This window comes from Pteronotus mesoamericanus, unplaced genomic scaffold, assembly GCF_021234165.1.
Source record: "Pteronotus mesoamericanus isolate MK-2021 breed Mesoamerican mustached bat unplaced genomic scaffold, CSHL_Meso_final contig_32, whole genome shotgun sequence".
Lineage (NCBI taxonomy): Eukaryota > Metazoa > Chordata > Mammalia > Chiroptera > Mormoopidae > Pteronotus > Pteronotus mesoamericanus.
The window spans coordinates 3,629,896-3,700,493 of NW_026555134.1; the positions used below are offsets into that span (position 1 = coordinate 3,629,896).

General features: G+C 46.4%; 3 protein-coding genes across 4 annotated transcripts in view; 2 read left to right on the forward strand and 1 right to left on the reverse strand.

Annotated features, from left to right (window-relative positions):
* The window catches only part of NEIL2 (nei like DNA glycosylase 2), a 12,810-nt gene extending 8,508 nt beyond the window's left edge, over positions 1–4,302 (forward strand). Inside the window, exons 4-5 of the mRNA XM_054575931.1 lie at positions 1,892–2,088; positions 3,989–4,302. Coding sequence (XP_054431906.1) covers positions 1,892–2,088; positions 3,989–4,302 — 511 coding nt within the window. The remainder of the gene's footprint in view (positions 1–1,891; positions 2,089–3,988) is intronic.
* Positions 4,303–9,613: 5,311 nt separating this feature from the next.
* On the forward strand, positions 9,614–33,954 carry FDFT1 (farnesyl-diphosphate farnesyltransferase 1). 2 transcript variants are annotated; one of them, XM_054576042.1, is made up of 8 exons: positions 9,614–9,835; positions 18,491–18,588; positions 19,409–19,592; positions 22,572–22,700; positions 24,058–24,249; positions 28,282–28,458; positions 29,546–29,698; positions 33,552–33,954. In XM_054576042.1, exons 1-8 carry the CDS (start codon positions 9,737–9,739, stop codon positions 33,771–33,773), a joined length of 1,254 nt encoding a protein of 417 aa, XP_054432017.1. In that variant the 5' UTR covers positions 9,614–9,736; the 3' UTR covers positions 33,774–33,954. The 2 variants fall into 2 exon arrangements, with proteins under 2 accessions (XP_054432017.1, XP_054432015.1); XM_054576040.1 differs by lacking the exon at positions 9,614–9,835 and having other exon boundaries at positions 18,148–18,588.
* Positions 33,955–36,886: 2,932 nt separating this feature from the next.
* Positions 36,887–55,992, reverse strand: CTSB (cathepsin B). Its single transcript, XM_054576043.1, has 10 exons — positions 55,857–55,992; positions 44,871–45,021; positions 43,814–43,899; positions 42,723–42,837; positions 41,829–41,947; positions 40,955–41,040; positions 40,474–40,620; positions 39,858–39,974; positions 38,349–38,477; positions 36,887–37,860 (listed from the first exon to the last, which is right to left on the reverse strand). The coding sequence occupies exons 2-10, from the start codon at positions 44,994–44,996 to the stop codon at positions 37,763–37,765; spliced, it is 1,023 nt and encodes a 340-aa protein (XP_054432018.1). The 5' UTR covers positions 44,997–45,021; positions 55,857–55,992; the 3' UTR covers positions 36,887–37,762.
* Between the last annotated feature and the right edge of the window lie 14,606 nt (positions 55,993–70,598).

Here is a 70,598-nt window from a genome sequence, read left to right on the forward strand (position 1 = left end):
CTGGACATGCTTTGAGCATTTTTTTAATGCTACCAGGTGACCATAAAGGCCATGGCATTTGTTGTTGCTGGTACCCAGTGTTCGATTTTTATTTGTTTTTAAAATTATCCCATAAAAATTGAGATCTGGGAATGTTCTATTCCCCACTACTTTAATACCTATTTGAGATTTTCTTTATGTGCTGAGCTTCAAGCCGAGGATGCTCTGGACCTTCCCACCTTGGTCTTTGCTGGAAACCTCTTTCAGCAGGTTGTGTAAACCATTGTCTGATGTATGGTCTTTCCCAATCATTTGACTTTAGGAGTGCTTAACACGAACTCAGATTTTTAGCCATTACCCTCGACTTTTGTCCCATGGCATCGGGACTTGGGGATGACCAGCACGGGGTCCTCATGGTCCGGTCCCAGGAGTACTGTCACCTTTTTCTGAGCAGGGAAATGATTTAAGTTTGGACATAATCTCTTTTGAATATCAGGTTCTAGGTCTGAGCTCATTAAAATAGTAAGCCTCCCTCCTCATCTGCTGCCACAGGAAGAAATCCCTGTACTTATCAAGGTCCCTGTCCTGCCTGCCCCACCCCTGAGAGCTCACAGCACAGTGCTTGCTCGAAGTCCCGTCTGCACAGGTTTTCGGTGACGCAGAATGCTCTACTGCCTTTTCTTTAAGGGACTGAAATACACTCCTGCCGTGCCCCTTCCTCCCTCACAGCTCCTGCCTGGGGGAGTGTGGCTCCCCAATCCCCAGGGCCAGCTGCTGGGATGGACACACTGCCTGCAGTCCCCTGGGGAACGTGGCAAGTCATGATGCAGACTTCAGGGGGTTCTCTATGAAATGCAAAATAAATGACTTTTATCAACAAAAGACACTCCCCAAAACTGATACTAAAAAATTAAAATACATGTCTTTGGTTTCAGAAATTCTTCTCTAACACTTGTGTTGTAGTTCTCAGTTGCACTATCATAGTCCATTGTAGATTTCACGGTAAACATTACGACTCTAATGCTGCTCATTTTGTCCCATCCTGTTCATTTCCCCCCATCACGAGATTTTCGCTGATTTAATTAACCACATAGATGTTTTTTGAGCTCCTGTTCTTTTAAAATCACCTTTTACTTTCACATAAGAATATCATCTAGGTCAGATGCATGAATCACACTCTTCTGATGTGGAGTGAGATTCTAATTCCAGCCCCAAAATCTTCCCTGACCGAGTAACCCATTCTTTCTTCCTTCCTTTTAAATTAAGGCTTTATTATTTATTTATTTTCAGAGAGAGGGGAAGGGAGGGAGAAGGAGGGAGAAAAACATCAATAGGTTGCCTCTCGTACACCCCCTGAACCAGGGAACTGGCCTGCAACCCAGGCATGTGCCCTGACCAGGAATCCAACAGACAACCTTTCACTTTGCGGGACAGTGCCCTACCCACTGACTCATGCTGCTCAGGGGTCTGTTATTTCCTTATCAAAGTTTATAAGGTTTCTCCTCTGTCCTTGGGATTCAGGAAGTCCATGGGAGTTTGTTTAGGTGTGTCTTTCTCGGTAAATCTTGCCTTAAGCTGCGAGTGGTGCCTCTTCAGTATCTGTCACCCTTTCTAATAAGCCCTGTTTTTGTGCAGGTAGCTACAGCTCCTGAACTGTAGACTTTTCTGCACACCAAGTTGTCTTCAGTGAACACATATTGTTATGGTCAGAAAAATGAAGTGCTATATGTTTTCTTTTAATTACTTCACTGATGCCTGGCATTTTTATGATTCTGGCAGAGCCCTTCCTTTTCTCGTTTGGGACCTTAGCTTCCCCGAGTTTATCCTGACAGCCGGGTGGGAGCTGTATGGATGTGTGACCTAACAATACTGTGGTCACTCTGGGTGCTAATGATCTTTTCTTTCTTCCCAGGTTGGTCTTGCACTTTGGCGGTGGTGGCTTCCTGGCATTTTATAATTGTCAGCTGTCTTGGAGCTCTTCCCCACTGATCAAACCCACCTCTGACATCTTGTCTGAAAAGTTCCATCGAGGACAAGCCTTGGAAGCACTGGGCCAGGCTCAGCCCGTCTGCTATACACTGTTGGACCAAAGATACTTCTCAGGCGTAGGTATGACTGACGGGAAAGGGATGAGCCCCACAGAATTATTTAGTAGAAAAGTCATTCATCTGGGAAGCACAAAACAGACCCACCCCAGGTGTGAGCACTGCTGGTCTTGAGGTGATCACTTACTCTCTTTATCTTCACTTCCCTCATTTTTAAACAGGCAGTTAGATTAGAGAGTTTCTAACTTCTTTCCTGGCTTCAGAATTCATATCCCAATCCTATTATCACTTGTAGTCTGACAGCCACATTAGCATGTGACCTCCTGAAGGACAGGGACATGTCTCATCTATCCCCGAATCCTCCATGCCCAGCACTGTGCCTGGGACATGGGCGGTTTCAGTGCAGCTTGCTAATGGAGAGCAGTGCATTTGCTCTGCTTGGGTCAGATGGAGCTACCTGGTAGTCAAAGCAGAAAGGCTCAGGTCCACATTAGCATCTTTTAAGATATGAGTAAAGAAGTAGGTTCACGTTCTCTGTTCAGGTTTCCTGAGCAGTGAAACTGTGAGCATTTTGAGGTGGAGAGAAGAGTTGAGCAATTTGAAAAGTGGAATGATTAATTAGCTGGACGATAAGAACACAACTATTCTTATTTTCCACGGTGGGACGACACGTGCACCTCTGGCCACCGAGGCAATAGGGTGAGCTAGTGATGACAGAGTTACCTCCATACCCAGCGCATCATTTTGTCAGCTGCAGGCACTGCTCACCTCATGAGGGGGGACTAGGCCCAGTGGTTCACCAGACAGTGGCCTTGCATTCTTACGTTAGGACCATGGGGGTCCCTGCACCTTGCGGAGCAAAGGGCCTTTAGGGTATATATAGCAAGAGCTGATGCTCTACTGACAAATCATTCTTATGAACAATGGTAATAACAGCCAATATTTTTCAGGTGATTCTAATGTGCCAGGCACATGGTTTCATCCTTACTGCTATTCTGTAGGATAGTTATTTACTAGTTGTCCCTTCATCCCGATGAAGAAATTAAAGCAAAGGACATATTACTAGCAAGCGGTGCAGCTGAGATGGGAATCCAGGGAGTCTGCCGGGGAATTTTAAAGAGAAACGTTGTGTGGAGCCGTAGTGTGATTATGAAGCTCTTGGAAAGGGCAGTCATTTCTTTCATCCATTCACTGCACACATGCTGAGCGCTTGCCTCTTACCAAGCCCCGCCTTCGCCGCCCAAGGAGATTACTGTTTAACGGCCCAGCAAGCGTGGACTCAGGTCACCGTAACCTGAGAAGGACTGCAATAAATGCTCAGTAGAGATTAAAGAAAGTGCATTGTTGGAACATTATGAAGAGAATTATTGGCTTTGGAAGGAGGGATCAAGGCTGGCTTTACAGGGAATGAGGCAAGAATAGAAAAATGATAATATAATACCTCCTAAACATCTTTTTGTATTTTAAGCATTATGCTTGACGTTTTAAATAGTAGCAGCTGATACGTAGTGTGCGTGCATGTGTGTGCCTGTGTGAATTCTCGCTGCTCACAGAAACCAGGCCCCATCCCCATTTTACAGACAAGGAAACTGAAGCCTAAAGAAGGTGAGGAACTTGGCAGGGTCGCATAGATAGGATCTGGATGAGCTGGGATTTAAATCCAGATAGTCAGATTCTAGAGCCTGTTTTGGTAACCACTTTGTTATAACATAGGCCATGCATGAGTTTTATCTCCATTCATCTGCACAACAACCTTAAAAGTCTTACCAAACCCATGTTATTGACTCTGTGATCATGAGACGACCCGGTAGCTCTTGTACGTGACAGAGTTGGCTCCTGTTTCCCCCGAGGCTCTCCCCTGCTGCCATCAGACCGGCTTCAGTTTGCTTTCTTAACTGCGAGGACTGGTTTTGTTATGGCTGCATTCTTTATTCTTCCCTTGTCCTCTCCCTGCTTTCTTTCAGGGAACATCATTAAGAATGAAGCCTTGTACAGAGCTGGGATCCATCCCCAATCTCTTGGTTCACTCCTCAGTCCTCAGCAACTTGAGATCCTCGTGGATCATGTGGTGGAGTTCAGTGCCGACTGGCTTCACGGCAAGTTCCAGGGCAGACAGCAGCACACGCAGATCTACCAGAAGGATCAGTGCCCTGCCGGCCACCGGGTCATGAGGGAGGCCTTCGGGCCTCCAGGTGGCTTCCAGAGGCTCACCTGGTGGTGCCCACAGTGCCAGCCCAGGCTGTCCCCTGATGAGCTGGAGCAAGGTCAGCTTTCCTAAGGCACTTGGGCCTCTTCATCACAGAACCTTGCCCTTTGGGGGAGCATGATGTTCAAGTGTCAAGAAAGGGAGGGTGGGTGGGGATTAGGAGTGGAGGTAGAATGAGGCGAGAGGTCAGGAAGACGTCAGTGCTGCTGACACTCATCTCACTAAAGTTAAATCTAAGGCAGAGTTTTCACAGGGTTAGATTTTTTCCAATGTTGATTCTTTTTTTTTTTTTTAATTAAAAGAAATTGTTTAATCCTCACCTGAGGGCACTTTTTCGTTGCTTTTAGAAAGAAAAAGACAGAAACATTGATAACGGTAAAATCAGCAAGTGGTTGCCTCCTGTATGCCCCCCGCCAGGGTTGGTGTTCCAACCCACTGAGCCACACCGTCCAGGGCAAATGTTGGTTGGCTAATGCTTCCTGTGGACTCCTGCCATTGTGAAAGATGAAAAACCTTTTGATAACAGGTTAGGGAAAAGCCTCCCAGAATGACACTGGGGTAATGGAAATATAAGTCTATGGGAAATAGCTATGCCCCAACACTGCTTGGTTTGGTTTAGTTTGGTTTGGTTGTTGAAAGGTTGGCTGGTTTTAAGGCCCTTCGTCTGAGAAACAGGAACACAGGTTTGTCTTTTTTCATTCCCCTGGAGGGACCCAGGGGTGAGGTTAAGAGTCATGCTCAAATTCAGCCTCCAGCCTGGAGGGATGGAGACACCAGGAGAAGGGGTCAGGGGAGGAGGGAGGCCAGGAAACTGGCCACCTGTCTGGTGTACTCAGTGGGCTTTAGAAAAGTAGCTTTTTTAGAAAAGTAGCTACTTGTTTCCTCCTCGAGGTGATTTACTTGTGATCGTTGCTATGCCAGAATCAAGGGTTGTAGAGACCCGGTAAAGTTGTTAGCAACAGCTGGAGGAAACTAGGACACGAAAATAAAGCTCTTTGCGATTTTCTCTGCTCATCTTTATTTGGCAGGAACAGTTCCTGCAATGTAAGTAACTGAATTCTTAGTGAAGGTGGCTGCATAGGACTTGTTGAGGTGGCCTGATAGAGCCACTTACAAGGAGCTGGGCAGGGAGCGGGGGTGAGCTGACACCTGACCTAGTCTCCTGTCCTTTGGGGCACTGCATTGGCAGCAGATCTGGTGAAGCAGGGATGGATTTCACTTCTGTTGCCCCAGCCTCTGGCAGGTTGGCCTTAGTGATTTGTGTGAGTGAAACTGGAAATGGGCTAATGTTTCTGGCTTTCCTTTTCTCTCACCTTCTTAAGGAATTGAGAGTTGTCAGTAGTGGGTAAAGCCACTTTATGGCAGACCTATAACTGTATAATAGTTCATATATACTGATTGCTTACTATGAAAAGCTCTTAGCTTAATTCTTGCTATATAATCTGCAAAAAACAAAACAAAAACAACCACATGAAGATAGGTAGTCACTCTTACTGTCCTCTTACTGAGGACACTGAAGTCTACACAGGATGAGGAACTTGCTTGAGTTCCCATGGTTAACTAACAAGGGCCAGGGGCACATACTTATTATCCATACATTGTATCCCCCCCTCTATCGGGCTTGGGCAGCTGCACCACAGGCATGGGTCAAGTCCTGGCTGACGTCATTAAAGGTATGTCCCACAAAATAGCCAGCAGTTGAGCTGTACAGGTTGTCAGCACCGTCACGGACAGGGTTCTGCATGAAAGAAACGGGGAAGTGGGAATATGGACAGCTAGCAGAAGCCACATCTGCAGTGCCTCTCCTTAAGATTTAATTCATCATGGCAGGAGGCGCTCAACAGCAGTTTTAGTTTTGTTCTTAATGGAGGAAGGGAAGGGAAGAAAAGAGGTAACAGTGGTACAGAAACAGCAGGGGTAGGGAATTGAACAGAGGGAATTATGCCTCTTGTCCATGTCCCTGGAGGATATAAGGAGAGGCTTTTCCTGACGGAACTGTAGATGAGGGACATAGAGAAGGTGAGTCCAGGGTTCCTGAGGAGTGAAGAGAGGTGCAGTATTCGTAGTCAGCACATTCCAAGGGACGTGTTAAGCACAACATGAGCTTGAGTTCCCAGATTATTAACATGAAAAACTTGGAATTTAACGTTACGTTTCAGTGGCCTTAGCTATTCAATAAATATTTCTTAAATGCCCCCTAAATGCTAGGTTTGAAAATACAAGGATCAGGATAAGAAAACCCCCACACCAATAGGAGACTGTCTTGTTAAAAAGAGTGTTGAAAGTGTTTCAGTAGGTTATGAAAGAAGTGCTCTGTGATGGTGGGGAGGAGAAGCAAAAGATCCAGTACAGTCCCAATTTCAAGCATTGATACTCAACAAAAAGTAGTGGCTACTTGTTAGTGGCGAGCACTGTGTGAGGTGTTACGATCTCTGACTTTGAGGAGTTCATGGTGAGGTGAAGAGTCAGATAAAGCATAAGAAGACAAAGTTTAGGATGAGAATAGCCACTGATGATGATTGAAGTACTGAGGTTTGTGGAAATAAAGACCACCTAAATAAGAACAAGCAAATAACGGTCTTTGTAATCAGAGATTGCTATGTAGCAAGGGCATCAGGTACCATTACTGGTATTTGGCAGAGACTCAAAGGCAGGCTGGCAAGTGGGAAAGCTTTATAGTGAAACAAAGGCAAGTCACCAGGTGTGCTGAATTGGAGGCGGTGAGCATGGGCAAGCTGGAAGCAGGCTAACTAGTGGTAGTGCAGTGTCTTGCGCAATTGGTTTGGGGAGCATCTTTGGCTTTCTGTGGTAGGTCCTGTGTTGGAAACGGGGACAAAAATAGAGAAGTACTGGATCAAATCCTGACCATTCCAGGCCAATTGCTGCAGAGGTTGTGGGTTAGAGTGCTGATACTGTAAATGGTTTCTCTGTTTGTTCATGCAGCCTTCAGCTGGACATGTAGGTTAGACTGTGAGCTGGATTAGGCTCCCACTATGTCTCTAATTGCCTTCCTTTGGACTGGAAGCTCTTTGGGATAGAACATCATCTTACTCAACTTCATTTCCAGTGCTTGCCACATTGTCAGTGTTGAGTGGATGTTTGTTCAATCTGAAGAGCAAATAAAGGAGAAGCCTTTATCAGTGAACTTCAGAAAAGGATTCCTGAAGCAGAGTGTTCCACCTGAGCTATAATGAAGGCATGGCAGTAACTAGGTGGTAAGCAAGGAAGGGCAGTCCAGGCATTACTAGGGTGAAGACCTGGGGTGTAAAATTCTGTGTCCTCTTTAAGAAATGGAAGTGCTGCCAGGACTGAATCTGGGTTTGAAAGAAGTGACTGGATAGGAGGCTAAAATTCAAAAGGCATGTAGGTGCCAAACGATGAGAGAATTTTTATTCTATGCCAGAGTTCTTGATCTTGTCTTAGAAGGCATTTCCTTTGAGGAATTTAAAATTGAGGGGTTCTCAGCAAGAGAGTAACAAAATCAAGTGTATGTTTTAGGAAGATGGGAAGTTGTCCTCAAAATAGTTTTGGAGAGGAAATGGGGCTTACACCAAGATGGAGTGGAGAGGAAAGATTGAGACATATGTTTGTTTCTTGGATTCCACAGGATTTGATGAATGATTTCAAAGGGGTATAGAGAGAGAAAGGAGCTAAGGATAATGTCTGGATTTTATCATTCACAACTGGGAGGCTGTTAGTGCCATTCACAGGAGAAGCATATTCAATGGGAGAGAGACTTCAGTTATTCACATGCTAAGTTTGTGCAGTGTAGGGGTCATTAAAGAGGAGGTTTCCTAGATGCAGCTCAATTCAGTAAGTATTCATTGTACACCTGGTATGTGCCAGGCATGATTCTGAATGCTTCAGGGTGGGTTAATAAACAAAACAAAGACCTGTCATCATTGAACTTACATTCTAGCAAGGGAAAACAGCTAATAGATATCATAAGTAAATTATATATTAGAATGTGAAAAATATTATGGGGAAAAATTAGAGTAGGATGGAGGATCAGCAGTGGTAGTGAAAGGATGATCCAGGTGTGCCTAAATAAGGTGCCTGAAACCTTTGAGGTTCCAGCAAAGACTTGAAGGAGGTGAAGGGGTTCGCTAAATGGATCCCTAGGAGCGAACTATTGCAGGGAGAGGGGAGTAAACAGCTAGACAAAAAGGCACTATGGCCAGAGAGAAAAGTAAAAGTTGGATGTCAGGCAGGTAATGGGGATGCAGGGCTAATCCTGCAGAGCTTTGTAGACCCTTGTAGAGCCTTTGGCTTTACTGAGTGAAATGGAGAGAAGTTGTAAGGTTTTAGGCAGTGATCTGATCTGACAAATTTTAGAAGGATCCTGGTGGCTGTGTTCAAAGAATTGGAGGGTGGCGGACTGTGGTACCAAGTAGTTTCTAGGGCTTGTGAGAGGCCTAGGGTGGAGATATAATTTCCATATCACCTTTGTATGTTGTGGGAATGTTTGAAATCCTGTTTTGGGGACTAAGTGGGTCTAAGACAAACACTTTGAAGAGGGTAGCTGAAACTCTTAAGAGGAGCAATTGACATCACCCTGAGAGAAGTGAAAGTGCTTTGCGGGACTGAAGCCCCACAAACGGGAGTTTTACTGCTGGGCTGGATAGCAGGTATTCCACGGGGCTGCATGTGGAGTGGGAGGCAGGTGAACGGTATTGTGCGGTGTTCCCTGTGAGTTGGCCAAGCTTTTGCATTGTTTGTGTGCTGTTGGCAATAAAGAACCGACAACTTGGATCCACACGCCTTTTAAATATTCTGCAATCGGGCGCGACCGCGAACGCGGCACCTCAAGAAGAGCTCATTTGGCCAGCAGGATAAACAAAACTAAGCGGAGGGCTTGTTGACAAAATCGTGGCGGGCTCTTGACCGCCCCGCTGGACTCTAACCGGACGCCCAAGCCAGAGTCCGACTTCACTACGTTGGAGGTCCGGGCAGGGTAGGTTCGTGCCCCCAGGCCCTGGAAGGGCAACTGGAGGAAAACAAAGGCCCGCCCCGGGTTGGACCACCAGTCCTGCTCGCCTGCCACTACGTCACACTTCCTTTGGTTTCTACGGCAGAGATACCTTACCATTCCCATCCTGCCGCCGGTTGGCTGGCGTCTTCCTGGTGCGAGTCACCCTGGCCAATCAGCGCCACCAGCCCCGAGAAGGGCAAGAGGAGGAAACAGGGACCCGATCTCGGTGGGGGCACCAATACAGCATGCCTGCCGCTCCTCCCTCTTCAGTTAGCACCTAGGATACGGTCATCACGCCAGACTATCCTGCTTCCGATTGGCTGGCGTCTCCCTGGTGCGAACCGTCCTGGCCAATGAGCGCATGCCAAGTCCAGCCCACCGGAAGCAGCTTCAGAACCTGAGGCCAGTTAAGATGGGCGGGAGGTGGGCGTGACGTTGCCGCCCTCGACCTGCCTCCACCTTTTTTCGAGCCGCAAGCAGGTGCTAGCTGGAGGAATTAGCTTGGTAATCTGGGAGGTTCGCCATCCTCTCGGCATGGAGTTCGTGAAGTGCTTGGGGCACCCGGAGGAGTTTTACAACCTGCTGCGCTTCCGGATGGTGGGTCGGCCAAAGGCGCTGCGCGATTTAGACCAGGTGGGTTGAGCATCCTTGAGTCCCTGCCGGGTGGGAGACGCTAAGCGCGATGCCCATCTTTCGGACCTGGCCCGGTCGGGGGGTGAGGGGCGCGGCGAGTGGATGCCAAACGCCTCAGACGCCCTCCTTCCCTCCGGGAGCAGACACTCACCAGCTTGGTTTACGCTCCTTAACCCAACGAGGCGCCCGGCTGGGCTTCTCCTACGTAGGCCTTCTCCTCTACCCTCCCTCAAGTTGTCTTGCGGCTTAACATGTTTCTGCTAGTTCACAACATTGGTGGTCAGATAGTTTTGCTTCACATCTCTTTCTTCTTCTTCTTCTTCTTCTTCTAACAAGAATTTATTTATTTATTTTTAGAGAAAGGGGAAGGGAGGGAGAAAGAGAGGGAGAGAAACACGTATCGGTTACCTCTCCCACGCCCCCGGGGACCTGGCCGAAATCGAATCCTCAACCTTTCGGTTAGTAGGACGTTTTGCAGTCCACTGAGCCACACCTGCTAGGGCCACATTTCATTCTTCACCTTGATGTTTATTTCTGTTTTAATATTTGCTTATGAAATAGGTTTAGTGTGAGTGGGGTAGGACTTCGGAGAGGAATGTGGCAACACAATGAACTACGTGAATATTACCAGCGAATACCTTTTCTAGAATGAAACCGGACTCATCCTTCCAGTTTTCTGTTACTCCATCTCCTGCAGAAGCTTTCCTACAGTCTGATCAATCCCTTCCTCTTCAGTGCTTTCTCGGTTTTTTATAACACTTAATTACTCTTCCAAGTTCTTATTAGTTACCTATATGTCTATTGATGAGCCACATTGTTGACTTCTTGAAGGCCAGACCTGGTTTTTTAATGTATATTTCATCTGCACATTGCTGTACCTTTTGTTAAGTGAATTCTTAACAAAGGTATTTATTGCAACAACAAAATTATTTTAAAGTGATTATTGAATGACTAGGCACCTTCAGCTGAATTAGTGGGTTATATCAATAGTTTTAAATTATTTTTCCTCAATGGAAATCACAGTGAAATGCTGTTCTTCGTTTAAATGTACCCTTAATTGGTGTCCTTCATTAACATGCTTTGATTTCGATCAGAAAAGATTTTTTTCTCCTTTGTCTCATAACTTAGAGTCCTTCTTATCTTTCAAAGTCTAGTTTCAGTGAGTGCCACCTCTACTGATCATTTAGCAGTCATTTTTTAAGCACCTGTTCTGTGCTAGGCATTACAGAGGGTCGAGCATGGCAGGCTGGCATGTATGACAAATAAGACAAAGAGCTCACCATCTTGTCAGATCAATAAAACGCAATGAAATTAATTGTTCATAGAAAAGCCATCACAAGATGCCTTTTGGAAAACCATTTTCTCTAGCACTATTTTTTACCTTATATCAGTACTATAACCTTGTATTGTGGTTATTTTGTGTATTGGCTTTATGTTCCCCATATCCCTTTCAGACTTAAGATTCTGGATTTTAAGCATTTTGAAAACAGGAATCTAGTTTGATATATCTTTAGTGAGTTAACGAACAAAAAGTAGGCGTACTGCCCTCAAGAAACATCTAGCTTTTTAGACAAGATAAACATAAGTAAATGAGGCAGTTAATAGTAAATGTCGTAAGGAGATTCACAGAAATGAAAAACCACCTTTTGTTGGGATAGGGGCTTAATCTTTGGGAGGAATGCCTGAAAGAATAAGTTGCTCTTTTGCCTTGTTCAGTAAGTTGCTCTTTTGCCTAGGTATCTTTTTAATTAGACATTCTTACTAAGAGTGCTTACTTGCAGCTTTCCTGAAGTTATTTGCAAATATTTGTTATTGTGAATTTGTGTGTTTTGTGGGGAGGATAATGCATAGGCTTTGTCGGGTCCCAGACAGTTGATCAAATGCCAGGCACTGCTACATGTGCTCCCACCTCACTGTTATCAGACTGTCCCAGGGCTCTGTGACATAAAACAGACCAATAGCCATTCATTTACAGTCTGGGTTGTACAGTCTCCTGAACACCTCCTGTGACTTGTAATTCACTACCTCTGGAGACCACCCGCTCCATCTGCAGACAGTTCTGGTTTTGAGGCAGCGTTACCTAAAGTGAGCTGAGCTTCCTCCACTCTTTGTTCTCTTTCTGGAGCCATCTAGTCTAATCCTTGTTTTGTAATACAGTACCCATGTTTTGAGAGGACTCTCATATCCTCTCTAAGAATACTGATATACAAGCCAAATGCTCTGTGTTCTTCCACTAGATATCTGTTCCTCTTTCCAGGTCATTTACGAACCTGGTCTCTCTTTAAAGTCTATTGTTCAAAATAGAACAGTACTTTAGGTGTGGTCTGGTTATTTCATACTTTAAATTTCTTTCTTTTGGATGTTATATACTTTTTTGACATTAAAATTGTATTTATGACCAGAGTAGCATAAAAGATTTTTTTTTCCCATGCTCAAAAAGGAGAAAAAGGTCTTAAGCAGGTCTGTTGCTCATTTCTCATTCCTTACACATCCCAGTCTTAGGTTTTTTGTTTTTTTCTTTATTCCTGTGGAGAGCTTCATTGCCATCCATGAGGAGTGTCATAGTGCTTGACAAGAAACATCATATAAAAATAGGCAGCCCTGGATGTGGTATTTCTAGTTAACATAGGTTAAGATTGCTTTAACTTTAAAAAATGTATTTTAGTTATAAAATATTTCAAATAGAAGATACTAAAAATATTGTAACAAACCATTTTGTGCCTATCTCCAAGATTAACTACATAATTTTTTGCCATATTTGCTTCATCTTTTGGGTTGCTATTGTTAAGAAATAAAATATCCAGATACAATTTTAGTTCTTTTCCCTAACTCACCCCCCTCCCCCACCAGTGTTCACTGACTCTTTTAGGCAGTCTCATCGTACTGTGGGCTTGGAATCGTGGTCAGTCCTGACCCCTAAAGGTACTTGTTCAGGATCTATTCTCCTATCTTGATGGAAGACCTACCAAAGACTTTTAATCCTACATCTTTACCTTTTCGATAAAGGGTGTCATAATAATGACTAACACTTATTGAGCTATTGCTATGTGGCAAGTGCTATTTTAAATATCTCCTTACATCTATTGTTTAAATCTTCCAGTAATACCATGAGGAAGCTACTATTTATTTTTTCCAGTTTTATAGATGATGAAACAGGCACAGGGAGGTTAATTAGTTGCCAGTGGTCCAATAGCTATTTAGGGGTAGAGACTACCTTTGACCCTGGCAGTCTGACCAAAAGCTCATTCCCTTAACCCCACGATGCCGCTTACCATTAAGGTGATGGATCACGGATACACATTAAGCAGAGGATTGTTCAGCTGAAAGTTGAATACACTTTTGTGTGATGGACACAAAGTGGAAAATGCCTACACTAAACACAGTCTAATGTAGAATAGGTGTACAAAAGTAAGATAATGTAGGAAGTGCCAAGTAATCTTAAGGACATTTTGATTTCAGGAAGTTTTACTGAAGTGTAAAAACCATTTGTACAGTGAAAATTTTTCAGAAAACATGCTTTGGAAGGCATAGGGCCTTGAAGAAGTATCAGCTTTAGATTAGTAGGGAGGGTCCTCGTTGGAAAGAGTCAGCATGAGCTGAGTCTTGTAGGTAGGATTGTGCAAGAAGCATGTGGAATGATATGGAACCAAACCTGGCTGGAACTGAAGAATGTAAACTGTAAGCATTAAGTTGAGTAAGTGTTGGTGGGGGATACTACAGTTGAGCTGTATTCGGTTAAACAGGTTATGGTTAAAAGCAGAACTATGTCATGATGAAAGCAGTGTTTTCAAAATACTCATCTGGTAGAAGAGTAGAATTAAGAGATTATATTGTGAGAGTAATCAAATTAATGATATTAATAATAGTCAGCATTTGTTGAGTTCCTGAGTGTCCTAGGCACTGTGCTAAACTTTGGAAGTCTATTACCCTCAGCATATGAATGAGCTTCCATTGAGTAAGAAGCCCCAAAACGAGGTGGCTCACTTCTGAAGATTGGTTGCATGGCAATGTGAATGCACTTAACAGTACTAAACTGCACACTTAAAAATGTTCAAGATAGTAAATTTTATATTATGCATATTTACCACAATTAAAAACAAACAATGACTTAAAATGACAACTGTAACTGAGTTCACAAATCTCTAGAACTGGGGATGTCTGGGCCAGCTTGCTTGATTCCAACTGGGTCTACTTAGCTGACCCATTTGGCTTATGGCTGGACAACCCGATGGTTAGCAGACTGGGCCATATGTGTCACATACAGCAGGCGAGTCCCAGACTCTTCACATGGTGACTGCAAGAGCACAAAGCTCAGTGTACATGCACTTTTCAAGCCTCTGCTTGAGTTACATTTGCTACTTCTTGGCCAAAAAGTCACAAGGGAAGCCCAGAGGAGATGGAGAAAGGTCCCATCTCCTAACCAAAAAAGCCACACAAATTTTGCAGCTATTTTATAATACACCACACTAGTCGATCTTGACAACAACCCTAAAGAGATAGCCCTATAATTACGGCCATTTTACGGATTAGGAAATGGCATAAAGTAATTAAATAACTTTTGTGGGTCACACAGCTCCTTTGTGGTGGCTCTAGAATGCCAACTCAAGCTCGTCTGAAGACCTCCATGCTTCTAGTTTGGAGGCCACCTGGGTGGGATAAAGAGCATAGGTTTTGACGGGTCCCAGACAGCTGATCAAGTGCCAGGCACTGTCACATGTGCTCCCACCTCGTAACAGGCATTCTACGATTCTTAGTGGCTTTCTTCCCTTCCCACTTCTGCTGTGCTTTAGCTTCCCTCCCTCCCTCTTAGTCCTCCCTCCCTCCCTCCCTCCCTCCCTCCCTCCCTTCCTTCCTTCCTTCCTTCCTTCCACAACTGGAGATAATAGCAGTGAACAAGATAGGTGAAGACCTTTCTTTTATGAACCTTACGTTGTAGTGGAAGAGAGAATGAAAAAAAAGCAAATATACAATATTTCACATGGAGGTAAGTACTACAAAGAAAAATAATAGGGCCAGAGATCTGAGTGTCTGAAGTCAGGGGAAACAAATTGTAGTGTTCAGATTTGGGTCCAGAGACTGGACTTCTTCTCTGTGTCTCATTTTTCTTACTATAAAATGAGACTATTTGGGAAAATGGTGGCATTGGTTACCTCTAGAGAAATAAATGGGTGGCCATGGTAAAGGGGTAGGAGAAAAACTTTTCACAGTATCATCTTTTGAAATTTTTTAAAAGACACTTGGGCAAGTCCCTTTTCTAGCTCTGCGATTTATTTGATGAACAGCACCGCACGACATTATTTGTTTTGTTAGTTGCAGCTTTTCTGACCCCTTTTTAACCCCTGTGAGCCATTTAAAAATATACTTGAATGTATCTCAAATTAGAGCAAACAGAAAAAACTGTTTTCCTTCACTTAACATCTTAGTTTCTCTCTTAAATAACAAAAATGCTGGGGGTGGGGAGGGGAAATGCACTTACCAGATATTAAGGGCTGGTTATTTCTATCAGAAGGATTTGTCTCTAGGAATCCAGAGTTCAGTAAACTTGATATATATTGACATTTTAGGAGCACATCAGTAAATCTAGGGGCACACTGCCACCTGAAGCTGTGACATCGCTGTGGGGGCACATAATGGGAACAGTAGGTGTTTTGTAAATATACAGTTCTGGCTTCTGTCAAGCTCCAGTCCTATATTTAGACTAATATCTTAAGTTTATTACATCTAAACCCTGACTCAATTAACTGAATAACTTTTGGTAATTGAACCTCAGAGCAACAGTCCGTTCATCTGTAAAATAGATACCAGATCACAATCCCTTAAGCACATTCCCCAACTCCAAAATGGTCTGAAAACAAAGAGCTTTTTAATAAATCTGGCTCAAGGTTATTTTGTAACAAAAAAAAAAAAAGTGCTCTCAATTGATGTGACCCCAGTTAGTATAAATATTCAAACATTTTGCTGAAGAAATGTTCAGATCAGTTATGGGCTGCTACTCCACAATGAGTGTGGCTGTATATACACTTTATTGCCTGTTTTCTAAAACACAAAAAATTCTGAATTCTGCTTCATACCTGGCCATGAAGATTTCAGGTGGATTGTGGTTGGGTTTATCAGGATTAAAAAGGTACAGCAGGTTGAGGACTTATAATAATGTTCATATTGTGCTCAGCATGTAGCTGCCCAATAAATGGTAGTTATTAATCTTGTCACGTATATTCAGTTCTCAAGTTTGTAGGTTTTTTCCTCCCTTCTGAGGGAACCTGTATTACCTAAAGTCTTAATGGAAGACTGGTAAGAGTTTAGGTAACACATAGGTAGCTTTTCACTTGTACAACTGTCTTTCAGCTTGAGACTGGAACCCCAGGCCTAGGAGTTCAGACTTGTACTTCTAGCCGCCCGAGGTGTTTCTTCTGAGTGCCCTTCCTTCCTGTTGGTTCTCACTGAGAGGTCTTGGGAGTGCACTGAATTTCAGCCATGGTAAACAGCAGGGGGCCCTAGGAATAGACAGCAGAAGCTCCAGCCCTTTTTTTTTTTTTCTTTTCCTGAACTTAGAGGAATCGAGCAGTGGAAATTTTTAGTGAGTAGTGTTTTCCATAGCGTGTTTAATAGTTTTATCTTCCTGTATCTTGATAATTTGAGAACATTTATTGTTTCACAGTGAGGTATTAAAACAAATATGTACTAGAAGGAGATAGGGATGTGATTTATTGACCTCGATCGCCTTTTGAGAGTGCCGGTGTGCTGGAAAGAAGAGGTAGTGTGTCCTTTGAGAGTGTTGCTCTTCAGAACCAGTGACTGCACCATTGCGTTTATTCGTTTATTGAAACTTGCAGTTAGACATCAGCCTTTAAACCATTAGATTTCGCTGAGGATTAAACATGTGGCAGTGCAGAAAGGAATCATAGAAGCCTGATAACAGCAGTTTATGGGAAGAGCTGTCAGGGAGCTTAGTAAATAGCTCATTCTCTTTCTTTTATTTTATTGTGAAGTCCTGGAAAGGAGTTTGTGAATTGCTTTTAAATATGCTAGGAATATTTTTATTTATTAATCAAACCATCACTGAGTATTTGATTCTACTAAGATCCTCAGTATATATTTTTACTAATAATTTTTGTTGAACATGGCAATAAAATTAAATTCTCCTGATTGTGTGATTTTTTTTTTAAAAAAAGCTTTACTTTTTTTGCAAAATAATACGCATCCATGGTAGGAAATTTAGAAGATGTATACAAATAAAAAGAACATAGTTTACCTAGATGCACCCCCCTCCCCCAGCCAGGGTTATCATTCCAATGTGACTATGGGATTTATGATGGATATGCCATATTGTATTTTTTTAACCACTCCCCTGTTAGGTAATTCAAATATTTTCCATTTCTGTTTTTAAAAGAGAATGGGGAAGATTGGGGGCATGTAGGAGTGTATATGGGAACTATACTTTTGATTTAGTTTTCCTGTAAATATAAAACTGCCCTAAAATATAAAGTCTATAAAATACACAGCAGTTCTGATATGCTTGTATATCAGAATGTTCCCCCCCCCCCCCCCCCCACCCCTGGAAAAACAGTTCTTGTGTTCCTTAGGGAATAATAAAGTTTAGGAAGCAGCTCATTACAGCTCAGATTTGCAAGGGAAAAGACAATTAGAAATTTTAAGAGGAAAACTAGTTTTCCAGAAACTAGTATCGGTTTACCAGGTGTTAAAGAAAACACAGCTGAACAGTAGTTAAAGCGATAAAAACAAATTTTATTCAGAAAAGCTATTGCAATAGGGGAAAGAGACCTCAGTTATAGACCTGGGCTCAATTCCTAATACAAGGAAAAGCGGGGATTTATAGCCAAGGAGCAGGCAGAGTGGAGGGAAAATTTCCAAGGAAACATCTGGGATCTGGGACAAGGACTGGCACAGCGACCTAAAGGGGTTCTTGCTGGAGACAGGCCGGAGCAATGGGATGTTGGAGGAGGGGTCCCATCAGACATGTTGATGAGGTATCCGGGTTTGGGGAGTTGCATTTTAGCTAAAATTGTGTGTGATGCAGAGATAGACACACAAGCGCAGAAGTGGAGGATTCAAGGGAGCTTGACTAAAGTTTGATCAAGGAGAGATGCAGTCACAGGAGGTAAAAGCAAGCTCCTTACTAGTGGACTGTGCAAGGGGAGGTAGCAGCCTTTGGGTTCTGGGGAGGAGCAGTTGCTCGCCGGAGGCCGAGGGGTGGGGCCCATCTCCTGGTGCTCAGCGGTCCTCACGTGGGGGTGGGCGGGGCGGGCGCACGCAGCACCACCAGTCCAGAGTCTTTTGGGGTGGAGGGAGAGCCTGCCCCGCCCCCTCGGTGGCCGTCGCCCAGCTCCACTCGGGTCTATGGAGGAGAAACTTGGCGCTGGAGCCTCATTTTTCATGGCCGCAGCCGCTTGCGGCGCCAAGGCCATGTTCCTTTTCAAGCGGACCTTTGTGCTGAGCCCCGCCGTGGCGCCCCGGGGCACAGGCACTCCCCGGCGCTGCTGCCCCTTGCCTTTGGCCACCTGGCTCTCCAAAGACTGGCCGCGGGGAGAGGGTGTCTGCGTTCGGCTACTGAGCCCTGCGGCTGCCTGCCGCCTGCTCCAGTCCCACTCCTACTTCTCGACGTCTGCTACCTCCGTGTGTGTTCTCTGCCCGCAGGACTCGCTCAGCAGCAGCTTGAAAACTTGCTACAAGTATCTGCAGCAGACCAGTCGCAGTTTTGCATCTGTTATCCAGGAGCTGGATGAAGAAATGCGGTGAGTGTCAAGGGCGGCTCTTTTTGATGTAGGGAGGAAAGCTTTGCAGAGGGCTTTGAGTTAGTCCAAGCAGCTCTTTTCACATAACCCCAATCATTGCATTCTCTGTGCTTGTGGTTAAAGTAGAACATGCACCACTTAAATAAAGGAAAAGTTCCCTGTTGGAACGCCCATGTGTTTATTTACTTTAGACTGCCCTTCCAGGCACCTTGCCATCTAATGCTGTCCCAGCAGGCCCAGCTCTTTCAAGGAAAGGGAGGGGGGGAGGGTGTTTATTAACTTTTTTTAGTCCTTGCAGCTGAACCTGTCTCTGAGCAGGTCATGCATTTTTCTTACGCTCCTTTATATTTGTAGTATACTGGGATAATTCTTCTCAAGGTGTCTCTGTGCAGATTACATGCATACATGAATTTAGACCAATTGCTTTAATGTATGATAGTATTTATAATGAGAAGTTGTGTCTTTTGACTTTATTTTTTTATCTGCAGGATACCAGTTTCATCTAAACATTTGGTCTGTTGGACTTTGTATAGTTGTTCTTCATTAGTTAATTGTAATTCATTGTGAGAGTAGTAGTGATGTCAGCTAATAGATGTTTTTTTTAATATATAAATAAACTATATCAGTCCATTGTTGCTATCTAAGAAAGGAAAACTAAGATATCTGAAGTATAAAAGGCTTGGGATATTTTTTCATAGTTCTGCAGAGTTAGGTGTATAGGAGGGTTTAGAAAATGGCCTGGCATAAATGAGATGTTATTTTGAAATAAATATCTCTGAGAGTTTGTTCCAGTGTACTAATAGTTCTTCATTTTTTACAGCCATGCAGTATGTATATTTTACCTGGTTCTCCGTGCTCTGGATACTCTGGAAGATGACATGACCATCAGTGTAGAAAAAAAGATCCCACTGTTACAGAACTTCCACTCTCACCTTTATGAACCTGACTGGCGGTTCATGGAGAGCAAGGAGAGGGACCGGCAAGTGCTAGAGGACTTCCCAACGGTAGTGGAATACAAATCTCTCCTGCGTATAGTTGTGTTTATAATGGATGGTGAAATGAGACCTAGCCTACATACCTACAGAGAACGGTTAAACAAGCAGTCTGAGGGGAGCACAATAGAATGTGATTGTTAAGCCAGACTGCCCGGGTTGGAATCCCAACTTCCCATTTATTAACTGGTGCTTACTTACCTAGCCAGCTGGTGCCTCAATTTTTTCCATCTGTAACAGAAAGGTAGTAATAGTATTTACCTCATAGTATAGTTGTGAAGATTAAAAGAGTTAATATAAATAAAGCTGTTAGAATGGTGTCAGTTACCATTATTGTTGGTATAGTGTTCAGGAGTCCCGTGTTTACTCCTGTGGAAAGATGCACTCAAGTTCTAGTGTCGTAAAGGATGGAATCTCAAGCTAGCCCACAAAACCGATTGCCTATAATGCAGCCTGAGTATGTAGCACTGCTGCCTTCTTGGGTATCCCAAACCTGGTGGCATGGACGGACTGTTGATGACGGGTAGCAGCTGTGGTGTGGGAAACCACTGGGGTGAGGACTCAGAAGCAGGAAGGTCCTCTGTAGCTTATAGCTGTGTGATGTTGGGCAATTTCCTTAACTCCTTGGTGTCTCAGTTTTATCATTTGTAAAGTTAGAACTGTGAGGATTGAATAAGTTCATATGTGTAAAATACTTAGAATAATACCTGGTACATACTAAGTATTCTGGAAATATTTGGTGTTTAGTCCATTCTGTTGGAGTAAAGTAGATTATAATTAAAATCTTGAGCTTTAGAAAATCCCACAGGTTTATGTGATGTACATGACTAGGCCCTGCTTTTCTGGAATGTGCGTGTCTTATCACACAAATAAGTGATTCTTTCATATCTTATAAATAGAGTTTTGATTCAGCAAAGTCTCATGTTTCCTAATAGCCCACAGGAACCCGTCTGTATGTATTTAGGCTCTTGCTATTAAAACAAATCTATATTCCTGAGTGGAGAGGGAGGGATCCACCCATTACAAAAGAAAGTTTGAGAAAGACTCCTTTGGAGCAAAGGCTATGTCAGATTATTGAGAATATGTCTTAAGTGTCAAAGCCAAAAGCATAATTACAACACAAACCAAAAAAGTCGGTGAAGAATAATTAGGTGATGTTGATGCAGTACAATGCACTACAAAAGAAGAAGAAAGGAAAAGAATCTGAAAAATAATTAAGTGAAGAATTAGAGCTCACACTTTTCTCTGTTGTACGAGTGGACTCACCCTGGTATCCTTCCTTTACTCACTCAGAGCTTTCTAGAAGTCTTTGAGTCATTTCGAGCAACTTTTTGACATAGCCCCAGTCATTGCATTCTCTGTGCTTGTGACTTGAGCAAAAGGTGCACCTCAAGTAAAGGAAATGTTTGCTGTTGGGATGCCCAGGAAATCTATTGTAGTTTGAGACAGGATTCCCTGGAAGATAAAAACTAGGTCCTCCTGGATCGCCTCATTGGGCAGAACTTGTTACTGTTAGATGTGAAATGGGCACTGAGTTTGGAGCAGTCAGCTGTGCTCGCAGCCCCCGCCCCCGCCCCCCCCCCCCCCGTCCCCCCCCCTCGCCCCGCGGCCACACCAGGGTTCTGGGAAAACACAGCGTTCTTCCTTGTTGCTCTTTCCAAGATATTTTTGTTTTCATTTTTTAAATTTATATAATTATGTAACAAGTACCACAGATTTGTTGAAGGAGATGGTTCAAATTCAGCAGGGAAATGCTTATTTCGGCATGTTTGTTTGTAAGAGTCTAAGCTGCTGCTCCTCCCCCACCTCCCTGACCTTTTGTCTCTTATAAATAGAACTGACCTGGCCAAGGATCTGTTTAAAGAACCGATCCTAGGGAGATTCAGGGATCCAAATAACCTTTGGTAGACTTGCTCATTTGTTTCAGTCTACAACAGGAATTACTTTTTGGCTCTGCTTGGAACAGCTGCTCTGGAAAGAACAGAGTTTTGGCAATATTGGGTTGATTTTGTGAATTTTGAGGGGTTTAACAGTTGAGGTCCATAGAGTAATCCTAAAGTAACTGAGGCTTCTGAATCCTTTTGGTGCTCTGCAATCAGCTGGTTTTCTCTTAGTTCCTTTAAATTTAGGAGTTTCCTGGGGAAGTTTTTCTAATCCTTCTGTAAACATAGGCCAGGTATTGCTCACTCTTTTGATGCATATTAAAGTCTATTCACTGTGTTCAGTATTGTGTGTTGGGTCTAATAATATTTTACAGCATTTTATTAAAGGTTCATGGTGTTTTTATATTGTATTTTGATAACTTTGAACTTAAGATATTTTGCAGTAGCAGTGCATTTTAAAAACATCAGTAGTACTTTTCTACATTAGAGCTTGGGCTATGGAAGAAAGTGTTGGGTAGCATGCATGAGAATGAACTAAACTGAGCTATTTAAAGAGTTCAAAAGTGTGGCTTTATAGTGGGGAAGACACTATAGCTTCTTGATATAAATCTGGAAACTGATGATATAAAATGGTTGGCTGCTGACTAGCACATAAACTCTGCAGGAGCATGAGTTTCTGGCGGTCTGTCCCCAGTGTCTAAATCATGCTCATTACATAGGAAGTGCTAGGTCCATTAACCCGAGTGAATCATCACTCTTACGAGCTTTGGCTGAAATGAGGCACTTTTCCTTCAGTTCTTACATTTATGCCCCGTTTTATGTTGGGTCATCTCATTTATTAGAAAAATGAGTGTATAGTGAGGCTTTGGCTCTTCCTTTGAGCCTAGAAACAACCATTTTTAGACCTTCCATTTTAATATTTATAAAATTCGTTGGGTGTATTATTCAGGATGTAGAAAACTAATCTAGATATTAGCCTTATAGATGAATCATTTGGGAACTTAATTAACATGTTCTGCTATTGCTTTGCTTTATGATCTAGGTACCACATTGGTTCCCAGTGTAAATACAAATTTCTTACGTTCTGTTTTTTATATCTCCATTTCAGATCTCCCTTGAGTTTCGAAATCTGCCTGTGAGATATCAAACAGTGATTGTTGACATTTGCCAGAGAATGGGATCTGGGATGGCAGAGTATGTGGTTAAGCAGGTGACATCGGTACAGGAGTTGGAAGAGGTTAGTGTCCCTGTAAAGCAGGGTGTGGTGCACAAAACAGACCTGGCAGTCCTCTCTGTGAAGGAGGAAAAAGTTGTCCACCAATTTTGGTTTTCTGATTTTACAACCCATCTATTTAGCTTGACTGATTCGTCATAAACACTTAATAAAGGTTTATAGTTTAATACTTGAAATAATTTATGTTGTAGAGAGTTTACTGTTAAGTTAGCGTAAGTAGATGTAACTTACCTCAGAGGTTATAAAAGTGTCTCTGATTTGCTGTGAAATTTTACTTAAATGGCGAAATTACTTATGTCATATTGAGATACTAGTTTCAGATCTTAAAAATTGGTTTTGTTTTGGGTTTTGTTTTGTTTTGTTTTGCTATTTTTTCTTTTTCACTACCAAGTATGTATATGTGTATAAAACTTAGTATCTGAATAATTTCCAGTTCCATCTTAACACAAGATTACTTTTAAACTGTTAAATTATGTGTCTGTTTCCTGAGAAACGAAAGTAGTTCATGAAAATCCACAGATGTTAACTTTGGATTATAGGTATATTATGCTGAGAGGTAAGCATCTCTCTAATACTTCTTTCTTTCCCATCTTTTCCTCACAGATCTAAGACAATATGAGATGTTCCAAGTTTCTTGACATGCCCCCATTCCCCAATTTGTATTGTGATTACAAACAAATTTATGTGGGAAAGGCTTTTATTTGGCCAGAGTTTATTCCTGACCAGCAGCTGTGAAGGATATTGGCAGGGTAGGAGTTCAGGGTCAGGGAGAGTACTTATCCAGACAAAGCGACCTAATTGACCATGGGGACTAAACGAAATATCAAAATACAAGGTAGGAGGGAGGGGACCCCTCCTCTCCCCGCACCCCCCCATACAGAGTGATTAAAACAGTGTCAAGAACATCCTGGGAGTATTTTGTTCTTCTGTACAAAAAGGGTTTTGAGAGACTGCAAGACCTCAAAATGTCTTCAAGATTAAACTCAGTATTCTGGTTTTTATTAGAATATATTTTATTCCCACATTGCCTTCACTCCCACTTTTGGATATCAAAAAGTTTACTAGTTTATTTTTTAATAATTTTTATTCTAGAAGCAGTGCATGTGCATTGTGGAAATACAGAAAATACAAGGGGGGGAAAAAACTGCACCAGTCAGATATCCCTTTTGTTAAATCTTTTGTGTCTATCCTTCTTGGATGTTTTTACTTCTTATATGTCTGTAGTGTATATTTGTGTTTTTAATCAAAATGAGATTTTGTACATTCTATTTGGAACGTGTTCTCTTGTAGCTTATAATCTCTAGCATTTTCATTTTAGCAAAATTTTTATTATTGAAGCACTTTAAATAATCTTTTATAGTACTGTCACCACGTTGCCGGGCTGGTGGGAATTGGCGTTTCTCAACTGTTCGTGGCCTCAGAGCTAGAAGACCCTTTAGTCAGTGAAGACCAAAAGTGTGCCAACTCTTTGGGCCTGTTTCTGCAGAAAACAAACATCATTCGTGATTATCTGCAAGATCTGAAAGAAGGAAGAGAGTTTTGGCCTCAAGAGGTAACAAATCCAGGCGGCTTCGGGAAAAATGATTTTAAACAGTTTCAGAGAACAAATCCCATTAAGCCCTTTTGGTTGCAAGTGACACAAACGCACATCAGACTACCTCCCGTAAGCAGCATAGAAGAATGTATAAAGTGGGTTAGGGTTCCGTTTGTTTCATGTAGGTAGACCGACTGACACCTGGTGTTCAGAATATGTGATCAGGTTCTGTGCCCTTTCATTCTGTCTTGACAGGCATTCTCCAGGTGTTGATATAACTCCCCATGGCTCTCAACCTACCAGCTTAACAAAAAAGCCCTTCAGAAGGCCTGATTCATTGGGCTTGATTTACTATATCTCTTAATCATTTACTATAGCCGGCAAACCCTGGTTATATCTGCCCAACACGCACAGAATGGATTCCCCCCAAGCAAGAAGGAGTCTAAGGCAAGAAGAGGGAAAGGATGCTAGCTAGGAAGGAACTACAGATGTTCATTTTAACAGACAAGAGTTGATCTTTGACAGTGAAAAACTAGACAGGGAAAGGAAAGGCCTTGACACTGATTTTAACTTAGAAGGAAAGCTAGAAAATCTTGTGACTATTTGCTGATTTTATTCCAGCATTTGCCTTTTACTTTCCATAAAATGGTTTCCTAAAACCAAATGTTTTTATTTTTAAATTTTATTTATTTAAAGTTTACATTCAATATTATTCTGTATTAGTTTCAGACGTATAGCATAGTGGTTAGACAATCATATGCTTTACAAAGTGGTCCCCCGCTATTTCCAGCACCCACCTGGCACCACACACAGTCATCGCAATATTAGTGACTACATTCCCTGTGCTGTACTTTACATCCTCATGGCTATTTTGTGACTACAAATTTCTAATTCTTAATCCCTTCACTGAGTCCCCCAACCCCTCTTCCTCCTGGCAACCATCAGTCCGATGTCTGTTGTATGAATCTGTAAAACCAAGTGCTTTCAAAGTGAAAAAAGGCATGTGGCAAAGTGGGAAAATATCTGCAACCTGTACTACAGATAAAGGGTTAATATTCCTAATGTTTTTTAAAAGTTAAGAAAAAGACCAAGTGCCCTGTAGAAAAATGGTCAAAGAGATAAGAACAGTTAGTGCACAGAAAGATGCAAATGACCCTTAAACATCTGAAAAGATGATCAGTTTTACTCTTAATAAGGAAAATTCACATTAAAACTACCCTGAGCTGAGACACTATAGTTTTTCAAGCTTCCCAGGTGACTCTATTATGCATTCAGGGTTGAGAAACACCTCTTGACCACCGCTTCTTTGACACGATGGCTCAGAGAAGAGAACAGGTTCTAAGGACTCCCAAGGAATTAGTGATCACCCCGAGGGAAAGCCAGTCTCCCAGCTCTGCCCAGTGCCTGTCCAGAATACCACACTGCCTCTCCAAGGAGCACCAGCTCTGCGATCCTGTGTGCACACCCACCTCCCTGCCCCGCCGCCGCCCCGCCCTGCCTTCTGTAAAGCAGAAGCAGACAGAACTGCAGCTGACCCTTGAACAGCATGGGCTTAGACTGCACAGGTCTGGGTATACGCTGATTCTTTTTTTTAAATAAATAATATGGTTGGTCCTCCATATCCTTGGGTTTTGAATTGCACACTCCACAATTCAACCAATAGTATTTTCAGTTGCAGTTGGGAATCCATGTATGCAGAGCACCAGCTGTATGCACTGTTCTCCACCATTTTATACAAGGGACTTGAGCATCCTTGGATTTTGGTATCTGGGAACAGTATCCCACGGATACCGAGCGATGACTGTAGATAAGTTTTGGGGGAATCAAAAGTTAATGTGGGTTTTCAACCACGTATGATTTGCTAACAATAACTGAAAATATTTTTTATATATGCTAGCCTATACGGTTATGTTTCTATCTAAATTGTCATATCAGAAGCCATCGTCTACTATAATATCTCCCCTACTCCACTTACTTAGCCTTAGTTTTGTGCTCACCACCTGTCTTTATGTTGGAGTGTCTAGTCATTTTGGTTTTCTGAAGTTCGTGGTCTGGCAGACAGGAAAGGCCCATCAGAACATAATTCCCTATGTTTATAGATAGTGGTAATAGTTTGTCTGTGTTCTTTATATTTGAAGGTCAGTTTCTGTGAATATAAAGATTTTAGCGCACATTTTTGGGTATCGTAAATGTTTTACTGCCGTTTCTTCTGCTTTAAAGAAGAAGCAGATTTTCAACAGGCTCTTGAAAAATCTAACAATAGCTTAATTTTCTTTTCCTTGTAAGTTATGAGTTCTTTTTCTTTTCCTTGGTGGTCACTGCCTAGATCCATTGTCATTGGAGAATCCAAATGGTGCTATCTTAATTCTGTCACCCTTTCTGCACTTATCAGCTGGAATTTTAAGTGTTGTGAAGATGGTGGTGGTGGCGGCGGCAGCTTAGTCTTTGGATTTTCACAAATTCTTACAAAACAAGATGAAAGCAGCTCAGCAAAACAAACTAAACAAAAAACCTAGAATCCAGCTCATGGACAGCATGTACAAAACCACTAAGCAACACATTGTCCCCAGGAACTCCAAAACACAAATACAGAATACCAGCACCACAGACAAAACATCTGTGCTGCCACAGCCTGCACGGGAGAAAGCAAGGCCGGCTACAGGGTGTCTGCCACACCCGAAAACAGGAGAGGCCTCAGAACAGCTAGCTGGAATTCCCTGGACAGCAGGGTGGGCCCCTTTGAGAAGAGCAGGCGAAATGGGGAGAGTTGTTCCTTCTCCAGCGGTGGTGAGCCCACGGCTATGGCAAAGCCTGGGGGAGCTGGGGTGGCCTCGCCCCTTTGAACTGGACAATGACCACCTAGGATTCTCTTCAAGGATTGGACCCTTCCTTGTGGAGTGAAATGAAAATTGAGCAGAACAGACCTAAGGCACATCAGCCAAATACAATATATAAATCTTGTTTAGGTCTTTATTTGAACAAATCAAGTAGACAGAAAAATTTAGACAGTGGGAAAATTTAGTTAGTGGGATCACTAACTAGTTTGGATTTTGTATTCAATATTTATTGTTTATTTTTAGATGTGACCAGATAGGTGTACAAGAAAGGTTCCTAGTCTTTTAGAAACCCATAGTAAAGTATTTGTGGATAAACTGATATACCAGGACTGTAATTTATAACAACACTGGGCTGGGGTTGGGGGAACATACAGATGGAACAAGATTTGGCCAAGTGTCAATAATTGCTAAAGTTGGTAAATGGATACATAGCGTCTGTTTTCTCCAGGTTTTGCAGAACAATCTAATATGGTAGTCTCCGTGGGTTTAGGTGCAAGTTAAGAATGGATAGCAAATTTGACTTTCCATAGAATTTCTTAGTCCTTTTAGGCCTAGTCATTTATTTTGAGGAGTGTTATTCTTTAGGAAGCTTAAGAATTACCCAAGAATAAAAGTAATTTATTTGCTAGCTTCTAAGAGTCCTCTAAAATTATTAAAAAGTATCAAATGAATCTCAAATTGAGGATGTTATTTCACTTTCAGGTTCCCAAGATCCATGGAGGTAATTTTCTTAGGGTATAAATCTAGTCCTTTTTCCCCCTCAGATATGCTCCTTCATCAGCATTCTTATCAGAATTGGGAATGTAATGTTAATCATTAATTATTTTGAGGCCTGGCAATCTTGAGATTGTTTGCCTTGAACTATTGTAGCCAATTTTGTATATATCTCCTTATGTTTTTCAATAGACTGATTCCTTCCGGATAATAGGAGGCAGTCTGAGGTTACAAAGTATTGCTTAGTACATGCTGCACTAATTGTCCTAAAGGGACACTTTGCCAAATACTTACCATACTCTTAGGTTGTAATTGGATCCTGACTTGTAGTCATAAATACCCATTGGGTATAGCTTAAAACGGACTTGATCTTGGTGAAAGTTGAGTCAGCAGCTAAGGAACTATCATAGTTCTTATTCACAAAGATTTTCTCATAGTGCTTGTATGTTTTTCCTTTGTGCACATCTTAACTTGTTTTTTGATCTTTTTATCTGCCTAGGTTTGGAGCAAGTATGTTAAGACGCTGGGCGATTTTGCAAAGCCAGAGAATATTGACTCGGCCGTGCAGTGTCTGAATGAACTCGTAACCAATGCACTACACCACATTCCAGATGTCATCACCTACCTTTCCAGACTTAGAAACCAAAGTGTGTTTAACTTTTGTGCCATTCCTCAGGTATGGAAGGAGGCTGTTTGTTGTCTATGGGAGACAGAGGCTAAAGGGAGTGGTGTGGTGGGGATGGGGATGGGCAGAATGCATCTACTGCTTTGGTCAGCTGTATTCAGAAATACAGATCTTTAAAAAGGTGACTCGTTTATTTTCTTTTGCTGGGAGCAGGCAGTGTTTCACAGTACCCGCCCCTCCACCCCAGCCGTTGCCTCGACTCTCACACTCGGCTAAGCCCTGATGTGAAGTCTGCTCCTTTCCAAGGTTTATGGGGAGCGCTCTGTAGGTGAAGCCTTAATAATTAGAAGTCTTAACTAAGCACCTAAAACTTGCTGTTCTTTCCTTTGTCCCAGGCTAACAGAACCTGATCCTGTGGATCTAGTCCTTTGATATTCTAGGATCTTACACTTTTAAAATGTCTCTATCAATTCCAGTTTTTAACTCAACTCGTGAAGAAAGGCATAGGATTTAACTGATTTCGAAACTTTGATCATGTTCTGATAGACAATCAAGATTGTATGGTTGTTGGTGCTAAGACCTTTATGCCTGACTTAAGTTTTCATTTATCCCAGAAATAACTCACCTTTGAGCATGGGAAACTACCTTCCCTTTTCATTGGACCTCTACCCCCTCCCATGCTATTTTAATGTATAATGATTATGTTCATTATAGGAAAAATAGAAAGGAAAGCAAAATAGAAAAATCTTATCAGATATAATTTTTCTGAGATTAGTTTTCAGATTTAATAACTCATTGCCCTACATGGTAAATGTTGCATTGGTTCGTGTTTATTTCTTCCAAATACAACTTTTCGTAGCAAAACTCTAGAATTATTTCAGACTGCGAAGACCACTTGATTATTGTGTGTTGTTGAGAAGGGGAAGAGTGGGAAAGGTAAAAGTCTTGACATACTTTCTTCATGGGTATTTTTTTCTTGGTTAGTTACATCTTAGCCCTTTGGCTAAGCTCATCTTTCTTATTCTACAGAAGGTTTCCTTACCTTTTCATGATGACGGTTGCTTACAGTACCATTTCTTTCATTTTCTGAAGTGAAATGATTTAGTATTTTTTTCCCTCTCTCCTTATTTCCTATTAGGTAATGGCCATAGCTACTTTGGCTGCCTGTTACAATAATCAGCAGGTGTTCAAAGGGACAGTGAAGATTCGAAAAGGGCAAGCAGCAACCTTAATGATGGATGCCACCAACATGCCAGCTGTCAAAGCTTTATTATACCAGTATATGGAAGAGGTGGGCTTTTATTTAGCTACCTGGATAATTTGTAACTATTTTTATGATTTAAATAGTGTTCAGTTATGTAAACATTTCACATTTGGACATTAGATGATCCTAGCAACTCCATGTTACGGCATAAAGAGATAGGATTGGTGGCCTTTATTTGGAAAGAAGTGTGCACACAGGGAGCTCATTGTTCAGAGCCGCCTAGGACTCTGGTGAGAGGAGTTAAATGAACCAAGGCTGGAACTACTAAGCAGAATCCTATTTTTTGAGCTAGGAGATGATGTTAGGTCTCAGCCAACCAAGCTTCTTGTTTACAGGTGAGGAGTGTGCGCCTGAGGCTTATGTATGCTAATGAATTGTCTGGCTGAGTGGTTCTTGGACCCCAGTCCTTATTTACTGACACCAGTCACTACTTTGCATTATATCATGGGCCTCAACTGAGAAACCACAGTAGGAAATTTTGGCAGAGGAAAACCATCAAGTTGCAATTATTTCTATATTTTCTAATGCAAATCCCATTTCAAATGGCACAACGATCCTATAAAATGAAACATACTGGTTTAAGTCAAATGTCTAATAAAATATGACTAGGTTCAAAAGAACTTTTTAGTTCTAATTCTAATCACCAACCATAGAGTGGTGGTCCTCAAACGGAGGGGATTTTGCTTCTGCCTTTCCCACAGGGGACATTTGGCAACATCTAGAGGCTTTGCCACCTGGAAAGTAAAGGCCTCAAAATCTTTTTGAAGACTGAGATACTACAGAAGTATTTGAAACTATAAAATGACCCTTTTTGCTCCTCCCATCCCAGAGATCACCACTGCCAATAGTTTTCTGCATCCTTCCAATCCCCTGGTTATACTTTGACAGGAATGTGATTTGTAACCGGTTTCATCCAAACAGAATTCTACAAAACAGTCATTTCCCCTGATTTCTATTGCATACGGCACATTCTCTTTGTATTTCCTTCCTGTTTTTTATCTGACTAGTTTTGGACCTCAGCTTTTATACCAGAGGCACCTGTAGAAGATAAAAGAGAAGACTAAATTTTTAAAAAATCCTAAAATTCTTTTAGTGACTGGATGAAAGTGTTGAGTCATTGACCAAAAAAATTGCTGCCGACGAGACTCAGAACCATCCAGTTCACCATATAGGCAGCACTTATTTGGAGCTTACTGTGTGCCTTCATAGCAACTGAATAGGCTGGGACAAATGAGAGCAAGGAAACTTGAGGCACCAACCCCACTGGAGCCATAATTTGGACCTGGGCCTTGCTGACTTCAGAGCCTGGGCTGTTCACGATTCTAAGGGGCTGAATTAACCTTTTGATACTGAATACAGTTGGCCTTCCATATCTTCAGGTTACACATCTAGGATTTAACCAATGCAGATAAAAAATAATCAGAAAAAAATAAGTTACCTTGTTGCTGACATGTACTATGTAGTTAAATCTGCAATGGATGTCTCTTTACTGAAGATGTACAGACTCCCCCCCCGCCCCGGCCCGTCATCATTCCCTAAATAATACAGAATAACTATTTACATAGCATTTACATATTAGATATTGTATCTAAGTAATCTAGAGGTGACGTAAAGTTTACACAGGAGGATGAGAGTAGGTTATAATAGCAAATGCTGTGCCATTTTATATAAGGGATTTGAGCATCCGCCAATTTCGGTGTCCTTAGGGGTGCCCAGGAACCAATCCACTACATACACCATGGGATGACTGTAATGCCATTCTAGGCATTATTTCTCAATTTTATATGGTTTAGAAACACTCTGTGTAGTCTAGTTCAGGGAATATTTTAGTTTTGCCTTTTTTTAATCACTAACTTTAGAAAATCATTTTTTTAAAATGCTGTGGGCAATTCTGTATAAAAATTTGGATTTTATCTGGTGTTTTTCTTAACTATTGGAGTTAAAGCCTGCTTGTGATTGACAGTTGGCTTTAGGGTACTGGTAGGCCAGCCATGGCTGGCTGACCCCGTTTTTGTAAATAACTTTATATTGGAACACAGTCATGCCTGCTGGTTTCCATACTGTCGGCCTACTAGTAAAACAGTGCAGAATGGAGCAGCTGCAGCGGACAGTAACCCACAGAGCTGGCCTCTGATTTAAGCGATCAGTTATTTTGTTTAAAGTAATCTGAGTATATACGACATTTTATACATTTTTATATATAGGCTTATCAGGGCATAGCGAGAGTAGGTGTAAAAGTAACTACACCAGCCTGTGACCAAGAAGGAGGAGGAGTGTAACGGAATTTTGACTCTTTTACTTTTCTAGTCCTTGTTTTTACAGGTATAATGCCATCATCTAAATTTTTAAAAAGAAATTGTAGTTTCATCCCCATCTCTGTTTTCTATTGTGTTGTCCTTTGTAGTGTACTATTAGTTATTAGACATCACTAGCGTATTCCTGTAGGCATATTCTTTTATTTCTTTGTTATATGAAATTGCAGCAGTGCTTTTTGGGGAGGGAAAGGGAAGGTGGTACGAATAAATGTGGGGAAAAAATACCCATTATACAATGAAAATTTTGAGAAACAATTATGTTTTAAAAATGCCTGCTCTGTCCTCTTCGTCCAGTTTGCCTACATCTCGGCTCAGATCATCATCACTTCGCATCTTACTAACCTCCTAACTGGTTTGTCACTGAGTCAGTAAACATGTAAGGCAGGCCTGCTGTGTGGATGGAGGGTACGGGTAGGCCAGCCACATTTATGGAAGACACAGTGCTAGGCTGGAGATGAGAAGTAAGACAAGGTGCCTTTGAGCTTGCAGTCTAGTTAGGGAGACAAATACAAACAGATGATTTAAATGTAAGAGATAAGGTAGGAGTATGTACGGGAGAGTGGCACTTGGCCCACCCTGGGGGTTCAGGGCCCAAGTTTTCTAGAAAACGTAATTCCAAAATTGAGACTTAGGCACTAGGTAAGAGTTAGCCTGGTGAAGGAATGTGGGAGCAGCATTCCAGGGGAGGGAGTGGAGCGAGCAAAGAAAGGAACAGCGCACAACATAGGAGCATGCGTGTAAACCAACACAGGCAGCTGTTTCCTGCGGGAGAAGAGGGAGCAGCACAGTGAGCCCAGGTCATGCCGGCCTTTGCGTTATGCTAATAGGAGCTCAGACCACACTCAGCTGGTGATAGGGAGCCACGGAGGTAGTCTGGTGGAGGTTTTAGATCTTTGTGCCAGTGTGGAGAACAGATAAGTGGATTTTGGGAGTTAAGCATAGAAGCGGGAGCTCAGTTTGGAGGCCGGTGTAGCTCAGGTGAGAGTCCTTGGGGGCCGAACCAGGGGTGGTAACTGGAGGCATGTGGAGGGGGACTGGGTTCAGGAGGTTTGCGGAGGGGCAGGAGGTGTGGAGGTGCTGGGAGAGCTCCAGGGTGCCTCTCACGTGCCCTGCTTCTGCTCTGACCTTTCATCTGCCCCACTGCCCATCCCACGCGTTCAGTCTGGCTGCCCTAAGCTGCGTCTGCTAGCCTTTCTGCTGTTGTTTCCCCTTCTTCATGGTATTCTGCTTCAGTCTTAAAAACTCTGCTGACATTACCAAGCATCTGCTGTGCGCTTGGCTCTGGGAGGTGTGGGAACATTATCCTTGAGGACCGTAGGGGCCCGTCGTGCAGCAGGGCTCAGGCCTCCCTGGCAGCACGGGCTGTGGGATTCCACAGGCCTGGGGTGACATCCTGCCTTATTAGGGGAGTGACTTGGGGTTATTGATTTCATGTTGTTTCCTCATTGGTAAAATAGACATAAAATCTCTGTTTGGGGTGGTTGTAAGAAATCAACACAGAACATGTGTATAAACTTCCCTGGAGTCAGTAAGTGGCACTTAACTGTGTTCCCTTTCTTGAACAGATCTACCACAGGATCCCCGACTCAGACTCATCTTCTACTAAAACCAGGGAGATCATCTCCAGGATCAGGACACAGAATCTTCCCAGCTGTCAGCTGATCTCCCGAAGCCACTACTCCCCCATTTACCTGTCGTTCGTCATGCTCCTGGCTGCTCTGAGCTGGCAGTACGTGAGCACCCTGTCCCAGGTTACTGAAGACTATCTCCAGACCGGGGAACACTGATTTGTTCCCCCATGAAATTTTTGTTCCCCCATGAAATGGACTGACATTTTTCAAGGATGAATATTGGCTTCCCCTCTTTTCTCCCCTCCTGTTTTAATCCTGTAAGAAATCTGTGGGCTTGGATTTTGAGAAACTTTTAGACAGCTGAGAATGTAAGAATAAAAGAAGGTATGTCCTCTCGGCACCTGGTACTTGTAGGTTGTGCACATCTGCACATGGTGGCTGATGGCCGAGGGCTCAGCGCTGCAAGTCAGGGGAAGTGGCCGCATGTGGGACTGCTGGAAGACCTTAGGGTGAGTCCTGGCTAGAACTACAGTTAAGTGCACCTAATTTGAAGCAACCTTTGAATAACCATCCTAGTAGAAATGTGAAATTCTCTATGTGTTTCCTGTTTTTTCTCATTTTGTTTTCTTCCGTTGATTTGAATGTAGTAGCTATAGTTAATAGCTCTAGGTAATTTTTCTGTGTTTCCCAAGAATGCTAACCATCTTCTGCCTATGAAGGCTAGGAATTAACTTTGGGTGTTCTGGTTTTATTTTCTTCTTTGAAGAGTTTAACTCTCTGAAAAGAACAGCAACACTACCTTGGCCCCATTGTTAAAGACTGGGCTCCTGGTAAGGCTGATATGTTTTGAGATTTTTATAGTAACGAATTCACTTACTCTGCGTTTGTCAAGGGCTGTTCACTTGAAAGCCAGGGTGAATAGGCAGGTAAGGAATTCAAGAATGGAGTTAGTGTTTGAGGGGCAGACAGCCAGCTGCTGCCACGACAGAGCCACCCCAAGCAGTGCCGAGAGGGGACACAGCCGCCCGGCCCCTGTATGAGCGCCTGCTGGGGAAGGAGCGAGTGGCCACGTCACCTCCCCGCTCCAGCCTGTAGCCTGCACTGACCGACAGCCTGTTGACGTTGCGCCAATTCTCTTAGCTGGATGCAGGACTGTAAATTCAGCTGTTTTTAATTACCAGTTTACATACTGAAGTCTCAAGAAAGGCAAAGTGCTATTCAGGGGATTGGCTTGAAGGCTGAGTGGTGCTTGGCCTGGTTCTTCGGGCGCTGCAGTTCGCCTTCCTCCTCACTGGCACAGCCAAGGCTGGTGATGGACTCGCACCCGCAGTGACGCGCTGAGAATCACTGCTGTCAGGCATTCAACTGCTTTCTGGAAGCTGTCTCACTGCTTGATATACAGTCTCCTTTTTTGCTTCAGTCCTTTATTACAGCGACTTCTTGAATTTAAGGTTTTCCCAGAAGTAATGTTAGATTGCACTGTTACTGCTGGAAATTGCACGTATCCACACCGACTTTCCTGCTCTGACAGCCATCACCATCAGACACAGACTTAAGTTTTTTGGTCCATGGAGGCTTCAGTTAACTGGTTCATTTGAGGCTTAATTCTTGACAAACTAAAGTGACTTGCCACGTACCTGCCATATAGCTGTGAGTCAGACTCAGCAGTAATCTTCCCAGTAGTTTAAAGCATCAAAACTTGGTTTGAGACTCAAGGGTAGGTTGTTAAAAATTTGTGTTGAAATCTTAAGATTAGTTCTGCTAAGTTCACGGTGGACAGAGCCTTGCTGAGCTGCTCTGTGGGTTAGGGGATCTCTTAGGTCTTTCCCAGCTATAAAGCTCCATAATTCTGACTATCACCGAAAGGTGCAAAGGTCTTAGACCTCATTCCAGCTCCAAAGTTCTTTGGCAGATGCTTCCCTTTTAAATGTTTCTCTACTGAACCTGCCAGAAAAAATGCAGGTTAAACCCAGTTAAACTTGGATTTCAGATAAACTTTTTTTTTTAGTATAAATACCTGAAATAGTTCATGGAACCTATTTATATAAAAATTATTTGTTAATCTGAAATTCAAATTGGGCGTCCTTTATTGGCAACTTGGCTCTCACTTTAATCAAATATATAGTGTTCCTGGCATACAGTCCACTTGATTACTACTCTCAGAATATTTTGTTACATTTTCCTCAGGGAAGTAGCTGAGGTTATTGGTGAGGTGTAATGATCAATGGCAGTAATTTGAAGTTTATTAAAGTATTGATACTGATCCCAGTTACGAAATTTTTATTTTTTATGGTGGTTTTCCATCAAGACTCATGCCAAGTGTGAGGCTGACCTGCAACTGATTTTGTTACACTATTCAGTAGATCTCTGCTGGCTTTCAGGGTAAGGGATGGAGTTGTAGGCGATATGGTGGAGGGAGGAGAAAGTATGTGGAAATGGAACTGCTACTCAGTTTGGGAGTAGGCAGAATGTCAGAATTTCATTGGAGTTATAATTGGTTTACATTCAATAAAATGGTCACAGATTTATAGGTGTGATTAATTCTTGCTAACCATCTCGTACCTGCTATGATGAGTTTCACATATTTTTCTTACAATGTTCACCAAGTGTTCTGAGTCACATCAGAAGGCAAATTTGGCATGATTTTGGGAAAAGCCTAGTCCAGCTTCCATTCTGGAAAGGAAATAACTTGAAGTATTGACAGGCCAGCGAGATGGATGCCTATTCTAGTTTCCTCCGTTCCCTCAAGAACTGGTGCCCTTCATTGCTTATGATCCTTAGCAAGGCCTATCCAAAGAAAGAGTTCTTACCCAGCAGTGCACCCTGAAGAATCAGACGGAACTCAGAACACCACACGCAGGCTCTGCCTCCACCCCCATCCCAGCACGGGAGGGAACCAGGGAAAGCTGGTTCTCTAGCGGGACACCAGGTTTATGACATCACCAATACAACACGCCTATTTAAATCCATCGGTTTCTGTTGGTTTGTTGTTAGGAAAAAGGAAACAACTAAGTTCATAACACTAAGCACAGGCTGAGCTCATCATGCTTTGGGTACACTGTGGGGGTGCGTTTACAGAGAAGGGTTGCCAAGAATGACAGGGAATGCAAGAGATTATAGCCATGGTTTAAAAGTACACTAGAGCAGTGAGAAGCCAAAATAAGGCATTTATTTCATTCCCCCCATTTGAAGCAAGACAGCCCTGATTAGAGTCTAAAGAGCATCCAGATCCACAAGAACATGATTCTTTCTGGGGGATAAGTGTGGACAGCAGCGGCTATGTCTACAGTGGAGACAAATGATCTTGGAGATCCAACCTCAACACAAACTTCACATTGAAGGAAATTTTTATTGGCACAGTCATTCCATTCCTTGTGATTGAACAGGCGAAGCAGTGATTTGTAACAACAAAAGTTGGTTTCTCCCAAACTATTTCACTGTAGCATCAGAGGTCAGTAGGTCAGTCAGATCGAGACCACCCATTTTTGTTTTAAGGAGACAGTCTGTAAAACTAGCACAGCTCTTCAAACTGTTTGACTTCCATTCTCATGATTGGTTGAGGCACACAAAAAAATAAAACTTCTATTTAAAAAAAGAATCATGCCAAGGACAAGATCAGAGCAGGTTAGCAGCACTGCAAAGCTCAACAGATGCAGGGGCCCTGGGAGAGTGGCTTTTTTCAAAGGGCTGCCCCACTATTTCTCTTCTCGACTTATTTCCAAATCTAGAAAGCTACTGGCGTGGAGGTACTGCTGATGGGTGGAAAGCTGCCTTGTTAGGAAATCAATTTCATCCTTTGGGAAAATCTACAAACCCTTCAGGCCTGTCGTGCTCCCTGGTGATGCACAGACGGGGAAGGAGGATGGATGTGGAGGTGGTTGCAGGGAGAGCCAGAACAGCATTAGTCTACGGGGGAAGGATCGGCTTGGCTTGCAGCGGTGGCTTATGTGGTCTAAGTGCATTGTGACAACAGTCCACTGAATGGCTGGGAGGTAGCCCGGCCTTGGATGTGTCTCCTTGGAAGAGCTCTCGTGGTAGACACAAGGTTTGGCCCAGTCCAGTCCTTCACGTCCTGTCTAAAACCTCTTGTATCCTACTTGACCTCAAAGAATAAAAGGCATTCCTATCCCTCTTCTCATCCCCAGTCCTACTGGCTATGTTTAGGGAAAAACCACCCAGGACTGGCTGCAAGGGCCCACAGCAGGTTAGATCCTTTCCGAGTACTGCTTCGTGCATGGGATTCCAGCCACGATTTCTGATTCGATTCCACAGTGATCCTGTCCTCGCAGGATTTTAAAGAAGCCTGGAAAGCATAAGTAAGGTGCCTTTAAAGTGTGCCTTGAGTGTTGGCTTTTGCCAGCATACTCAGGCTCATCCCTGAAAGACCCAGGAGCCGAAGTCACCAGGCTAGCCCCGAGATAGACAGCAAACCAGCTCTAGGCTGACAGCAGGGTGCTCTAGCAGAGTCTGCAGTCTGTCCAGCAGCCCAGCTCCCCATCATGAAGCCACTGGATGCTACTTCCTTTCGACCCAAGTACCCCGTCGCTGCACCTGGTACAAGGGGAACTGGAAGGCACAGCGATCTGAGGCTTCCACCCTCCTGGGGTCAGAAGCCACCCTTGTGACAGACGGAAACCCCAGGCCACTAACACCTGGACACCTGGAAGGTCACAGCTAAGCCCAAGGCCTAGGGCTGGAGCTGTGCAGTGGGCAGAGCAAAGGAAGACAAGATGACAACTGTGTTCTGGTTCTTAACCCCCTATTCTTAGCAGGAAGGGAGCAGCCACTCACCATTGTCACCCCAGTCGGTGTTCCAGGAATTGCCAACCAGCCAGTAGGGGGTGTTGTTCTCCACTCCCCAGCCCAGGATGCGAACTGCGTGGCCTCCCACCATTTCTCCAGTGACATGCTGGTATACTCCTGGGGAAGGAAGAAAGCCGTTCAGGCTGAGACCAAGCCGCTGCCCCATCTCTCACAGTATCCGTCCAACTCAGCTGGTGTCCCCAGTCAGGGCAGACGGTGCCAGAGGGCCCCAAAGGCCTGCCATTGTTTTCAAACTGGGTTCTATGTGCGGCAATTATTTAAATATATTTTTGAAAGACTGACACACACAAAAATGTTACATGAATATTAAAATGGGGCTAACAAAACATGCTTGTTGGTTACCTTTAAAACTAGAGTTATAAATTCTAATTTAAGAAATAAGTTTAATGTTAAAACATGAATTGTCTGTTTTATGTAACTGGAACTCTATGTAATGATTTATTTGTCAAAGCATCCTGTGGCTGAAAGAGTTAAATTGCTGTTCTGGGGTCACCCTGGAGCGGTGATGCAGGAGACAGGCTGAGTTGGTAGCAGCCACTGTCAATCCAATCGATGGAGAGAGAGACCAGCTAAAGAGCTCAGAGGGCTGGCCAACCGGACTATCCCCTCATAAATCACTCAGTCAAGCTAGAAATGTATCCTTTTATAACATGGGTGGGGACTGTGTTACGCACTACCAGTTTTATACATATATTTTTTTCTCAGGGGGAGGGAGGTATAAGGGGACTAAATGGCAATGGAAAAAAAAATACAGTAAAAAAAAAGTGAAAAAAAAAAGTATTTTTCTTTCCAGAAATTATCTTCCTTTGTCTATACTTTGTTTATAAGCATTGAGAGCTTTGAAGTTTCCAATCTAGCAGAATGTACACGAGACAGAAGCGGTTAGCACAGACTGCTCATCTGGAACGGGGGTTAGTAAGGCAGTTCTCGGGGCTGAGTGCCATCTCAGGTCACCACCGCATCACACACAGCAGGTGCCCCCTGCTTCCTCATCCATTAGATGGTTGGCATGATGCTAGGGCTTTGCCAAGACAAAGATGAGTCAAGAGGGTCACTCAGTCCAGGCACATACAACCTACAGTTACAATGTGAAGAATAAACCGATAAAGCAGTGGAGGTGAATGGAGGTGGGAGCCAGAGGCTGCAGGGAGGTGAGGAAAGGCTTCCCTGAGAAAATACTTGAGAGCTGGCTGTTATGGGGTGAATGGAATGAGCGGGAATCCGTCGTATATTAATAGAAACACTTGGGAGAGGGAATCTGAATAGCATGTGCAGACGAGGCAAACAGGTGCAAGAGGGCAGAGCAGGGGCAGCCGCTGAGAGCTGCGACTAGAGCATCAGGCGAGCTGTGGAGGGATGGGGGAGCCCCGACACCACCCTGCTCCCGGACACCCTGCCTTCCTCCTCTGCGCAAGCCCTGTGGGCCCACCTGAACCCAGACCCCCCTCCCGCTGTGGCCATCGGGTCAGCACACACCAGACTTGTACAGCAGGAAGTCTGAATACACCGAGAAGGCTGCCTCCACTGGGCCGTTTTTGTAGATCTCTGCCATGATCTCCTTCTCATCACTGGGGACGCTGTAGGCGTCGCATCCTGGCAAATGAACCAGTAAGTGGGGTGAGACGTGCCTCCCGCAGCACCCGTGAATCATGCACTGATTTACGGGGAGCCACCAGGTGAAGACTGAGCCTCTCGGGGACTCGCCAGGCCTGGGAGGCGGGTTGCGGAGGATGGAGGGAATGGCGGTGATTAGGGAACCCCCCAGAGGGAGGAGTGATTGAGCTGGATCTGGAAGCTGAGAAGTGGGAGACCATGCCCTTGGAGGGCAGAATGGGACCCAGGAGGACTAGGCCAGGTCCCTCCCCTGTAAAAAGAGGGCTCTGGTGCCCTCCAACTCTGAGGGTCTGACTCGAAGGCAACATTCCTGATACGGAATTCAGGGCGGAGACAGAACACACAACAGGCCGGCAAGAGAGGCATTAATGCCCTTCCTTTCTCCGACCTGGGTCCCTGATACTAAGATGAGGCCGCTCTGGCCTCCCTCCTCTTGGCTGGGGAAGGCTGTCAGCAGGTCTCCGGCCGGCATGCTTACCAAAGTGTTTGTCTTCTTTGTAGGATGGGCTGTAGCCCGGCTCGCAGATCTTGCTGCACTTGGGGGTGTCTCCCCCCTCCCCCGTGCATGGGGGCCGAGAGCCATTCACGTGGTGCTCACAGGGAGGGATGGAGTAGGGTCTGCAACCTGTGACCAAGTAGAAAGGAGGGTGTCGGCCAACAGCCCCTACATAGGGCCCTCGATGCCAGAAAGGATCAGGGTGGCGGGGGCGGTGGGGGGAGGTGGTGACTAGGGGGGACAGCAGTTACCCTCCAGTCGGCAGCCTGGGCCTGTCCTCCCACCCGTGGCTAATTCTGCCATTGAGGAGATGGGCTGGTCTTTCTACCCTATTTTTCAGCCCTGCACTCTTGCCCTCAACCCTCAGCCCTCAGCCTTCGCTTTACAGTAGAAAACAAGACCATTATTATTCACTGCTTATAAAACTCATCTGGCCAGATAGGGACTCAGGGCAGACACTCACCTATATGGGAGTCATAGAGGCCACCGGACACCAGGCCCTGTTTTTTCCAGAAGTTCCAAGCACCGGAGGGAAAGCCCCCATTGCAGCTAAGAAAAGAGCCGTTCATTAACAGTCATCGTAGTCATCATGAGAGGTGCTGGTTGCTCCCAGACCACTGCCTGGTGGGTCCGCCACTGCCTTTGGCAACTGGCCCAACAGTTGTCCCACATCCCCAGAGACCCCCAATTCATCATCCCTGGACCGTCCCTTTTTCCAGGGAATCACCCAAGTTCTCCCCCATGCCCCACCCGTCAACACCCTCAGGAAGACAGGACGTTCACATTCATGTCTATAGCAAACCAGGTTGTGTCCTTTCTATGACACGGATTGTGAATCAGGTAGCCCAGAGAACTCTCCGGGTACTGAAAGAAACACAAGGCCAGAAATTCTAACCTAACTGGTGTGGGGTAAGGCCTGGACACACCTTTTTTCTTCTTCTTTTTTTAAGAGGGCAGCACCAAGGCAGTATGGCCAATCTAGGGAACCACTACCCTTAATTACAGAGAAGGAAAAAGGCCCTGAGGCACTTCCTGGAGCAGGAAAATGGAACAGGGGTGACTAAAACCAGATCTCAGGCACGTGTCTTGAGCCCATCTGTTTTGCCTAGAACCCACTGTCCACAGCCAGTCCTATGGGGCCAGCCTGGTTTCAGGAACCTCCCAGAAAGCAGCAGCCACGCTTGACCACCGACCGTCCTGAAGGCGTGCCACTCGCATCCCAGGGAGCCTCGGTGGCTCCCCACCGGAGGCCGCCTCAGCCCAGGGACGTCCCCCCTACCCAGTGCCATTTCCAGGGGCCTGGGCTCCCTCGGTGGAAGGTGCTGCCTCAGACTCACCCTTCTCCACACTGGAAGCCACAGCAGGTGAGCAGGTCTTCGGCAGACACCTCCACGCTTTGACGCCCATTGCTGAGGATGCAGATCCGGTCAGAGATGGCTTCCACAGCCCCAAACGCCTGCAGAAACAAGCCCCACTTGGGTGAGCCCCACTCCTGGGCTGCGGGGCCCCCCAGCCACCACCTTGGAGGATCACAGTGGGCACCTCAGACCTTGTGGGTAGCACTCCGTTCATTTCTGAAACACGCAGCTTTGACTTTTAAACACACAACTCACACAAAGGACAAATATCCTATGAGGTACCCAGGCTAACCCAAGTCATAGAGACAGAAAGTAGAAGGGTGGTCACTGGGGGCCAAGGGGAGGACGGATGGGGACAGAGCTTTGGTTTTCCAAGACAAGAGCTCTGGGGGTGGATGGATGGTGGTGATGGCTACGCAACGGAATGTGCTTAACGCCACTGAACCGTACACCTGAGAACAACTACGATGATTCAACTTATATTATTTTACCACAGATTTAAAAAAAACAAACAAAATTAAGACAGCTCATTGATATAGAATGGCTGAGTCTTCATGATGTCGAGTAGGAGTCAAGACTGATGCTACTTGCTGATGGACCAGCACAGCATGTCAGACGGAGAAATAAAAACATTTCACAACCCACACGCAGGCCGTGCCCTGTCAAGGGTGCCTCACACATTCTTTCTTCTGCCTGGTCCTTGCAGTAACTCACAGTCATGGGGATCTTGATTACGTTCATACTGGTGAAGACTGAGACTCAGGAAGCTTATGCAATGTGCCTCGTCACAGCTGGTCCAATCCCGGCTCTCCGGGTCACCCCCAGACCACCCCCAGCGCTGGCCCTACCCACTCCCGGCCAGCAGGGCCTCACCCAGCAGGAGCCACAGGAACCCTGGTCTCTGATCTCCTTGATGGTTGGGCATTGTGGCCACTGCTCTCGGGCATCGAAGTTTTCAGGCAGAGCTATGTCCCCAGCAAGCTGAACTCTGGATAAAAGAAGGTCTCCATTATTAGCTTGCATCTTACCATCTGTGCTGTCCCCCATCCCATCCCTACAAAGGCCAGCTGACTGCGGACCGTCACCTAGAAAGGTGAGGCCCACAACATATAGAAGAAAGGACCAGGGGTAGAGGGAAGGAGGGGTGGTGGGGGAGAGGGGGAGGGAGGGGGGGAAGAGAGAGAGAGAGAGAGAGAGAGAGAGAGAGAGAGAGAGAGGGGAACATCATATGATTACCTCCTGTATGTGCCCCAAATGGGGATCAAACCCACAACCTAGGTATGTACGCTGACTGGGAATTGAACCCGCAATGTTAAGGTATATGGGACAATGCTGCAACCAACCAAGCCACCCAGCCAGGGCATCCCCCTTGGAATTTTAGGAAACAAAACCTGATCCTACTGCTTAACACAACTTATTCCACATGCTTCTTTTTAGACTAATTTCATGGCTATTTTTCAAGAGTTTTAGACACAGGGTCCGAATAACCGTGTTTCTTGTTTCCCCCACCCCACGCCCGACCACAAGCGTCTGCCCAGGCTCCTCACATCATTTTTAATATCTTCACCACTGTGTGATGTCCCGTAGCTTCACCATCCCATCCTCGCTGTTAGATTTTTCTAATGCTTCCCATAAGAGTCATAATGTCTACATGAAAACATCCGAAATTTTCTAGAAAAGTAAAACTTGAATGGCAGATCACATGGCTTTTCTTGTATTTTCCTTACTCAATACTGGGCCCATCCAGGTTGTGGCGACCCAGACTTGGGACCTTCCCGCTGGGGCTCTGAGCCACCTGGAGAAGCACTAAAAGAAACAGTGGCACTGGGTGCCGAGTCCTGTCCCTCGAGCAGAGTCTCTGCAGGAGTGAGACCCGTGGACGCCAGACAGGCCTTCTCTCCTCCCTCCTTCCCACTGTCCCAAACACACACCTGCTGCTCAAGCCCCCGTGGGTGGGCACTCACCTCTGGGGCAGCTTGGGCCCACCCAGTTTGGTGCCACACAGCTTCTTCACGTAGCTTGGGTCCACGTTGTAGAAGTTGTGTCCAGCCTGGAAGAGAGCCCATCTACAAGTCACCCACCAGCAGAGGGGCGTCCCGGGGACACGCTGGGTGAGAGTACGCACGTTGTCCTCATTCAAGGCTGGACAAGGCCAGGCATCCCTTTCAACTCAGCAGAGCGAAGGGGCCGGTCTACGGCCACAAACCAAATTTCCCCCAAATTCATGGTGAAACCTAAGCTGCAATGGGGTGATAGTGGGACGTGCGCCTTTGGAGGGTCCTTAAGTCTGCAGGGCAGAATCCTCAAGAAGGGGGTTAGTGCCCTTTTAAAGGAGACCCTAGAGATGCCCCTCCCACTGAGTGAGGACACAGAGGCCAGCCCTCTGCGGCCTGGAAGAGGCCCACACTAGAACCTGACTGTGCTGGCACCTGCGCCTAGACTTCCAGCCTCCAGAGCTGTAAGCAAAAAATTCCTGTTTATGAGCCACCCAGTGTTTGGCACTGTGTGACCGTGTCCTGAACAGACAAAGACGGGCACCCAGCAGAGCAGGCCAGGGCCAGTCCAGAGGGACTGCGTGGGTCGTGTCCAACACTCAGTGCAGTGGGTGTCTCTTCTTTTTGCTAATGTCAAGAGAGAACCCCTGCAGCCCTGAAGATGGCCTATTCCTCCTTTCTTGGTTCCCAAAGTGCCAGGCCTTAGGGCTGGGCAAAATAGAATCAAGGAGCTGCTAGTATTGATGAGCCACAACACCTCCGCCAGTGGAGCTCATGGGACACCCATTTAGGGTGCTTCCAAAGCCTGTTTATTCCCCATACCCCTCCATGTGCCCACAGGGGCAACACACACACACAGGCATGGGGGGGCGCGGGGGAGGTGGGTGAGCTCCCGAGCAGCCATGACTCTGAATCGGATTTGCAACCGCCCTGGGGGCCACGGCTGCAGCCACCGCTGCGGGAGTCGGAGTGCCCCACGCGCAGCCTTTGGACAGGAAACGTGCAGGAAGCGGGCCCCGCAGCCCACCTTCCATGTAGTGTTCCGTTTATTCACGTAGTTGACCAGCTCATCTGACAGGGGCTGCAAATTGAGCCTGCTCCGCGCACTGGTCAGCACCACCAGGCAACTGAGGGTGGCCAAGAGCTGCCACATTTTGGAAGCTGGATCCTAAATTCACCTAGAAAGGAAAGGATACAAAGACATCAGAGGCTGCTTTTCCTCCACTCCATTCAGGTGCTCCACATACAAAAAGGGCACCACTTCAGGCCCCATGGTTCTGGGTGAGGTACAACCTAGTGGTCATAAGCCCCATGTTTTTGTCCTGGCTGCTACTTGTCCCTCTTTGTCCCCCCAATTACCTCTTTTTTCAAGCCTGGGTATAGCAGCAGAGAACCCTCAAGGACCTACGGTGCCCACGGGCTCCTGGGCTTTGTCTCAGAGTCCCACCTGTGCCCGCAGCACACAAGGCCATGTTATGGACTGAATGCTTGTGTTCCTTCCAAAATTCCTGTTGAAACCCTATCCCCCAAGGTGATGGTATTAGGATGTGGGGCCTCAGGGAGGTGACTAGGTCACGGGGGTGGAGCCCTCATGAATGGAATTAGTGCCCTCACAAAAGAGACCCAGAGAGCTCCCTTGCTCCTTCCACCATGTGAAAACACAGTGAGGAGTCTGTGATTGGAAGTGTGCCCCCAGAGCCTCGCTGGTGCCCTGACCGCGGACTTCCAGCCTCCAGATTGGGAGAAATAATGGCTGTTTAGAAGTCACCCAGTCTGTGGTATTCTGTTGGAACAGCCGGAATGGACCAAGATGGACCGTGTGCTTCTCCTACAGGTGGTTGGGAACCAAGACAGAGAAAGCTGGGGTGCAGAGAGACGGCGTTGCCTGCAGTGAGGCCCCGGAGCAGCTGAGTGCTATTCACTGGATGGCTGGTTTGCAGCCCAGACTACCTTGAGAGCTGTGAGGACCAGGCCCAGGCTGACCTGCTGTCTATGAAAGCCCCAGGGCCCAGGCAACGAGCAATACTAACAGTCTGTCCTACACAACTAAATACATCTGCATCTTCAGGCTAAATTGAGTCCAGTGCTCTTTCCACTATCACTAACTGGCCTCTCCATGGATGTGTGGACAAAGTTGAGACTTTTCCCAAGTTACTGCTCTGAAAGAGTCAACAGCCTGTCTCTGTGATTACGTCACAGTTGGATTAAAAGAATGCAAAAAAATTTCATGGGCCACATTTTGGATGCAAAACAAGCAAAACACAAGCCAAGCTAAGGTCAGCTTGTGCACCTCTCAGGAGAGCCCGGGGCACAGATCTGGTTTGGCCACTGGCACCAGCCTCCTGTGATTTTCTCTGGTTTTTCCACTTGGCCAAGGGCTCTGCTTCCGGTTCCAGAGACAGGCCTTCCAGGAAGGGAAACCATTACCCCACAGCTATGGCCCTTTGATGCAGGACTGGCTGTGAGTCAGGAGATCAGAGATTTCCAGCTCAGCCCCTGAATCATGCTCTCAGGCCAGCAGCTCTATGAAAACAAGAAATGTGTCCCGGTGCCAAACCACGGCTGGGCCTTGTGGAGTACCCATACCATGGGGACTGTGAGCATGTGTGTGCTGAGCTTTCCCGTGAAGGTGACATGAAGATGACAGGACTTAACATACTACCTGCCACACAGTGAATTATATTTGAGGGACTATTTAAACTTAATTGTTGCTTAAGCAGCAATTCGTCTGCTTATAATGCATATGGGTAACAAAGAAAGGAAAGAGGAAGAGAGTTGACAGTTGCAGAAAAAAGAAGGAAGGAGGCCTGGTCCTCGTGGTAAACACATTGTAACCCCCAGGCGATGCTGGCCCGGGCCAGTCTGATCAACAAAACAGACAACAGACCTTTCAAAAGCATGTCCTGTGTGGGGAATTCAGTGTGCGTGGGAGAGGCGAGCGAGAAAACTGCGTGTATCTGTAGATGGTGCTTGCACAACTAGCTACGCACTTCGGAAAAAAAAAGTAAGGCTAAATCTTCACGCTAGATTCCTTACACACAAAAAGTGCGATGGAACAAAAGTCTTGACTAAAAACACCAAGTAGTATGAAGAAAATAAACGCACTTTTAAAAATGTAATATTGGAGTGAGGAATGCCTAAGATTGACATAAAACAGAACCTTAAAGGGAAAATATCGGATGATATAAAAATAAAGTCTCTTCTAGAATAACAAAACGTGACATATACATTAAGGCTTACATATACTTATGGTTTTGTTTCCTTAACATGCAGAGGGCTCTTAAAATCAGAATAGAAGCAGTGGAACAGAAAAATGGCAAAAGGACATGCACAGTGAATTTACAGAAAAAGACTATAAATAGCCAACACAGGTATTAGAAGATGGCTCATCCACAGGCAGATACAGATAAGGTTAAGGCGATATTTATCTTCCATCAGAGTGGCAAAGGCAGGACAGTTCGATAGTGCTGGGCAGGGGTCAGATGTGGGGAAGCAGACCTGTCGCACTGCCCGGTGGCAGGGACCAAGATGCAGAGGCCTACCTGGCCATGTCTATCAACTTTTTAATCTGCATGCCTTCTGACTCAGCAATCTGATACTTTGAAATTTATCCTACCAGCCTCAAAATGGAAATACACTGGTTCACGGATGTTCCCTCAATAGTCTCTGTATTAGTAGAAGACCAGAAACCCAGTCAGTGTTGAGTAACAGAGTAAATGGTGAAATAATTGGATACAAAGCAGCTCCTTCAGAGACAAACTAGTTTAAAATGAATCATATTGTACCATTGTACCTATAAAGTAAATACGCCCAAGATATACTCCGCAGGTGAGTCATGCTAAACTTGTGAACCCAATAAGCAACATAGGAGTATATTCCTGTCACTCCACATAAAACCTTAAGAAAAACACACAAAAGTAGTAAGTGGAACAGGGGAACTTGTTTTTCACTATATATTCTTTTTTTAAAAAATGAACACATTATATTTGAAGCCATGTTCTTTAAGAACAGTTTGAGCTACCGAAGCCCGCCTGCTGCCCGCCCCTGAAAGCGCCGTTTTAACGTGCCCTCACAGGCATCTCCCTGGCCACCAGCAAGGCTCCCTCCCTGCTTGACTTTCCGCTCAGAGCACTTAACCTTCCCATTTTCTGTGACTCATGGGGAGGCTGCCACTCACATGACCCCATGTCAGGGACCCACGCAACCTCCAAACTGTTAGGTGACTCTCTTGCTGCGTCCTCAAATGGTGAAAAGGGCAAAGAGCAATCTGGGGAGCAAAGCAGTTGGGTTCCTTCCTTTTATCAACGCCCCCTGACTGACACTGGGCATCTTAACACTTTTCTGCTACAGGAGAAACTCGAGCAGAGGGCCGTCCCGGCAGAATGCTTCCTGAAGGGCCAAGGGAGCATCCCCAGGTACCCCTGGGGTGCTCAGTCACCTGCTGAGATGTCAAATCATAAGCTGGCAGAGAATGGTAGCACTTCCATGGCAACTCAGATTTTAAAACAAGATTTCTGTGGTGGGAGAGGACACAGGCACCTCCCACCTCCCACCTCCCAGATGGTTCTCAGTTCCCGCCAGGACAACCGCAGTGCCCCCCACCCCCCGCCAGGTCCTGAGTCCTACCAGACCCTCCCCTCCCCGCTCCCCCCTGCAATGGCACCAGAATGCCTCTCATGCACTCACCCTGCTTTTCCTTTGGTTCCTCAGGCCCTCCTCCGTATTTCCTGTCACTTTATTCTCTCCCTAGAACCTCAGTGGAGAACCAGGGTACCCCCTGTGAACTCCAGACCTGTGACCCACTGACTCCCAGCCTATCCAGACTGAGTGTGTTCGAGAAGCTCTTCCTTTCAGCCCCAGCTGCCCAGGAACAGTGCCACGGCATTATGGGAGAGTGTCTGGGCTGGGGTTCAAGTTGGGGTCAACAGCCACCGTAGCCAGCAGTGAGGGTGAGCACTGAGCTCCGAGAACACGGAATCCAGGGTCGTGGCTTGCCCACTCACTAACTGCAGCCTTGAGCACCAACCTGCACCGAGCCTCGGTTTCCCCGCCTGTACCATGGAGCTCATGGCCATTAGTTTCTCCAGGCAGAAGTCCAGGGTGAAATGAGGGTGGGCAGGGCGCCTGGCGCAGGCTGCTCCGCAGTGGAAGGCAACGCAGCGCTGCTCATTTGGGCCCGTTCAGCTTCCAGGTCTGACTAGCCACCCTTCCGCCTTCCCTCCCGCTCTCTTCTTTCCTCCACCCCTACCTAGCCTGTGCCAGAGACTTCCGGTCCATTCCAGCCCCGTCCACAACGCCTGCACATCACAAGGAAGAGTCTGAGTTAGAAATGAGATTTTAACCCCAATTAACCTCCCAATCGGCTTCTATCCGGAGGGTCCTGAGACTGTTGAGAGCACAAAGAATACGAAGTCAAACTTCTCCTCCTGGAGGGGACAAAGATACCCGAGAGCAGTGGGCGCCAGACAGATTTCTTTCTCTCCACATTCCCACAAATCACGAGCACTGGACAAACTGCATGCTAACGGCTGAAACGACAGGCTGTGCTGTTGACAAGCAGTTCATGGATGCCGTGGCCTTAGCATGAAGCAGAAGAGGTTTCACTTCCCCTTTCTGGCAAACATTTTCCTTTTAGTTCTCAATTCTGTGCATTTCCCTCTCTTAATTACAGGAGAGAATGAACAGAAAGTTCTTACTTCATGAGGGAGGGGCCCCCAACAGAATAAGAACATTGCAAGTCACCCTACTGCCTTTCAGGGTGTGGGCTGGTGGAGACGAGAATGGGGGGCAGCCGCTGCTGCTGCTCCTGCTCCTTGGTCAGCTGGACCTCCTGAGTCGACCTGAGATTCCACTACCCCCTGCTTCCCCCTTTCCAAGCTAATATCTAGCTAAAGGCAGGGAGGGGGGCAGTTTCTCTCATTTCTTTTCTCTCCAGACCCGTACAGCACTTACCAGTTTACATGAAAGCACATCCCACAGAAGCTCTATAGAATGTTGTGTGAGAAAAACAGTGATCCTACTTATCTCCCCTCAGAGAAGCACCATTCCCCAGAACACCCTGAAGCCATTCCTAGGACTAATGTGGACCTTGGGACTCTGGGAAGAGACAGGATGAACACAGAAGGCGAGGAGCCAACGCCACATCACAGGAGGCTTCGAGTCCTGACATCTCTCAAGACACACAATCAGTTTTGGCTGCCACCTGCCCCCTCCTTTTTTTTAAAGTGATTATACAGCCCTCAAGTAGACTGGATTCTTCTTTTTGTCTTTTCAATCCTCGCTGGAGGACGCGTTTACTGATTTCAGCAAAAGGGGAAGGGAGGAAGAGAAACATTGATGTAAGAGAGAAACATCAATCGGTTTCCTCCAGTGCATGCCCGAAACAGGGGCCAAACCCACAACCTACGCACTTGCCCTTACCGGGAATCAAACTTGAGACCTTTCAGTTTATGGGGTGACACTTCAAACAAGTGAACCACACTGGCCTGGGCTGGTTGACTGGATTCTAAACCTGTACTGAATCTGAGAGACGGCACTTCTGTTTGAACTTTCCAAACATGCCAGCTGCGATCTCCTGGCTAACACAGAAAAAGATGAGCGAATATCCAGCATGTCTTTCACGACCAGTACTTTGCTCTTCCTTGCCCACTGCTGCTGTTCATATACTGCTGACCTGATTCACAGTTGGTTCTAAAGAATCAAAATATCACATGCCTGCCTTTTGCCAATAGCCACAAATGAGGTTTGCCACACATATATGTATATATATTAGGGAGAGGGTGGGGAGGTGGGAGGGGTGTGAAGGTTGAGTGAACTGTTGCTAGAGAACTCTTAACAGTTTCTTTCTCTTCCACAAAGACTGGTCTTGCCTCTTGCTGCTGATAATGGCAGTTATTCTTAAACTTCTGACCATGATAGCACACACACACACAACAAACTGAGGCAGATCTTCATTCCCCTTTGACTTGTTTGCCCAGTTACACCGCAATGTTGCGCAGCGCGGTGGTGACCGATCCAAGTGCCCGGGCTGCAAACACGGGCCTGAAGGAAACCCAAGGCCTTTCCTTTCTGATTCTGAATCACAGCCTTTGATGTGGTCTTTTCTGTTTTATGGCTTTGCTCCTAAGGCAAACTTGGTTAACTGCTTCTTGGCTTATAATCTTTAAGCTAGAAAAACAAGACGAAACAGACAGGCCGCCCAGCTGTCACCTGCCTCGGCACTGTGAGGATGAGCAGGAGCCAGGCTGGCTGTCCATCCCCTAGAACCTGGCTTCCTGCAGCTGAAACACCCCCACCCCAAGCAACTGCTGGGACCCAGAGAAGGCGCCCACCGCAGCTGGCCGCCAGCAGCACTGCTCACCAGCCCTGCAGGCTCTGAGGGAAGCAGGAGAGGCGGTGAGAAGGCCGCACTTGCCTCAGCCACTCACAGGTACTTCCCCTGCTACCTACCTGCCAATCGCCTGTCCAAAATAAGTGACTAATTCCCACCAGGTACAGCAGGGCTGCTGCTTTTCCACAGTGCCTGGAAACCACGCAGCCACACTGTCCACAAATGGAACATTGCTCAAGATCAGCCACAAAAGCCCACATCCTGAGAACAGAGAAAAATTACTATCTTAGGCTTAAAACCATGGACCTCAGAAAGGCCCAGATCAGTAAAAAAATTGTGTATTGTTGAAAACCAGACATGGTTCAGACAAAGTTCTGGAAAGTTCTGGAAGCTTCTGCTCACCAGCGACACTGACTTACTGAAATGCTGACAAGGACACTACATCTCCGTGTCTCAGTTTCTAAAATGGGTGTACTCCCTGGTGAGGGCGCATACAAGAATCAACCAATGAATGCATAAGTAAGTGAAACGACAAATCGATGTCTCCCTCTCTCTCTCCCCACCCTTCTCCTCTCTCTCTCTAAAATCAATCAATAAAAATAAAATAAAATAGGCATACTGCCTGGATTCTGAAAGCCCTTGCAACTACTTTATCAAAGCTTTTAGAACTCCTTGGAGATTTAAATGAGATTAGTGCCCCATGCTTCTCCAGCTCGCAGGAACACAGCGGCTCCCTAACTCAGCCGCAGGCTGGACGACATCTGATGGATGGGTCATCTGATGGATGGGTACCAGGCGACTGAGATATTGGAACCACAACAGCAAGCCACAGAAAGGCTTCACCTCTCTGGCTCAGCCCTGCTTTCCTCTCCTGGGGCCCCAGGAAAAGGAACTCATAAGGCTCTTGGGAGACAGGCGATGGATGCTTTTTTTCAAACAGCTTTTCACGCCCCCTCCCCCCCGCCCTCCCAGTCTCTGAGCAGGCAGCCCTTACAGTGAACTGCCACTAGGAAACAGCCTCCCACTCACCAGTGGGGTGAATACACCTCTCCCTAATTCCCAGGCCAGTTAACTGTTGCTGTCTCAGGGTAATTCCTTTTATTATCAAAAGTATCCTAGTGTGGATAAAAAATTATGACCCTCCAACTTTTAGTGACAAGCACTGAAATGATGGTTTGTTGTGCTTGCATGACCACCAGAACAATGTACCTCCCAAACCCTGCAGAGTTAAGTGGGCCCAAATGGAGGGCAGATGGCTCCCAGCAGATGCTGGACAATGCCTCAGCCCTGGAGCGACTACAGCCATTGGCTGGCACCACCCACCCAGGTCTTGTGCAAACCTGGAGGCCAGGGGCCTTGAGTGTGTGCACACCCGCACATTCTGCCCAAGTCCATGTCAGCAGGTCAGAGGGTCATAGAGAAGCCCAGCCTCCCCTGGGCCTCTTGGCAGAATATGCAGGTGTGTTTCTAGTGCTCTGGGCTGACTCGGTGTACTCTCTTGCCAGTATCCCTCCCACCTTCCTCTCCCCATCCTTGCTGGAGACTCCAGGTTATCTTCATGACCAGGCTAAATAAGTTGTTGGCCTGGGGGAGGCAGATAACACAGCCAGGAATGCAGGCATGCCTTCTTCCTGGCTCCCAGCATTCATAAAACAGCAACGTGTAAAAAGTCCTGTATAGGCTCTTGTTTTCCAAGTGAGGGAAACTGGTGCTTGTGGAAAATCAAAGTCTGATAATATCCAGTGTTGGGAAATAGGAGGAACAGGAACTCTCAACACTGCTGGGCGTGTAGGTTGGTAAAACTTTGCCGCCAAGCGCTCTTGTCAGTATCTAGCAAAATGGAAGACACATCATGACCCAGCAATTATTTAACTTCTCCTGCTTCTGCCCCAGAGGAACTCTTGAAAGAGTCTGAGCTATCCAAAGATATTTAATGTGGTGCTGTAAGGACAATGAAACAGCAAAAACAACCTAACTGTCCCTCAGTAGACAAATGCACTGTACATTTAAGATGAATGAACTAGAGCTGTATATATCAAGTAACACTCATAAACACCAATGGGAAAGGATACATGCAGTATAATTAAAGTTATGCTACTTTTAATAACATTCTTCATGGATCGATACAAAGTATTAGAAGTAGGAAATAGTGTAGAAAAACTATATAGAGAAGAGGAGAAAGGAGCAACGATGTCCGTCAGGAAGACCAGAAGTCAAGTGGTAACAAATGGACTTGCAGGTCAAAGAAACTGAAACCTGCTCCCTGCAAAGGGACAGCTGTGAGCAAGAGGGAACCCACTCACCCGATGAACCCCACACAAGCCTGAGACTTGGAGGCCCCAGGTGCTGTGGAAAGAGAGTGGCGAATGAAGCTTGAGGTTAAAAACAGGACTGGGTAAAGTCTAGATATGCAATGGCATTTGATCACTAGATCCCCCTCCCTATCCAAACTATGGCAGAATATGAACTGTAACAGCCAAGGAAGGACCAAAGATTCACCCCCCTCTGAGGCGGCTCCTGGAGCCGACGCAGAGAGTTTACAGAGATGACGACATGAGTCTAGGTGCACACTGCTCGCTGCCTCCCGATATCCAGTGAGCACAACCAAATCTGTGTGTGTCTCAACTTGATCCATCAACTCATTGTCAACCCCCTCTCGCCTCTCTATACATGAGATTGGACTCTATGAAAATGCCCAGTTTCCATCCCTGACATCCACAATTTCCCATTTCATACAGTTCAACGTCACACGCCGAATACTTTCCTTACGTCAAACTCTCCAAAACAGGCGGCAGACATTGGAAGTCATCACCCCCAATTATTTCAGTCCTCTATCCATGGCAGGGGCAGCCTACACAACCACCACTTACATTTTTAAAAAATCACCCAACAGACTTGGCAAGGCTCACCTGACCTATGCTCCCCCTTTACTTCTCAATCCAGCTGCCAATAGTAACACAAAGGATCTCTCACCCCTAAAATGGGGGCAACTTCCTACTCCACCTCCCCAGCTCAGCAGCTGGGAAAGAACCACAGGCCCCAGTGCAAGCTGCTGAGTCAGCAGCACAGGGGCAGGTTTTTCCTGGAGCCAAGAGGCTTCCACTCTTACCATCTGTCCCAGTAGGAAACAGGTTGCCCAGACCCAATATGACAGGAGAGAGTTACTGAAGCCAGGCTGGGTCAGGCCTGCGAAGCCCCCAGGGGAGGAATCTGCACCTTTCCACCGGCTATTACCCCAGCTATGGGACAAATGCCCAGAAAAAGCTGGAGCAGAACCTTCCTCCAGGGTGCCTTCAACCCTCCCTCGGGGAAAGCCCCACAGGGTGGGGCCAGCCCAGCTCCTTGGGCCTTTGGTCACCATCACCAGTGTCAACAGGAAAGAATTCCCTGTTACCCGAAGAACTTAATGGAAGAAAAGGAAAGTGGCCTTGGCCAAGCCAGACTCCCTTCTAAGCCTTTCACCTTCTTCTCACTTACCCTGCCCCTACGGACTCACCCGGATGAATGAATCTCAGCTGCACGCACCTCAGAGTGGAGGCACTTGGGGATCAGGTTTTCCCAAGGTAAAAAAAACCGGTGCTGACCCCCTCCCACTCCCTGAGTGTTTCTACTGGGTCAGGCAGAGATACCCGGGGCCTGGATTACTGTCCTTCTCCCTGTGCCTGCTGCCCTCCTCAGTGTCCGGGGAAGGGGTCGACTAAGGCCCACTAAGACGACAAATCCAAGTCCTATCTCCCTCAAACTCACTCAGTCCGCGCTGCTCCCTCAATGCTCCCTCTCCCAGCTGCGCGGGTCATTGCTTGAGAGAAGAGGCGATGCCCCCGGGGACTCTGCCCTGCCTTTCCCTTGCCCACACCCCCCTAGGCCGGAGGTGGCCAGTCAAGCAGTAGGTGTGGCCTCTTCCTCCTCCCTCGCACTCCCAGGGTGCGGGGCCCTGGAACCCTATAGAGCCTTCCATCCTGCTCCGTTTAGTTTTTCTTTCCTTCTGTAGATTTAACTTTTCATGTGGTTTCCAGCCTGATCCACCCAGTCCCAGGTTCCTGTTTTCCTCTTTCTGTCTTCTGGGGTCCCTGAATTGCGTATGATTGTGTGCAGAAAGTTGCCCAAGCAAACCATCTGGTATAAGAAAATACCTAAAACAGATGGAGGTAGGTACTATTATTTCTGCAGTTGGCTAGGGAAACTGTGGCCCAGAAACCCACAAGGCGCGGGGTAGCCAGATTCTAGCCGAAAGTCCCCCGGATCCGAGCCAGGCCATTCCTCGCAGGCTCCTCCCTCGGATCACCCCTGCAAACTGCCCGGCTCCGCTTGGGCTGCCTCCCGCGCCAGCCCTGGGGACAGGCGGATCCTGGGGTCGGGTGCCCCGCCCGGGACAAGAACACAACCCTAGAGGAAGCGGCGGGAGCGATCTTCCCGGCCGGATCGGGGCTGGGGCCCCGGCTGCCAGCAAGCGCGTGGTTTTTCGCTTTTCTCACCAGGGCGACTTTTTAGGAGTGCGCGGTCGCCACCCTGCTGGCCCGGCTGTAATAGCCTGAGGGTCTCCCCACCCCGCCAGTCTCCGGAGGCGCCGAGTGGGCCCGACGCGGGACGCACAGGGCTCCAGTCTCCTCATCCCCCATCAAGGTCACTTCCGCCGGGGTGGCGCTGCGCCCGCGCTCCGACCCGCCGCCCGCCCGAACTCACCGAGCTCCGCCGCCAAGAGCCTGGGCCTGCAGCCGGCAAGGACGCCCCGAGTCAGTGCCGGTGCCGAAGCAGCCGCCGCAGCGTCCCGGGCCGCCCCCGCTCCTATTTACCGCGCCGGCCCGGCTCCGCCCCGCGCCCGGCTGACTCTCACGTGACCGGCGGCGGACGAGCCAGGCACCGTCACCCCCACCCCTTACTTTTCCTGTTGGCTGCACCCCACCTCACCCCGGCTCTCTACTGAGCTTGGCACCCACACCCATCCCCTGCTTTCCCTGCTAGCTGCACCCCATCCCTACCCCGGTTCCCGGGGGAGCCGGGCACCCCCTACCCCATCCCACCCCCTCCTTCTATTGGCCGCCCGGTCTCCCCTGCGCGCCCCGCGCCAGCCTCGGCCTCTGGAGATCCCGCTGCGGGTGGGCGCGCTGGCGGGGGAGGAGGGACTCTCAGCCTGTGGATTGGGGCGCGTGGGGAGCAGAAGGGAGCTGAACGCGTCCCTCAGGGCCTCCACCCAGCCTGGAAAATCTACCCAGGGCCCGTGGCAGCCCGAAGGCCGCGCATTCAAAACCCTCTGATTCTTGCTTGGGGGAGGAGATAACTGTCCCGTATTTCATTCATTTAGAAACCACGGCCAGAGTAGGGGGTATCAAGAAAGTAGGACTACCAAAGGAGCGTTAAAAGGTTCTTTTAGCGTTGGTATTCTGAGACCGTGCCAATAAGATGCTCCAGCTATGTAATCATAATGAAAACAGTCGCTAATACCCCTGAGTACGTACTAATCGCAAGAACTGAGTCAAGGTTTACATAGAGAAGGGCCTTAAGACCAGAATCTCTCAGCATCCAGCTCCAAGCCTGTGATTCCACAGCCCCTGCATCACTCTTTTCCTCTAGGATGTGGACAGTTTGGAATGTGCCACGTTGAACAGCGTGACCTTGGATAAGTCACTTCAATGCTCTCTTCTTCAGATTCCTCATCTGGCTAATGAAAATGGTAGTGCTTACCTCCCACAATTCTGAGGACTAAATGGATGGGGCTCCGCTCATTCCGTTTCTTCTCCATATGCACCCCAAACCCCAGCACGGACGCAGTCCCTCAAATACATCTGGGTGCTCTCCCAGGACAGATTCAGCTCTCGCTGGGTCGGACCGCTCAGTTGGGGGGTATTATTTAAGCCAAGCAGAATTGCAATTTCCATTCGAGTTGCAGCTAGCACCCCTTGGCCCCAGATGGCCCTTCCCTGGAAGGCTTAGGGCAACAGATAAGACCTTTGGAAGATCCCCTGGGCCCCTCATTCTCCCTTCAGGCCTTTTTATGAGCCTGAGAGCTTAATCTCCTGAGACTTCTAGCAGGTAGAAGGAAGTGTTTGGAGAATTTCTTCTCTCCTGCCTCCTCCCCATCGCCTGCCCCCAATTCATCTAAACCTACAGGACCAGAAACACCGGATTCCACCATGAACCAGAATCTTCTAAACTTCCTGGGGGCTCTGACCAATGGGAAAAGGTTGAAAACACTCCCCAGCCTGGAAATCTCCCGTCTCAACACCATTTGTTTCCCTCGTCCCAGCCAAGGTGAAAAAGAAAATGCAGCCAGAAAAACCGGGGCTGCGTTCCTAGTTTCCCAGTTACTTCATCTCTCCCAGCCTCCAAAAACGTTTCAAGGAATGAATTGATATTTGCTTCTGTCTAGCTTGCGCCAACGACAGCTCCGTACATCCTTAGTGACCACAAAGCCCTCCCCATGTTCTAATGCCCAGAGCCAGATGTAGTATAGAAAGACCTGGTCTTACTCCAAGCAGCGCCAACCCTGAAAGTTGGCAAGAGTGTGGAGCATTGGAGGTTCTTGGGTATTGTTTGTGGGAGAATAAAACGGTAGAATTACTTTAAGAAGCACTCTGCAGTTTTGTTTTGTTTTTTTATTTAAAAAATTAAGTATGCCCTTACCTTATTACCCAGAAATTCCATTTTTATGTATTTGCCCAACAGAAATGAAAATATATGGCCACAAAGATACTTGTATGCAAAACAGAGACAGACTCAGCTGGAGAACACATGACAGCTAGTGGCGGGGGTTGCAGGGGAGGTGAGGGGGTGGAGGGATTGAGCAAAAAAGAAAAAGGACTCATGGGCAACAGGGTGTTGATGGCTGGGGGGTGGGGAGTAATGGGGGACTAAATGGTAATGGAAAAAATTAAGATCATGTTTTTTTTAAAAAGACTTGTAGACTAATGCTCGTAGCGGCTTTATTCATACTAGCGAAAAGCTGGAAACAGACTAGGTGTCCACCTGAAGGGGGGGGGGGTCCACAAGCTGTGTACACACCAATCCTCCCAAACACAAAAAGCGGTGATACCACTACGTAACCACAGGTTCAGTCTTAAACACATGATGCTGAATGAAAGAAACCATGCGTTAAGGAATGCCTATGATATATGGTTCCTTTTCAATGAAGCTCTAGAACAAGCAAAACTAACCTACAGTGGAACAAAAATTATACCAGTAGTTACCTCTGAGGCTTGGTCAGAGTGGGAATTGACTGAAAGAGACTTGAGAACTTTCTGGAATGATACTTATGTTCTATATCTTGATAAGGATTTGGGTTACAAGTGTATGTTCTTGTCAACACTCAACAAACACACACTTCAGATCTGTGAATTTCATCATTGCAGGTAACATTTTACATCAAAAAAAGACTACTGTAAGCAAACACAGTGGACACTTGAACATGGGTTTGACTGTGCAGGTCCATTTATGCATGGATTCTTTTTCAATAAATACTGTAAATGTATTTTCTCTTCCTTATGATATTCTTAATAGCATTTTATTTTCTTTCCTCTAGTTTATTGTAAGGAAACAGTATATAATGCAAAAAAATACAAAATATGTTAGCTGACTGTTTATGCTATCAGCAAGGCTTTCAGTCAACAGTAGGCTATTAGTACTTAGGTTTGGGAGAGGGGTCAAGAGTTATAGGCAAATTTTCTAATTCAAGGGATGGGGGTGGGGGAAACAATACGGGCAAAACAACCCCTACATTCTTCAAAGGTCAACCACACTGCAGTCTGGCTATGGTGCAAAGGAAATTTTAGATATCTGCAGTATGAAATTTTAAAATACATTAAGATGGTGGATGGATGGAGGACGCGAGAGAGGGACCAGTAGATGCACAGATGTGCAATAAAGCAACTGCAGCAGGGTTCAGGAGTCCCTATTAAGAAAGAATCCTGGAGTGTATTAGGGCAAGTAACACAACAATACGAGCTGCTCCCACAAACAGACCTGAAACCGGAAAGGCTGGCACTCGCGCTGCCTGTCACCACAAGAACCAGTAAGCGGAGACAGGGATTGAAGCTTTTCAGGCGCTCTATTCAGAGGGTGGGCGATCTGAGAAGATGGCAGGTTATGTGCCCTCACAGACCATCTCACATTTCCTCTCAATCCAGCCTTTTTTATAAGGAGAAAAAAAAGTGTAGGTAAGGGACTTGGAATTCAGGAAAGAGTTTAATCAGGTAAAAGACATGGTCTGACCATTTGCCTAACTTCCGTTCACCCATTGACCGGTGATTTTGTCTGGGTCCTGTGCCCTGTGTCCTGGGTTGCGTTGGGATGTGTCTCCCTGGAGCACAATGGCTCAGATACCACCTTGATGCTTACGGTCCCTTCTGGAGCACAGAGGCTGACTAGCCCGTGATCTCCTGGAGGCAGTGCAGGCTGTACCTTCAGTTCTAAAACAATAGCTTTTTACTTGCATCAACTACCAGGCTTATTAACTATTACGTAAAATTAAAATTTTCCAACCCTTGAGTTCCCCATCAGACATATCTCAACACCGGTTCATTTCTTAATAAAGCTGGAGGCCACTGAGGATTGGTTGTGGGGAGGTGCCCTGCTTCGTGATGTCACTAAGGGACCACCCAGGCTGCTCCCTTCTTGTGCTGCCATCTCCTACACGTGGACTCCGAGGTCCCTGCCAAAGGAAAGGGAGGGAATGGGGACACTCTCCATGTGCTCCCCCCGACCCTGCCCCAAGCAGCACACAATGCTTCCACTACGTTTCACTGAAGAAAGATCTCTGGATGTAACAGGGCTGGGAAACATGGTTTAGCTCTGTGCCCAGGAATAAGAAATGGTTTAGGTGAGCTCTGGCTGGTCTGTGCCACAAATTCATAATCCTGGTTCCTGTACTTCCCAGCTGGCGGCCTTGGCCCTGGGCAAGTTCATTAAACTCTATGGGCTTCTTTTTTCTCATCTGTAGAAAGGCAGTAATGACAGGGTTGATCTTATAGGGATGTTGAGAGATCAAGGGAATGTCTTAGTCAGCTCAGGATGCAGTAATAAAATACTAAAGACTGAGTGGCTTCAACACAAGACTTTGTTTCCCACAGTCCTGGATGTTGGAAGTTCAAACTCAAGGTGTCTACAGGCTTGGTGTCTGATGAAGGCTCTCCCTTTGGGTAGCAAATGGCCTCCTTCCTGCTGCGGCTATGCCTGTACTTGGTATTTTCTCCATGGCCAGAGGGGACGAGGAGAAAAGAAGCAAGCTCTTTGGTGTCTCTTATAAGGGCACTTTCGTCACCTCATCTAAACCTAATTACCTCCCAAAGGTCTAGTCTCCACATATCATCCATTGAGGGTTAGGGCTTTAATATATGAAATTGCGGATGAACGCGCTTCAACCCATGGCAGGGAGTCAATACATGTACGGCACCAGGTGCCCAGCAAGAGCAAGCTCAGGAAACATGAGCTCTCATTCCACCTGCTCCACATCAGTAGTCCTGACAATTCACGTGAGCGTGTCTGCACTCATACAGTCCTGAGAGTTTACAAGAAAGACATCTCACTCTCACAACATTTTCTGCTTGGAGCCTCTTAACTTACCTGTGAAGGAGGCTTTTTCCAGATGAGAAAACTGAGAAGAGTCTGGGCCGTGCGCCAAGGTCATGTGCACTTAGGCAGCTAAGCCTTTCAGCTCAGTCCAGTGTGCTTCCCGGGTCCTTTTCTGAGCTCACAGTTATCACTTTCGCCTAAGGGGGCCCCCTGGACTCACTCACTTTTTGCTGCTGAGAAGCTTGCAAAATGGGCCTGAGTTACAGAGAATCAAAGAGTCTATTTCAGGTCCCATATCTTGGGGTGTTGTGGGATGTTTCAGAGCATTTTTGTTCCCTGGGGGGACATTTACTACCCACGGACTTCACTCTCTGTGAAACAGCAGCACCAGGCCACCTGCAGTGAAGAGGCAACGTCCTGTCAGCGGTTATCGGGAGGAGGGACAAGAGGAAAGGGACCCAGTTCAGGGTTTCCCGATCATTCTTGGCCCCGCCTGGAGTCCAAGTGGGAGAAAATGCAATACCACAAGACAGCAGAAAGAGCTTCTGCATTTGAGATTCTTTTTGCTAAGGAATGAGGAAGTGTAAATTGTTCCCATTTAAATGCATAGCTGGTGCTCTGACTCATTTTAGATAGCAGTAGGTTATCCAAGGAGAATGGCCTAATATCAACTTCAGAAACATTGGCTCCATTGTTATAGATGAGTAATTCAAAAATCAACTAAACTTCAAAGAAGGGTTTTTATTTTTTGTGAATTGCGCTTTTGCTTGAGGATGTCTTCAGATTTCAGAAATCCACAGTAAGGCATGGTCTCCTCGGCTTCCTCCAGGTGTTTACCTGTGTGAGCCTCCATCCTTATTTGTTTGTCTAGGGTTCCGTGCAGGTGAGAGGTCCTATTCTAATTGCTATATGTGCCTGTGACTGGGTGTATAAAGCATTTTTCCATTGTTAATCATCTCATTTGTGTTAAGGGAAGTTGTGGGACAGCCCTCAGGGAACAGGTAGGGGAAGTTGGTGAATTTTGCAAGAAAAGCTGAGAATGACTTGAACATTCCATGGGGCCTGGGTCTGGCCTGAATCCCAGCTCAGTGGACTGTCTTCCATTCAACCAGAAAGTGGCCTTCAGTTTTGGAAAGGGAGCTTCATGGGGTCATGGGCTCATGAACCTGTAAAATAATGTAGCTTCCTGCCAACAGAGGGAGATGACAACAGAAGGTTCTGGCGTGACCAGGCTTGTCATCAGGGTTTTCTACCAGCGCTGAGCCAGACATGGGTCAGAAAGCCAAGGGGAAATATTTACTTAAGCCTGGAGCCAGGCTTCGTGATGAACCAGCACATGAGCTCAAGACCAGGGGTCAGGAGGGGAACCGGGCCAGATCTCTGTGTCTAAGACAACTTGAATTAATCAAGGCAAAAATATCTGTGCCCTTTTTCCTTGTCCCCTTTTATGCTGTTCTGTTTTCTTGCATGTACTTCATGTTTTCAGCTGGGGCCTCCCCACCCCCCGCCCTTGAGACCCAGGTAAAATGGGTGGAGAACTTCCATTTTCTTGCTGTCAGATGTTGAAAGCTGTCCCCGAGGTGTTTGCAAACCTCAGGGGTCGAGGAGTGCTGAGGGGTGAGCAAGCGCTTGCGCTCTGCACACCTAAACTCCATTCCTTCCTTGGTTCCCTCACACATCTGAAGCTCACACAAACCCAGGGGGGTGCTGTAAACCCTCATGGAGGTTTGGGGGTAGGGTGTGAGGACGGGCAGCAGGGGGCCAAGGTGGGGAGGAGGATTTTATCTGGCAAAAAGGCGCCCAGAGCACAAGGCGTCCCCTTTCAGAACAGTCTTTGGTGGCCTCACCAAGGTGGATTTCATTTAATCCCGACCTCTCCGTCTTTTGGGCCCCTCCCCCTTCACACCTCCCCCCTGACCTTTCAGTGGTGAACCAGCCCTGCCCTTCCCTGTCTCCCCCTACTCTGAAGTCTGAGTTCTTGCTGACATTCATCCCACACGGGCTCCTGAGCCCCGACCTGGCTCTCTGGGCAGAAGATAGTCCTTGCACCAGCAGCAGTTCTGGGACCAGCCGGGCTCTCTCTTTCACATTTCACTTCTCTAGGAAACTTCCTTCTGGGAATTTCAACCTTGCTCAACTGAATTAAAGGAGGCAGAACAGGGCTGCTTGTGGGGTGGCGCATGCCTGGAGATGCAAGCGTGTCCTGGTCCCTCCAGTCCCTGGGGATGACCACAGAAAGCAGAAGAGCTGAGCAGCAGGGGCGCCCTGCAGCCGGCTTCGGGTGTGGGGGTGGGTGTGGGGTGTGGCTCCTACTCAGTTCGCATGCTCGCTGTCCTGGTGTTTCAGAAGCCCTCTTGGGAGAGGAACCATGTTCTAGACACACACAGTTGGAGAGAAAACTTACTCTGAATTTTTTATTTGTTTAATAGATCTTAATTTTTAGAGTAGTTTTAGGTTCATGGCAAAATTGAAAGGAAGATACAGAGATTTCTCATATATCCCTTGCCCCCTCCAACCTCTCCCATTATGAATATTCCCCACCAGATTGTACATTGGTTACAATCTATTAGCCTATATCAACACATTGTAACCACCCAAAGTCCATAGTTCACATTGGGCTTCACTCTTGGTCTTGAACATTCTATGGGTTTGGACAAATGTATAATGACACATATCCACCATTATTCAGTATTATACAGAGAAGTTTTATTGCTCTAAAAATCCTCAGGGCTCCAATTCATCCCTCCCTCATTTATGCCTCAAAGTTTTCATCTTAAAAATGAATGTGAAATTCGACTCTCATTTATAATACAATCATGTTTGTATTAATATAGAAACAATGTATTCTTCAGGTTTGCAGTGTGGGTATTTTTACCTTGCCTACTCGGTGCCAGGCACCTAAGCTTTGGGAATTGAGCGGCAAGTGTGACTGATACGGAATTTAGAATCCAGGTGGGCAGACAGATGTTAAACAACCAGACCACCAATGAAAAGCACCAGAGCCATGGTATTTATCTGGAGACCACATAACTTCACAGGTCTGATCAACCGGGTTATTAGGAACTATCTTACTCTTTCCAAGATGTTCTATAGCTTTCCCACCATTTGGCTCACAGCAGACACTTAGTAGACATAGTTCAAATGATTGAGCAAAGTGGTAAATGCCTGAATTATAAAGTTTGACTTGGATTCTCATCTAGGAGTGTGACAGTTAACCCTATGCATAAACTTGACTCTCCTAAGAGGTGCCCATGTGACTGGTAAGCAGTATTTCTGGGTGTATCTGTGAAGACGTTTCTGGAAGAAATTACCATGTGATCCGGTAGGCTGAGTAAAACCACCTGCACCAATGTGGGTGGAAATCATCCACTCCCTGGGGGTCTGAATGGAACAAAAAGGCAAAGGAAGGGCAGATGCTTTCTTGAATAGAGACCATCTTCTTCTGCCTCAGACATTGGAGTTCCTGTTTTTCAGGACTTTAGACTTTAGGTTTGCATCACCAGATGGCCGCCTGGTTCTCGGGCCTTTGACCTCAGATTGGGACACATACCATCAGCTGCATCTGGTTCTCAGGCCTTTGAACACTGAAATACACCACCTGCCTTCCTGGGGCTCCAACTGACAGAGAGCAAATCATGGGACTTCTTGGCCTCCATAACTATGTAGCCAATTCCTATAATAAATCTCCTCATCTCTCTCTCTGCCCCGCTCCCTTTCTCTCTCTGTCTCCCTCTCTCAACAAAGACAGAGAGTTAGATATAGATATAGATATAGCTTGTTGGTTCTGGTTCTCTGGAGAACCCTGTCTGTTGTAAGAAACTTGGTATAGCCACTCTAGGTTAAAGTAAAATCCGGGGAATGGAATCTAAAACACTGATGCTTTAATGATCTTCAGAGATGGTTGAGCTTAACCCCTTAGTAGAAAGCTGAGGAGGCTGAGGCCTAGAGAATTAACACAGACATGCAACTCATTCGAACTAGAACTAGGATCCAAGTTCCTAGGTTAGACACTGTGCATCTGAATCCACCGCCCATGCTGCCGTCCTTTGAGGCATAATCAGATGACTGATATCGCCAGGTGGTGAGGATGTCCATAAACATAACACAAGCAATCACCTGATAGGGACCATCACCCAGCTGGTGTCACCAGGGCCAGAGTTAATAAAAGCCAAGGTCATAGTGTTGATGCTGGCTGCTTCCCTAACTCCCTGGCTGCCTGCTGGAGTGTGGGCCAAGGGCATGGGGCTGAGAGAAACAGGGCACTAGGAGCCAGCAAGCTGGCTGGGCAGGAATGTGCCATCTGCAGGCTGTCTTTGCTCTACTCCTGGCTGGGTTCCTGTTTGAACGAGATGGATGATGAGGTTGCCATCCCTGGAAGTCTCCTGGCTTCTGTAGTGGGAGCTCCCCCACTGAAGCCTCTTTGGGGGGCCTTCTTAGGGGTCTTAGGAGAAGCACTAGTAAGGCACAGGTGTGTCTCAGTGTGTTCTCTGGTTTCTCTTGGTGTGAGGCAGGGCGATGTACAGAAAGGACTGGTTTTGGTGGCAGGAATTCGGGCTCTGGGCCTTGCTGGTTGGTGTGGCCTTCAGCAAGTCACTCAGCTTTTTAAGCCTCAGTTTGAACCTCTGCGTCATCTGTGACTCAGAGGCAGTACTGACCTCACAAAATAGATGTCAAGATTAGAAGTAACCTAGGTCAGGTGCCTAAGCATAGTGCGTGGCATGGCAGGTGAAAGTTGTAGGTGACTGCCACCATCATAATTGTTAAGGAAGAGACCCTACTCTGATATCCATGAGGATGGAGGCTGAGATCGGGGCTTATACAATGGTGTCTACTTCAGAGAGTGCAAAGAATGCCTACCCCCACCCCCAGCTGCTTCCTGTCAGAGCCTGTTGGACTCCACGTGGTTCTGATACCACGTGAGGAGTTGATGGGGCTTTTACTTTCAGGTTGGCATCCGGTTCCCTGGTCCAGATGACATTGTTGTGGGTGGCGGTAAAGCAAGTCCAGGAGATTAGACTCAGTAAAGCTCAGTATACCTATGGTATTAGCAAGAAATCCCTCCATTAGTTTTATTAGGCAACTTGATGTAGTAGGATGAATGTGAGTTCTGCAATCCACTAACTGGATATCAAATTTTCTTGGCTCTGCCACTTACTCGCTGTGAGAACTGGGACAAATTAACTGACTTCTCTGAGCTTTGATTTCTTCTGCAAAATAAGGAAAATAATCAGAGTACTCATAAAGACAACATGGAATATCCCAGGTACAAGAGTCTGCTAGGGCAACTATCACAACGTAACCACAGACCAGGGGGCTGAAAGCACAGAAATTTATTTTCTCATAGTTCTAGAGGTTGCAAGTCCAAGATCAAGGTGTCAGCAGCATTGGTGTCTGAGGAGACTTCTGTCCCTGGCTTGTAGACGGCCACCTTCTCTCTGTCCTCACACGGTCTCTCCTCCGTGTTGAGCATCACTGGCATCTCTCAGTGTTTAATTTCCTCTAAGGACACCGGTCAGATTGGATTGGGGCCCACCCCGTAGGCGGGGCCTCATTTTAATACCATCGCATCTTTAAAGACCCTACCTCCAAACACAGTCACATTCACAGGTGCTAGGGATTAAGGTGCCAACACAGAAGTCTGAGGGGGCACAACTCAGCTCAAAACACAGTTCAGCCAAGGAGCAGTCCCCATAGCTGCTCACTGTTTTGACAACCTGCCATTTTTCCCCCCTGCCCTTTCTCGCTGTTCTGAATTCCGTAACGCTTCTGTGGTTTGAGACTTGGTAATTCCATGGGTGGTACTGATACTTTTCACAGAATTTAACAATAAAAGCCAATTAACGGCAGGAAGAGAAAAACCTGCTCGGCATCACTCTATAAGCAGAGTCCACCATTAGGTGCTTTCCTTGGGCTGCTTCTACTGAGGAATTGCTTGCTGGTTCGAGACTAGGCAGAAAATGGGTTGCAACCAGGTCAAAAACATGCTGTGGTTACAATCTGCCTCTTAGGCCACTTGTGGAGAGCTGTTTGCTCCATGAGTAAAGAAAAGGTATTTAGTGGATATTTATTTATCCACATATGTAGAGTTTGTTTGGTGAGAAGATCTTTCTCAGTAGCGTTATTATTTATGTTCTAGTCCTTGAAAGAGTCTAAGTGCCCTTAAAATCGAAAGGCACCTCGCACATGATCGAGGGCCTCGCATGTGCGGACAGATGGGTGCTGAACACCGGGCCGTGCGGCAGGCTCTGGCCTGCTTGCTGCTCTGCAGGGGGCCTCCCTCACACCCTTGTTCAAGGTTCACAAGGCAGTAGGACTTTCTGTGTCATGTGAACCCTGGCTAGTGGTCTCGGGCCCTGTGCTTGAACAACTGGGGTGAAAAATTAGGGCGCTGGGATGCTTGCTACCTCACGAGGCCTGGGTTTTGAATTTCCTGATACCAAGTTGGATTCCTGCTCTACCTGCCCGCCCCTCACCCCCCAGCTTCAAATAACACTTTCTGCCCAGCAAGCCTGCTGCGCCTTCTGACATAGAGCCAAATGGCCCCAGTTCATGCCCTGGGGACAAAATTCCCAGAACTGACATCATCCTCCTCGGGCTTCTCACCATCGGCCTATCTTCCTGAAAGCACGAGCTCTGGAATGTGCAGCCCACAAGGTGGGGAGGAGAGACAGCCCTCCGCACGGGGACCCAAGTGCCACCTCCTCCAGAGGCAGAGGGGTCGTGGATAACTTTTCTCAATGCAAGAGTTTTTTTATCTCAAATTTCTAATGTTCAGACTCTTCATTAAGTCACCCAAGTCCTCTCTTTTCTACGTTAGGATTGCATCATAAAGTCACACGTCTCTCATACTTCTTATTGCTATGAATAATAATATTTGTTTATTTATAAAAGCGTTGAGTAGCTATGGAATGTCTGATGTAGCCACAGCCCTGCCCTCACTATCTTATGCTTTTGTAAAAACCTGACCCGGGGTTTGACCTGTGAAGAGCATGACTGGAATTCCTTTGTCTTTCCATAACTGTCCCAGGTCATTGGGCCCAAGGCTACAGGTCAGTCTCTTTTGCTCAGTTTGTCATTGAAAGAAATTCTTCAAGGTGAAAAAAACTTTGGAATTCTCAAAGACAGAGTTTAAAATATATGTGATATATACATAACAAGTATTTTAAATATAAATGACAATAATAAGCAATATGCATTTCCAGTTAATAATGTCATCCAGTGTTTACATCAACACCCTAACACATTTTAACAGATGGAGAAACTGAGGCCCAGAGTGTGCGGTACTTGATCCAAAGACCCATAGTTGGTCAGCAGTAAAGCCAGGGTGGGGACTCAGCTCCTGTGGCTGGGATTCAGCAATCAGTCACGAGCAGTTAGGAGACCCACCCAAGGCTGTCTTTGGGCCAGGTGGCAGGGAGGACACAGGCCAGAGCCCCGGAGCCCACTCACGGTGGCATTCTGGTTGGGGAAGCAGATGACTTGCCCTTCAGCACCACAGACGCCCTCTCAGGGGTGTCAGGCAGAGGAGGGGGAGAAAGAGAGTGTGACTGGAATTCTGACGGGGAGAGCCAGGGAAGGCTTCACAAAATAGACTCTGAGACTTCAAAGGACAGTAGACTTCCATTAGGAGGAGGGTCCATGGGAGCAAATGCCAAAGATCCTTCCAGACGAGGAAACAACATGAACAAAGTTTTCAGGGGAGGGACACAGCATGGCATATCCCTGAACAGAACTGGATGTGGCCAGCGTGTGGGACCTGGGGTGGGGGATGTTGAGGGGGTGGTTACACAGGGAAGGGACAAAATGTGAGATAGCAGGACAGCTTCTGTACTGAAGAATTTTCACATATGCTCTCCCACAGCCACACTTGAAATCTGTTTTTGCTCTGCTCTCGGCTTCAAATGCTCTTCTCTCTCCATTTCCAGCTTGATGCTCCAGGCTAAGAATAAATGCATTTCTTCCCTGAAGGGGTTATTGATCCCTGCGGCAGGAAGCCCGCTCTCCCTCTCCTGAGGCTGCTGAGCAGGATTTGCGGCAGTCACTTCGCCAGTCTCCCTGCGGTTGGCTGAGCATCGGTGGCCTGACACACCCTGGGAGGGAGAGATGATGCTCCGCTCACCGCCTTCGCCACACTTCCGGCCCTGCACTGGAGTCTCACCTCCTTGGGATCTTGCCTCCTTCCTCAGCTTGTCTTCCCAGGCACCTCCTGCTAAATTAGCCCCCTCCGCCCAGCCCTCATGGTCCCCAAGAGGCTGAGTCACTCACTGTGCAATAAATTCATTATTCCCTGGGGAACAGATGGAACTAAACTGTGACGGCGGTCTGGTTTTGAGACTCCATCACTGAGGTTGGTATTCACCTCCCCTAGAAAATCTGCCAGTCAAAGAAAGGAAATAACCTGCTCTTAAAATGTATTCATTCATGACTATTTAGGTATTTTGGAATGAAAGAACAAGGGTGGGGGGTTGGGGGGAGGGGAGGATAAAGTTTGCCAGATTCTGAGGCAAACTTTAGAGCAAAACTTCTGCAAATAGGGATGTGCAGGCATCCGTTGACCGAGTCATGGTGCCTCTTCTCTGTCTCTCCTCCCGTTCGCCCGTTTCCTCACCTGCTGACGGGTGTGCTTTACTGGAGGCAGCCCCAGGCCAGTTCCTGTTGCTGGCAGGGATTGGGGGAAGGCCTTGGGCTGCTCAGTGTTAGCCACAGACTTCAGGGCACAGCAAAACTCCCCTTGCCTCCTCAGAGCTCATCTTTATTTTTGGCACTTTTGCTTCCTCTCTGGATCTTGGGCCGCTCAGTGACCTCAGTGTCTTTTGACTGTGGGGTCACATGCCTTACTGTACTTTGAGGTTTGAGCCTTCTCAAGCCCCAGCTCTTTGGCAATAGACAGAGTGTGGACCTGATGTCAGCAGCGGGGAAAAGTCTTTCTGCAGGTTTCCATCCATGTCCACATGACCTCAGGGACCCAGGTGGACCCTCCGATAGAGGAGGTTGCCTCATGCAGTCTCCTGCGACAGACCCTTAGACTGACTGCTAATCGCGGTCCTCGGCACCTTGATCTTAGACTTCCAGCCTCCAGGCTGTGAGAAATAAATGTTTGTTGCTTCAGCCGCCCAGTTTACGGTATTCCTGTTAAACCTGACTCAGACAAAAGCTCGGCTTCACGAGTAAAGTGACACAGCAACAAATAGAAGGACAGGAACTGAAACTCAACTCTTTGTCTCATGTTTCGTGGTTTTGCCCACCACTCACATTTATCTTTTGCTGAGTAACCAATTACCCCGAAACTAAGTTGTTTAAAACAATCTTTTGTGATCTCACAGTGTCTGTGGATTAGGAATTTGGGAGCAGTTGTGGCTGGGCTGCTCTGGCTCAGGGTCGCTCATGGCATCCTGCTCAAGCTGTGGGCCGTGGGCTGCTGTCATCTGAGGACTCAACTGGGGCTGGAGGGTCACTTCCAAGCTGGCAGGCTGACGAGCGGGCAGATGGGTGCCAGCTGTTGGCAGGGGGCCTCCGCTTCTTGAGTGTCCCTTCCTGGTAGCAGCTGGCTTCCCTGAGGCAGGAGCCACAACATCTTCTGTGACTTTGCCTCAGAAATCATTATCATCGTTTCTGCAACATCCACTGGTTGCAAACGCCCGCCCTATGCACTATGGACGGTATGACACAGAGTATGAATACTGGAAGGCAGGATTATTGGGGCCATCTTGGAGGCTGAGTGCCACATTGCACAGGTTACCCAGTTATATGGAATGTTGGTGCTGGTTGCTGAAAAACCCAGTGTAGAGATAGCATTTTCATACTGTTGAATGGGTTCCAGGATCTGAAAGCAGGACATTTTTAAGTGTCCATAATTTTATAATAAAAATTGGACCCAAGGGCTTTTGTTCTCTGATAATGTGAACATTGGAAAGGATCAGC

Excerpts from the sequence above, each read along its gene's own strand:
- FDFT1 (XM_054576040.1), top strand. The coding sequence starts at position 18,194 with ATGGAGGAGAAACTTGGCGCTGGAGCCTCATTTTTCATGGCCGCAGCC. Across the intron at positions 28,459-29,545 it reads ACTTTTGTGCCATTCCTCAG|GTAATGGCCATAGCTACTTT; the intron begins GTATGGAAGGAG and ends ATTTCCTATTAG. Across the intron at positions 29,699-33,551 it reads TATACCAGTATATGGAAGAG|ATCTACCACAGGATCCCCGA; the intron begins GTGGGCTTTTAT and ends TTTCTTGAACAG.
- CTSB (XM_054576043.1), bottom strand. The coding sequence starts at position 44,996 with ATGTGGCAGCTCTTGGCCACCCTCAGTTGCCTGGTGGTGCTGACCAGT. Across the intron at positions 41,948-42,722 it reads GTTCCTGTGGCTCCTGCTGG|GCGTTTGGGGCTGTGGAAGC; the intron begins GTGAGGCCCTGC and ends TTGTTTCTGCAG. Across the intron at positions 38,478-39,857 it reads CTTCCTGCTGTACAAGTCTG|GAGTATACCAGCATGTCACT; the intron begins GTGTGTGCTGAC and ends TTCCTTCCCCAG.